This window comes from Squalius cephalus (genome assembly GCF_949319135.1).
Source record: "Squalius cephalus genome assembly, chromosome: 2".
Taxonomy (NCBI): Eukaryota; Metazoa; Chordata; class Actinopteri; order Cypriniformes; family Leuciscidae; genus Squalius; species Squalius cephalus.
This window is the reverse complement of record NC_137123.1, coordinates 5075628-5147716: the sequence shown is the minus strand read 5'-3', so window position 1 is coordinate 5147716 and position 72089 is coordinate 5075628. Positions and strand designations below refer to the sequence as shown.

The following is a 72089-nucleotide window of genomic DNA, read 5'->3' as shown; positions in this document are numbered from 1 at the left end:
CCGTGCTCTTTTAGAGAAGAGGGTGTGTTGCAGTAGGCGAACACACAGCAGTGAAAAAGGATATGACGCCGGATAGCGTAGCAGGCACGGAAGGCTGAAGGCGGCGAAGGCGGCCGGCTTCTTCAGGCGCTGTCCTAGGCTTGCTGGTCGCTGGTTTCAACGGCGGCGGCTTCTCCAGATCCAGCGATGCGAAGAGCTTCGCTGAAGACAAGAAAATCAGAATTTTAGCCTGTGAGCGCTGAATATATACACGCTGGCCACGCCCATTCTGACGGTTAGAAGGGCGCGGAGGGCGCGAAGCGCCCTCATTGGTTGCCGCGTTCATAGCGCTCACCGATAGGCTTAAGCAGTTGCAGCCGAGCAGCCAATGAGCACGCTTATACAGCCTGCCTAGGTCTGTCGGCTGCTGCACTGCGTTGACAATGAATACAAAATTAAGGATAATTTTTGGCTTCAGATCTCGAAGAAAGAAGACTTTCCCGATGCGTAAGCTACTTACGCAATACGAGAGAACCTCTCGTAAGAGAACATTAATTTTTCTTTTGCTGCTTGAGGTGTGTTTTTGCAAGTCACACTTGTGCAGACAGTTTATGAATGATTGGGATTATAATGATTATGGTGACAAAATCATCATATTGCCGGTTCATTAAGGAATTAATTCTTATTCATTCAGAGTTTTATACTCGATCAAAAATGTTACATTAGCACCACTGTGAAACTACAGCAATAAATAACTATGACTCATTTTTTTTAACACATCATGCATAAACCTAAAAAAAAGCTACACTATGTTTTAGAAACACAAAGATATCACAATTTAGCACATTAATCTCAACAATGGTGGCAATATTTTTTTTTTTTTTATTCATGCAGCAGTGCATGCTGGGAGTTTTATATTATCCTGGAACCCAGCATGCATTGCGACATGAAACTTTTCACCATTGTTGAGATTCATGTGCTGATTGTTGATATCTGTGTGTGTCTGAGCCAAGCAGGAGTAAAATAAAATTGAATGCACTATATGATTACAATAATATTCAGAAGACCTGATTACAGAAATATTGATTTCATTTTGTAGATACACAGATTTATGCTAAATATGACATACCCATAATTACAATGAATATATACTTGAAAAATCTGAAAATTAGATAATCCAAGATGACTGTGACATGATCACAAAAGCCAAAAACACCTGATCATCTTCCTCGTGACTGTTTCTTGCAATAACAAATGTGTTTTATAACCTCACTGTTACAGCAGTCAGAGAGAGATGAATGGTAAGTAGTCAAGGGACAAGAGACCAACTAAAGCAAATACTGATCTCCATCATGGTGACAACAAACTTTATCATTAACTAAATCTCTGTTAATTCTCAACAAGAACTTTTGTACATGTATGAAAGAAATAATGGTAAACTGGTTTCACACTCAGTGTTGCTGGAAGTCAATTGTAGTTTTTGTGTTTCTCTTTTTTCTGTTCTTGTTTCTCTGTCCTTCAGTGATTCTGCTTATCAGGTGTTCATCAGTGTCTCAATTCACTCACTTCTTTTCATTCTAGTGGACTATATTAGTGAACTAATGTAGGGAATAGTGAATGAGGGTATATAGGGTGTGATTGTGAAAACAGCCTCTGAGTGTCGATTTTGAGCACTGTTAATTCACAGTATATTCCTGTAGGCTATTTTTGTTTTCTACGGTATATTACTGTTTTAATGGAAAATGGTATGATACTGTCTGAATTACGCCTTTTTTTACAGCAAGGGCTAACAGTGTGTGTCATAGGAGTAATTTGATCCAAACTATTATTTTGTTAAATAAACAGATAAAGGAAACAACAACAACAACAAAAAATACAGTACTGTGAAAAGATAAAAGTTAAGCATCAATATATATCTCTTCAAGAAAACTGAATAGGGGAAAACTCTGGACACACAAATATTTGTCCATACTTTTCCAAACCCTGAATAAAATAGAAAAATGCCTTTAATCTCTGATGCAAATGTTTGAATATTGAATAATGTGGAATGTCTTCTGCTTTGTGTTCAGAACAGAGGAATTGTAAAGTGACAAAGACATGAAGGAAAGATAAAGATCAGCTGATTTTATTATGTCACAGATCCAGTGTCCTCACAGCTTCATCTCTGTATCTGATCTAAAATATGGATATCAGTGTCCTGCAGGACTGACCGTGTTTGCATGTTTCCTCAAAAATACATTAATTTCCATACAGTGACCAGCGGATTAGACAAACCATTCTCTGTCAAACTTCTGATAGCACGCAGTGCACATTTATTAATCAAATGTGGATGTTGTAGAGCACAAAACATTGAAAATCTTTATAATGAATTGCTCATGTTTGCACAGCAAATTGTTTAATCCGATTATCTGAATATTTAGTTGATTGTCACCATTGTTGATCTCTCTGTGTGTCATAGGAGATTACATTTTTATGCTCAGATTCATTAAAATCTAAAAAATGATTGCTGCAGTACTGGTGGATCTAATGCAGCAAGACATCATTTGTAATGTAGGCTAAATGTGAAAATAGCAAAATAGAATTGTTTATTTATTATTGTTTCAGAGATTTATTGTCTTATTTTATTTGCAGTTGATTTCAGGTTGTGTGCATGGCTTTAAGTCAGTTATAGTTGTTGTTTCATTTTCTGAGAGTGCAAACATGATGTTGAAGCAACATCACATTGTAACATTGACTCAATGCCATCACCATTGATTTATGGATTACATTTAAAACAAAATTCAGCATTAATTGCTGGAGCAAAAGAGATGTTGATTCAATACAGTTAACATTGACACATTAACATTATTTTGATGATTGCTGTCTATCTGGGACCCTAATCAAACACACCTGAACCAGCTAATCAATGTCTTCAGGATTACTAGAAAGCTACAGACAGGAGAGTTTATCAGGGTTGGAGCTAAACTCTGCAGGACAGTGGCCCTCCAGGACCGAGTTTACCCATCCCTGTCCTAGACTGTGTCTGTTCTTGTGTTTCTGCTCGTCTTTTTTTCTGTTCTCTTATTTCCTTCAGTGATTCTGCTTGTTAACAGGCTTATTAAGGCTGAAATGACTCTATATTTAATATACACATATTTTGTGGCTCAGATATATCCAGTTCTGGGGCCGTATTCACAAAGAATTTTAAGGCTAAAAGTAGCTCCTAACTGGCGAATTTAGGAGCAACTCCTAAAAATAATGGGCGTCACTCGTAACTTTAGGACTCCTAATTTTGACTAAGAGTAATTCACGAAGCATTTTAGCCCTAAAAGTAGCACCTAAGCCTGGGACAGCTTAAAAGAAGTCGAGAGGACTCCTAACTCACTAAGACCTATTCACAAACCGCTTTTTGTGGCATTTCACGTTGCGATGTTTTGAAATGCGTATACGGCGGCTACAGGAGCTTCCAATCGCGAGGGAACAATTCTGCATTGTAGGCATAACTAGGGATGCGATAACGCCACCAACAACAACCAAAACTAGGCTACTCATTGCATGTAAACTAATTGTAACGTTTCATTGTGAATCAAATTAAAATGTTCTTCTCTTTGCAAACGTAGGCAGAGGCATATAGTGACAGATTAATTCAATAATGTTGCAAAGATATTGCATCAATCCATATGTTTCATTAGGCTACTAGGCTATTTGTTTTGCCTTACTCTTTATTCATTTAGGCTATTTATTCAGTTATTCATCATCTTCCGTCCTTCGCACTACTTGTGTAGCGCACGCATTCTCAGACCTGTCACCTGTCACTCATCATCGTAGGGGAGGAGTTTGGAATCATTCCCGCGTTACAATTATCAGCCAATCAAGGTGGTCACTTCAGTCAAGCTCGTGCATGAGTAATGACGTCATCCATAGCAACGAAGACTCACTCTTAGTTTAGGAGTTGTCATTTTTCTTTACTAAGAGTAGGTCTGAAAGGCGTTGTGAATAACTTTTAAGAGAAAACTCCTAGCTAAAATCTTTTAGTGTGATTTAGGAGTACTCCTAGTGGTAAGATAAAATGTTTTGTGAATACGGCCCCTGGTTTATTTCTTTGCTCTTGGCTGACATGTGGCATTGCTGTGCAGAAGTGTAAAGTCTCTGCTGTGACCAACTCTCGTCCGTACAGGTAATGGTGAAATCTTTGGCAAGCGAAAACGATACTGACACACTCTTTCTTGATTTGAGTGTATTTTTTTTTTTCTGTGGGAGTGAGGGCTCTTGAAGTGAAGGCGACAGGCTGTCCTTCTTGCATAAGACAGCACCTAAGACCACTCTGGCTGGAGTCACTTTGTACTGTGATAGGCTTAGTAACGTCATAATAACACAGCACAGGCATCGATGTGCTTGTCTGTTTTTTTTTTTAATGATCACCATGTTGCTGATCCAATCTGTTGGCTCTGTAACATCTGCAATATGACCCTCTTCCTGATACGCATCCAGTTGAGCTTTGACGGCTGCTTTCATAGCGATTGGAATATTCTGGGGGGCACACTGTACCGGTGTAACACTGGTATCCAGCTCAAAGTGGACCTCACCAGGCAGAGATTCCACAGGCAAGTTGAACACATCACTGCAGTGGTGTAGTCTAGTTTTTTGTAGTGAGTATACTGTGATTTTTCCCTCCCAGCCTCGAACTCACTCGTCCCAGAGCGACACCCCATAAGCACCACCACACTCACTAATGCACACAGTGTGCAACTACATGTGATTGAGAGCATTCTGAAAGACTGCTTATCGACATGTCAGCCAATGAAATTTACAGCTGGGGAGACTGGACTGATTTTCTACTTTACTGTTTGCATAAATTAACCAGTTAAAATCTGTAACATATTCTTCCTTTAATATTAGCCATTGACTTCCATAGTAGGAAAAAAGTATATTATGGGAGTCAATGGGTGCCATCAACTGTCTGGTTACCAACATTCTTTAAAATTTATTTTGTATTCAACAGAAGAAAAAAATGTATACAGGTTTGAAACAACAAGGGTCAGTAAATGATGGCAAAATTTTTGTTTTTGGGTGTACTATGCCTTTAAATGCATGAGAAAGCATCCAGGAACTGGTAGTCTACAGAGCTTTCCAACAGGCATCTGAGGTGTGCATTGCCTCCTTGTTTGCATGGCAGAGCGATGGCTTTTCAGCCATGTTGTAACATATTTCCTTGGCTCAAAAAGTCCATTGATGCTGACCATCATCAAATTATTAACATTAGATAACAGCAGAGTAGATTTTCTTTCCGTGCATACATTGTTCATGAGACTGAAGCCCCTTTCACACTCAGCAGTGCTGCAAGGGATGGTCTGCATGCATCGTATGAGTGGTTTTAGGCTTTCAGGCTCACTGTCTGGGTGCTCAAGAAAATCTCTCATACCATTTACTGCTTGCTCTTCACAAAGATTGAACCGCCTGCACAGTCGTTTCACTTGTGCCTCACCATGCCGTATGCCAGGTGTTGATGGCCAGTTGCCTGTATCCAAAACGCTGAGATCGCGTAGCATTTCACCTTCAAATGAGAGGCGCTTCTCCATGTTGTTGATCAGACTTTGTAGGAACTGCTTTGCATTGATTGGTGTGAGCTTCACATTTGACTCCAGGGGAACCGATCCAAAATGTCCCAAACCCTGTGCTGTCAGTGCCTCCTCTGATTTCTCTCCTGGAGTGTCTTTGAATGATGCCAGCACTCTGATGGTGCGCTTCAGAAGCTGGTCTGCTCTCAAGAGTGTGATTGAATGCGCCTGGAGCTGCTGAGACAGGTTTGCAAGTTCAGACAGTGCATCGTACATGAGTCCAAGGTCACACAGGAATTCCTTGCTTTGCATACACTGTTAGACCTTACCGTTTTTTTTACAGTAAAATACTGGCAACACTGTTGCCAGTAATTTACTGTTAATTGTGCAGTTATTTACTGTAAAAATGCACTAAAACTCGAGTTAACTAATTTCACTTGCAGAAACCGACTGCCTTAAATTGACCAACTGTCATTTAAATGTATTAACTAAAAATTATAATGCATTAATAACGTGAGCAAAATATTACTGTGAACTTATTTCATTTGAAACCACAACAAAACTTTTGTAAATAAAGAGATTTCCACTGGACCAGCAACTACACAGTCACCGTCTGTTAAATAAAGCAACATGCAGCAAATCATCAATGTTTGTAGATCTTCTCCTGGACTGAAGCACAGGCTCTACTCTTCTGCACAACGGTGACCCAAAAAATACATTTTACAGTAAACTACTGGCAACAGTGTTGCCAGTATAAACCTGTTTTATAACTTACAGTTTATTACTGTTAAAATACATTTTGTGGGTGTGTCTTTTTATCTTACACTGTTAACCCTTTCAACCCCACAGGGAAATCCACACTACAAAGAGTAAAAGTAACATTGAGACAGTGTTGCAGTGAGATAATTAAGGGAATATGTAAGTGATTGTTGAGCATTAGTGATGAACACCTGCTGTTAGAACAGAAAATAGAGAAACACAAGACCTACAACTGACTTCCAGCCATTACACATTATTACACTTATTATTAACCAGTATGACTTTATTTCATACATCTACAGAAGTTGTTATTAAGATGTTTAATTGAAAATGTTTGGTTTGAAGTTACCATTATAGAGATCAGTGTTTGCTTTAGTTGGGATGCTGATGCTAACGCATTAGTTTTTCTTTTGCTGCTTGAGCTGTGTTGTTGCAAGTCACACTTGCGCACACACACATTTTATGAATGATTGCGGTTGTAATGATTATGATGACAAAATCATCATATTGCCTGTTCATTTACTAAGGAATTCATCCTCAATTAAATGTGTTACATTACCACCACTGTGAAACTGCAACAATAAATTACAATGATTCTTTTTTTTAACACATCATGCATAACCAGAGAAACAGAGCTACACCGTCTTTTAGAAACACAGAGATATCACAATTTAGCACATGAATCTCAACAATGGTGGCAATATATATTTTTTTATTCATGCAGCAGTGCATGCTGGGAGTTTTATATTATCCTGGAACCCAGCATGCATTGCGACATGAAACTTTTGATTGTCACCATTGTTGAGATTCATGTGCTGATTGTTGATGTCTGTGTGTGTCTGAATCAACCAGGAGTTATTTAATGCACGATATGATTACAATATTCTTCAGAAGACCTGATTACAGAAGTATTGATTTTATGTTGTAGATTTACAGATATATGCTAATTATGAAATACCCATAAATTCAATGAATAAATACAGAAAAGATCAGAGAATCAGACATGTCCAGGATGATTGTGACATTATCACAAAAGTCTAAAACACCTGATCATCTTCCTCTTGACACTTTCTTGCCATAACAAATGTGTTTTATAAACTCACTGTTGCAGCAGCCAGAGAGAGATGAATGGTAAGTAGTCAAGGGACAAGTGACCAACTAAAGCAAATACTGATCTCCATCATGGTGACAACAAACTGTATTATTAACTATGTAACCCAGGTCCCATGTAGTTAGAAAATAAAGCTGGAGTGGTTAATACAGATCTGGCCTTTAAAAACGCGCGTTTTCTCCCGCGGCATTCGGCAATTCGTCTCGTAGAGTCTCGCAGAATTCTGCAAGTGCTTTCGGGGGGCGCTACTTACAAATTCCCTCAATGTGTTTCACTTCACAGAATATCCACCAGGTGGCGCATAAAAAACAACTTTACGTTAGATTTTTTCTTTTACTTCATTACGTCACGATTGTGAGAAAACATCCACAATAAAATATAAATTATAAATAGTAATAGACACAAATATTTACAGTAGGCTACTGTATTATACAGACATTTGAAAATATTTGTAAATGCAAAAGGTTCATTAAGACAAGAAGGGGTATTGGACAACGTTTACGAATTTTTATATGCTTTGTCATTGCTGTGGTTTCCAGGAGATGAGTGCATGCAGAATATTTAACATTGCTTTTATTAAAACAGCAAAGTGACGTTCTTGCCAGTAGCGCATAACTTTTTTGTACAACTATTAAGATGATTGTGCATGCAATGCGCATTTATATAAGTGCAACAGAGAATTTAGTGTGAGCATAATACACGTGACTCTGCCTGTAAAAACCCAGCAGTATTTTTTATATATATACACAAAATCATCCTAACATAATGCAATTAAATAATGCGACTTACCCAGATTCTTAATTCGTGAAAATATTTCTTGTGTGATTGTTCTTGTGCAGATATTTCTTGTGAGGTAATGTTGCAGCTCAACGTGTAGCATTTATATTTTGGGCGCATCTGATTTGCCATTACATTATTAATAAATATTTTAATTGAACTGTCTTAATGCATTAAGCATAAAGATTTTTCCACGTTAGTCTCAGAATGCCCGGGGTTGGTTTGAGGTCTTGCCGACAGTTTGTAAATCTTCTAAATATTCATATTCACAAATTCCATACAAAGGGTGATCAACAGTTATGACTTCTAAAATAAAATAAAAATGACCAGATAAGAGGTATCTGATTGACAGTTTGACAGATGTTGTTTTAAAAAAATAATTACAACATTATGGGGAAGTGGTATTAAATATTCGGTAACACATAGCCTAATACAATTATTTTAAGTATGCATTTTGTTCAGTTTTGCTTTTACAAAATGTTCCCTGTTTTTTATATAATTAATTTAATCTGAGATGTGCGTTATATCGCTTTTTGATCATTCTTTGTGTTGTCGAATTTTGACACAGTTTCATTACTTGTTCATAATAATTTGATTCATAATTATGTCGTTTTTTTCTAAAAGTAAAAGTAAAAAAACTAAAAGTTTTTCTAAAAGCAATATTCTAAAGAGATACAAAGACAGTGTACGTGTACCCACCAGATTTCGCCATGAGTCATTTTGTACCCACCACTTTTAACTTCCGTTGACCGTTTTCAGTGGTTATGAGGAGCAATATGAGAGAAAATTTTTGTAATCATTGTCTGACACAACAAAAAAAAATTATAATATTCATTTTATTTTAATTTTCGTGTTCGCATTTATGAGGGAAAAAACAACGTGTCAGTTTACAGTTATGAGCGCTCTAAAAGCGGCACTAAAAGACTGCTTTAAAACTTTCACAGAGACCTTAAACAGAACAGCTGCCTTTCTTTAAATCGAATTTCGTTTTGTATTAATTATGTCTTAATTTTAATCAATGTTTCGTGAACCAATTGCCTGGATTTAAGAAGTAAATATAGCAGACAATCACGACACCGGCGCCGGCGATATCTCATAAATGAACCGAAACTCAGCGTGTAATGCACATTCACATTTACAGTGTATTTAGACACATTTAGACGCATTCATAATCATTACTTTTACCGGTTCTTTGTGGCAAGCTTTATGCGTGCGGTCGTGCGCTTGAGTGCGGCTATATTATAGTAAATGCTCATTACTTAAAACAAAGCATAAGCCTCTTCCTGGCATGCAATGGAATCTACAATGTCAGTTGGTTATATCAACATATGTCAAATTAAGTTACGCGATATCAACAAATTAAGCTATAAACATTAATTTGAAATAACTTAAAGCGTATGTATAGTATATTTGCTTAAATAGCATTTAAACAAAGGAACTGCAAGGGATTAAAACCCCGCCCACACGCTGGTGAAAACTGGAAAAACCGGTTTTCTTTTGATTCCCTGAGAGGAGATCGATTAGCATTGGGGGTTGAATCGGCAGACCTGGGGGGTGGGTGGTTGTAATTTCTTGACTCTGTGGAATTGGTAGCAGCTAAAACAAGCAGCTAAAACAAAGACTGTGCAATTAATTACATTTTGGAAATAACTTTCTTCATGTCGTTTTATTTATACACTGTAAAACATTTTTTTTTTTTTTTTTTTTTTAATTTGTAAATATTAAATATGTTTTACAAACAATTGGTTTACAAAATCTTGGAGGTTTGTGGTTACCATCATTCAGAAGAGTGGTGCTTGTGTTTAGACTTACGTGATTAAATCAGGAAGATTACATTGGTTTCTGTCCACACGGAGACGCATTTAAGACGATTTAATCAGGAAATGGAGGCACCGGCGCGATATAACTTGCATTGCTCGTGAACTGAGCTCGTCTCATAAATGAACCGAAACTCAGAAATGTATCTAGAAAGCTTGAAATGTCCACTTTTAAACAAAACAATTCAAAACGAAAAGAAACAGACAACTCTTTTTTGTAAGTGTGCATTTCTCTCTATAGGCACGTTCACAATATCTGCGAAGATGACGAGTCAGCATTGTCAACATCTTTGACTGACACATAAAACACTAGTTGATTAGTAAACAATTAAAATGTCTCCTTGCTATATTTGACACATGATTACTTTTGCCAGTTCTTTGTGGCAAGCTTTATGCATCCGTTAACTATCGAATATCGTGACTCATATTTTGTACCAGACCATTTATGGTTGTTCATATTGTTCAACAAAGTTCTTGATAAAAAAAGAAAAGAAAAAAAAGAAGCTACTGTGCCTAATATTATTGTTGTATAGCGCGCAAGGTTTATGCGCATGCTTTAAGTCTTCTCCGTTTTTAGTGTATGTCTGTGGCAGAATTACAGTGCCTGGTCTGGTATGTATACTAGGCTACATCGTTTTGAGTCGGTTTCAGTGGTTTAGTGTGTACGCAGATATTTCTTGAGACGACGCCATGTTTTTATGTTTTTATGCACTTTTACTCTTTTAGTTTTGTTGCAATTTCACCAAAAGCTTATAATTAGGAAATACACACAACACGCTAAACTTGTATTCTCTATATGTTAAAAATGTTGTAAAAAATACGTATTATTCTTATATAATAAGAATAACAATATGATACATTTATATTGCACTCGAAATGATTTAGATATGGAAAGAGGAATTCTTCTCAACTACCACCAATAAAGTTTTAAAATTCTTCTTTAGAAAATATTATATTTTGATGATTCTGCAAGTTCAGCAGACAGTGAGGTTCGGGTTTGTTCCGATCAGAGCTCGTGAGTGGAGAGCGCATTTCTGAATATTCCGCTCCGCTCGTTCATTCCGCTCAGGGTCCACGGCCTCGCTCAACACAGATGTCCTGTTGCCTGGTTCGAAAATATGTGGAATACGGGCTGCTTTCGACTAAAAGTTTTTTTTTTTGTAGTCGACTAGTATACTAGGCTAGTTGTTCATTTAAGTAATTCGTGGACAAATCGCCCCTTTATATTAATTTAATTAGCCTACTTATGGATCATGAGCGTTTACGTAATATAGCCGCACTCAAGCACGCATAAAGCTTGCCACAAAGAACCGGTAAAAGTAATGATTATGAATGCGTCTAAATGTGTCTAAATACACTGTAAATGTGAATGTGCATTACACGCTGAGTTTCGGTTCATTTATGAGATATCGCCCGGCGCCTCCAATGTCGTGATTGTCTGCTATATTTACTTCTTAAATCCAGGCAATTGGTTCACGAAACATTGATTAAAATTAAGATATAATTAATACAAAACGAAATTCAATTTAAAGAAAGGCAGCTGTTCTGTTTGAGGTCTCTGTGAAAGTTTTAAAGCAGACTTTTATTGCCGCTTTTAGAGCGCTCACGTCCATAACCGTAAACTGACACGTTGTTTTTTCCCTCATAAATGCGAACACGAAAATTAAAATAAAATGAATATTATATATTTTTTTGTTGTGTCAGACAATGATTACAAAAATTTTCTCTCATATTGCTCCTCATAACCACTGAAAACGGTCAACGGAAGTTAAAAGTGGTGGGTACAAAATGACTCATGACGAAATCTGGTGGGTACACGTACAATGTCTTTGTATCTCTTTAGAATATTGCTTTTAGAAAAAACTTTGTTTTTTTTACTTTTAGAAAAAAATGACATAATTATGAATCAAATTATTATGAACAAATAATGAAACTGTGTCAAAATTCGACAACACAAAGAATGATCAAAAAGCGATATAACGCACATCTCAGGTTAAATTAATTAAGCTCCTCATAACCACTGAAAACGGTAAAAAAAAAATCGAACCAAAAGTCAAATTAATATGGACTGAAGTTAAAAGTGGTGGGTACAAAATGACTCACGACGAAATCTGGTGGGTGCGTACCCACCGTCCCCACCGAAATCGACGCCTATAAGGGAAACATGATAGTATAAAAAGTACTGTGTGTAATGCAGAAAAGCGCATTACAACCATGTTAAAACTATTTAAAACGTTAAGATGCAAAAATGAACTAAATGTAAAATTAGATAATGATATTGCGCAAATGATCTCGGTCTCTTTAAAGGTCTTCGCAAATTACTCAGTTATCATAGCCTACATCGTCTCTTCTACTGTAAGTACACAGGAAAAAAAAAAAATAAGACAAATGATGCGCGTTTGAGTCGGATTTTTATGAAGAATATGTGACTGTTTATGTAACTGGCAAAAGAAAACATTGTATTCGTCATACTTCGTCAACTCAGTATGGCCACATGAAACACGACTGCCATCTACAGGTTTTAGTATTTCCTGCGTCCAACACCTAATCCCCCTTCTGCACGATCCCGCAGAATTTCGGAAGTGCTTGTGGCATTCTTTTCTCTGAGACGCGCATTTTTAAAGGCCACATCTGTACAATGAGACTGGGCCTGGGCTCGTTGTAGAGAAATACAACTTGTTTTGAATGTTACTTAATATATGTATTTTTGTAATACTCTTGGCTATTCTTATAAAGACCACCACAACTGTATTTTAGATGCAAAAATATTCAAAAGTATTTATTTACAACATGAAATAAAATAAAATAAAAAATGTATCTTAGAATAAAATAAAACAAATCACAGGGGTATGGAAAAAGAAGTGAAAATAAAACTTACAAGCAAATAAAGCTCCACTTTCCCAAAAGGAAAACCTTTCTGTGGTTATATTGAAATTAAATAATTATTTATTCCCTCTGAAAATGTCCACACCCGTTGCAGGCCTGTTCGATGACACTTTGTGTGCGGTGGGGCCTAAAAACTGGAATGGCCGCTTCACTCAGAACTGAGCGTAAACAAAAAGCACGTGCAATGTGAATGTTAGTACTCACGAATCCAGGTTAAGACAGTACAGCAAAGGCAATGGTAATGGCGATGGTGGCACAGGTAATGGCGATGGTAATGGCAAAGGAAGAAGCACAGCACAGAAAGTCACGGCACAGCAGCAGGGCACGCAGAACAGCAGGGCAGAAACAGCAGGGCCTTCGGTTGGAAACCCATCTCTGTCTTTCTCTCTCTCACCAACGTCCGTCTCCTTAGAACATATTATCTGAATTGAGTAGGGCTGAAACGATTAGTCGACATTGTCGACAACGTCGACAATAAAAAATTGTCGACAAATATCTTTGTTGTCGAGTAGTCGTTTGATCTCACGTGACTTAATGTAAGGGCCTGCAATATCGCGATTTGACCGCTACGACGCTGTAGCGCTAGGGCTGTGCGATATATATCGTGAGATTGTTATGCGCATCTCGTCAGTAAAGCCGGTTCCTTGATTAGTAGTAAATCGCCATCACCTGCTTTCAGATGAAGCGGCATTTAGGGCTGAGGAGATAATTAAGTGATTAATTTAGTGATGATTGAGCATTATTGAAGACACCTGATGTTAACAAGCAGAATCACTGAAGGAGCAAATCACAAATTGTAAGTTACCATTAAGGTGATGGGTGTTTGCTTTAGTTGGGCTCTAGACCAGGGTTCACCAATCTCGGTCCTGGAGGGCCGCTGTCCTGCAGAGTTTAGCTCCAACCCCAATTAAACACACCTGAACCAGCTAATCATGGTCTCATTAGGCATACTAGAAACTTTCAAACAGGTGTGTTGGAGCTGGTTGGAGCTAAACTCTGCAGGACAGCGGCCCTCCAGGACCGAGATTGGTGAACCCTGCTCTAGACCATTATATGTTTACTTTAATATTTACTGTTGTTTGTCTGCTGTTATTGATTTATAACAGTTAAATGAACAAAGTAAAATGTTATCTATCTTATAGTGTTGGTTATGTTTTGACATAATCATGCTGTGATCTGAAAAAGGAAACTTATTGAGATAGTTTGGTTTATCTTGTTAGCAGCAGTTTAGTGATTCTTCAGCTTATGATTATCAGTACTTTACTTATAATTCTAAATATTTAATAAACCTTGTTCTGATCAAAAGACATTCAGATAAATTCATTTAAAACACAGACATCAATAATCAGCCTGTGAATCTCAACAATGGTGACAATAATAAAGCATGTTGCAGTGGCTGCCACCAATCACAACTCATTAATGGCTCCCATCATGCATTGCGGTATGAATAAATTATGATCTGAATTGTCTATGTAATTTACTTTTCCTAATTGAATATTCTGCTCCTCACCATTGTTGAGATGCATAGACTGAATCTTGACATCTGTGTGTGCCTAAAAGAATGATTTTTTTTTTAAGCAACTTTTAAGAAATCCTTTATATTACATCAAAAATGCTGGGCATTTATGCAGATTCACTAACCAACAACATAAATCGAAGTCTGAAAGAAGGATTTTAATGAGTTCAGTGATCAAGTTCAAATGATGATTGTCATAATATAACCTACACCATCAGATCACTTTTTCTTTCTTTGTTTATCTGTCAGTTTTAACTCAGATACAGCAGCCAAATAAAATCTAAAGTACACATATAATGGTCTAGAGCCCAACTAAAGCAAACACCCATCACCTTAATGGTAACTTACAATTTGTGATTTTCTCCTTCAGTGATTCTGCTTGTTAACATCAGGAGTCTTCAATACTGTTCAATCATTACTAAATTAATCACTTAATTATCTCATTAACTTAAACACTCTTGAGTGTGGACTCATACACTCCCAGGAGTGTTAATTTAACACTGTAGTTTTTGCTGTGTACAAAGAGCCGTAGTTAACTGACAAGCTGAGCCATATCGCATTAAGTATCGCTGGCGATACGTCCGCGATATTAATGCGATATGGCTCAGCTTGTCAGTTAATTACGGCTCTTTGTAGTAAATGCCGCTCCATCTGAAAGCAGGTGATGGCGATTTACTACTAATCAAGGAACCGGCTTTACTGACGAGATGCGCATAACAATCTCACGATATATATCGCACAGCCCTACTTTATAGATTTATTTTCCCTACATTATATTTAAAATTAAAATTCAGAATGTTTGATCTGTAGTAGGAAAGCATCATCAGGTGTCTTCAATGTTCAATCATCACTCAATTAATCACTTAATCATCTGATTAACTCTAACTTACTTTAAAACACTGCTGTTAGTTCCCATATAAACACAGTTCAAGTTCAAGTTCATTTTATTTCTATAGCACATTCACAACAGCCACTAGGCAGACCAAAGTGCTTTCCAGAACAACCAGAGAGATAATATGACATAATACCTGCATAACAACACATAAAACACAAATAAAAGCTGCAAAGCAGAGAGATGTTATATTTAACTCTGGGGATTTCTACAACATCCAGATTTGATTAATACATATGCATTGCGTGCCATCAGTAGTTTGATAGAGAAAGGTTTGTCTGATCCGCTGCTCACTGTATGGAAATTAATGTATTTTTGAGGAAACATGCAAACACTGTCAGTCATGCAGGACACTGATATCCATATTTTAGATCAGATACAGAGATGAAGCTGTGAGGACACTGGATCTGTGACATAATAAAATCAGCTGATCTTTATCTTTCCTTCATGTCTTTGTCACTTTACAATTCCTCTGTTCTGAACACAAAGCAGAAGACATTCCACATTATTCAATATTCAAACATTTGCATCAGAGATTAAAGGCATTTTTCTATTTAATATATATATATATATATATATATATATATATATATATATATATATATATATATATATATATATATATGGGTGGTTGACATATTTGGCTAAAAAAAAGTTTTTTAAAAAAATCTCAAATGTAAGTCATGGAACTCATTGGGTTATATTCTACCAACTCTTATATTTCCAAATATATATGTGGTATTGTAGATTTTGTCCTAAAATTTACATTTATTCACTAGTTTACTGTCTTAGTGACTAAAAATGTCATATGGTGTGACATGAATGTTATTGTGTATTAAATTAAAAAGGGGTATAATGTGATAATTTAAGTAAATTTATCCTGATTCTTTATCATTACTATATAAAAGTATAGCATTTCTTATGTGCAAATATGTTACATTTTGCATTATTTTACTTTATCATCACTCACCCAGTCAACACTATGATCTCACAGTGATGTCACCATGTGGTCACAACGTCAGCAATCTGAGTTCACAGTGATCTAAAAGTGTAACCTCACAGCGCTCTCACTGTGTGCTCAAACTATGACCACAATATGAGCTCATCCCAGCTAGAAATGTTATTGTTCTATGAATGTTTTGAGAGCATTATGTTATGTTCTTGTAATATTTTCTGTAGCTAATTTTATTTTTGTAACCAGAATGTTCTCCTAAAAGGTAGGATAACACTCTCTATAAACATTTCAAACATGTTTAGTGATGACATTGATAGAACATTATCCCCCCTAACATTCTTAGACAGTTATAGCGGGAAGTTTCGATGTTTAGAAATTATGTTTAAGAGGTTTACATGTTGAAGTTTGTTTGAAGAGTTTGGTTTGGTCACCATTGTAGAGGTCAGTGTTTGCTGTAGTTGGGCTCTTTGGTCATGACTAGAACTGGCCGATTTAAATCGTGAGATTGTTATGCGCATCTCGTCAGTAAAGCCGGTTCCTTGATTAGTAGTAAATCGCCATCACCTGCTTTCAGATGAAGCGGCATGATCTGATGGTGTTGGTTATGTTATGACAATCATCATTTGAACTTGATCACTGAACTCATTAAAATCCTTCTTTCTGACTTCGATTTATGTTGTTGGTTAGTGAATCTGCATAAATGCCCAGAATTTTTTATATAATATAAAGGATTTCTTAAAAGTTGTTAAAAATAAAAAATCATTCTTTTAGGCACACACAGATGTCAAGATTCAGTCTATGCATCTCAACAATGGTCAGGAACAGAATATTCAATTAGGAAAAGTAAATTACATAGACAATTCAGATCATAATTTATTCATACCGCAATGCATGATGGGAGCCATTAATGAGTTGTGATTGGTGGCAGCCACTGTAACATGCTTTATTACTGTCACCATTGTTGAGATTCACAGGCAGATTATTGATGTCTGTGTTTTAAAATAATTTATCTAAATGTATTTTGATCAGAACAATGTTTATAAAATATTTTGAATAATAAGTAAAGTACTGATAATCATAGGCTGAAGAATCACTAAACTGCAGCTAACAAGTTAAACCAAACTACCTCAATAAGTTTCCTTTATCAGATCACAGCATGATTATGTCAAAACATAACCAACACTATAAGATAACATTTTACTTTGTTAATTTAACTGTTATAAATCAATAACAGCAGTCAAACAACAGTAAATATTAAAGTAATCATATTATGGTCTAGAGCCCAACTAAAGCAAACACCCATCACCTTAATGGTAACTTACAATTTGTGTCCATCCATGTCCAATAACATTTCTAGCTGGGGTGACTCACATCGTGTCCATAATATGAGCACACAGTGAGTGCACTGTGCGGTTACACTTTTAGCTCACTGTGAACTCACATTGTGGTCATATGGAGAGATCACTGTGAGATCAACGTGTTGACTTGGCATAGAAAGACGTTTACTTGTAATCTTTCAATATACTTCAAATTAATTTGGGAATACCTTGTTATAAAAGTACCAAAATGCTTGTAACCTTTGCTGGCACTATTCCCCATCTGTCACATTGATGATTTTATGATTAATAACCAAAAAGCCTTAATATCTTTCAAAATTCTGAATGTCACACCAAATTACATGGTGTCACGCCATATGATGTCACACCACACAACAATCTGTATGCAAAAATTTGTATTAGCTGCATTTAACAAACAACTCAACTTAGTTTGACAAGTGAATCATTGTTTCAGTTACAGCAAAAATCACAAAATTGTTTAAAACAGTGAGTTTTACTCAAAGTAGCAAAGAATCATATGTTTATAACACATTCATTAATCCACTTACTGTATTAATTTGATGTTGCACTTAAAAATCTGCTGAATATTAATGAATTCTAATAATCTTTATAGTAAATCATTGAACATTTTATTTATTTTAATGCATAAATTCATTTCAAAATGAGGATGAGTAAAACAATGGCGGAACAGCAAGCTGATGTATCATTTCCTTGTTCTTTCTTTATTCACATTATCTCGCTATCTACACTGTTAACCCTTGCTGTAAGAAAAGGCCAAATTCTGACAATATCATACCATTTTCCATTAAAACAGTAATATACCGTAGAAAACAACACTAGCCTACAGGAATATACTGTGAATTAACAGTGCTCAAAATCGGCACTCAGAGGCTGTTTTCACAATCACACCCTATACCCTCATTCACTATTCCCTACATTAGTTCACTAATAAAGTCCTCTTGACAAAGTGAATGAAAAGAAGTGAGTGAATTGAGACAATGATGAACACCTGATAAGCAGAATCACTGAAGGACAGAGAAACAAGAACAGAAAAAAAGAGAAACACAAAAACTACAATTGACTTCCAGGAACACTGAGTGTGAAACCAGTTTACCATTATTTATTTCATACATGTACAAAAGTTCTTGTTGAGAATTAACAGAGATTTAGTTAATAATAAAGTTTGTTGTCACCATGATGGAGATCAGTATTTGCTTTAGTTGGTCACTTGTCCCTTGACTACTTACCATTCATCTCTCTCTGACTGCTGTAACAGTGAGTTTATAAAACACATTTGTTATGACAAGAAAGAGTCAAGAGGAAGATGATCAGGTGTTTTTGGCTTTTGTAATAATGTCACAATCATCCTGGACATGTCTGATTCTCTGATCTTTTCTGTATTTATTCTTTGAATTTATGGGTATTTCATATTTAGCATATATCTGTAAATCTACAACATAAATACAATACTTCTGTAATAAGGTCTTCTGAAAAATATCGTAATCATATAGTGCATTAAAAAACTCCTGCTTGACTCAGACACACACAGACATCAACAATCAGCACATGAATCTCAACAATGGTGACAATCAAAAGTTTCATGTCGCAGTGCATGCTGGGTTCCAGGATAATATAAAACTCCCAGCATGCACTGCTGCATGAATAAAAAAATATATATTGCCACCATTGTTGAGATTCATGTGCTAAATTGTGATATCTCTTTGTTTCTAAAAGACATTGTAGCTCTGTTTCTCTGGTTATGCATGATGTGTTAAAAAAATGAATCATTGTAATTTATTGTTGTGGTTTCACAGTGGTGGTAATGTAACACTTTTAATTGAGAATGAATTCCTTAGTGAAAGAACAGGCAATATGATGATTTCATCATCATAATCATTATAACCGCAATCATTCATAAACTGTGTGTGTGCACAAGTGTGACTTGCAACAACACAGCTCAAGCAGCAAAAGAAAAACTAATGTTTTAGCATCAGCATCCCAACTAACGCAAACACTGATCTCTATAATGGTAACTTCAACATTTTCAATTAAACATCTTAATAACAACTTGTGTAGATGTATGAAATAAAGTCATACTGGTTAATAATAAGTGTAATAATGTGTAATGGCTGGAAGTCAGTTGTAGGTCTTGTGTTTCTCTATTTTCTGTTCTAACAGCAGGTGTTCATCACTAATGCTCAACAATCACTTACATATTCACTTAATTATCTCACTGCAACACTGTCTCAATTAGGGCTGTGCGATATATATCGTGAGATTGTTATGCGCATCTCGTCAGTAAAGCCGGTTCCTTGATTAGTAGTAAATCACCATCACCTGCTTTCAGATGAAGCGGCATTTACTACAAAGAGCCGTAATTAACTGACAAGCTGAGCCATATCGCATTAATATCGCGGACGTATCGCCAGCGATACTTAATGCGATATGGCTCAGCTTGTCAGTTAACTACGGCTCTTTCACAGCAAAAACTCCAGTGTTAAATTAACACTCCTGGGAGTGTATGAGTCCACACTCAAGAGTGTTTAAGTTAATGAGATAATTAAGTGATTAATTTAGTGATGATTGAACATTATTGAAGACACCTGATGTTAACAAGCAGAATCACTGAAGGAGAAAATCACAAATTGTAAGTTACCATTAAGGTGATGGGTGTTTGCTTTAGTTGGGCTCTAGACCATTATATGTTTACTTTAGATTTTATTTGGCTGCTGTATCTGAGTTATAACTGACAGATAAACAAAGAAAAAAAAAGTGATCTGATGGTGTAGGTTATATTATGACAATCATCATTTGAACTTGATCACTGAACTCATTAAAATCCTTCTTTCTGACTTCGATTTATGTTGTTGGTTAGTGAATCTGCATAAATGCCCAGAATTTTTGATATAATATAAAGGATTTCTTAAAAGTTGTTAAAAAAAATCATTCTTTTAGGCACACACAGATGTCAAGATTCAGTCTATGCATCTCAACAATGGTGAGTAGCAGAATATTCAATTAGGAAAAGTAAATTACATAGACAATTCAGATCATAATTTATTCATACCGCAATGCATGATGGGAGCCATTAATGAGTTGTGATTGGTGGCAGCCACTGCAACATGCTTTATTATTGTCACCATTGTTGAGATTCACAGGCTGATTATTGATGTCTGTGTTTTAAATGAATTTATCTGAATGTCTTTTGATCAGAACAATGTTTATTAAATATTTAGAATTGTAAGTAAAATACTGATAATCATAGGCTGAAGAATCACTAAACTGCTGCTAACAAGTTAAACCAATCTATCTCAATAAGTTTCCTTTTTCAAATCACAGCATGATTATGTCAAAACATAACCAACACTATAAGATAGATAACATTTTACTTTGTTCATTTAACTGTTATAAATCAATAACAGCAGACAAACAACAGTAAATATTAAAGTAAACATGTAATGGTCTAGAGCCCAACTAAAGCAAACACCCATCACCTTAATGGTAACTTACAATTTGTGATTTTCTTCTTCAGTGAGTCTGCTTGTTAACATCAGGTGTCTTCAATAATGCTCAATCATCACTAAATTAATCACTTAATTATCTCCTCAGCCCTAAATGCCGCTCCATCTGAAAGCAGGTGATGGTGATTTACTACTAATCAAGGAACCGGCTTTACTGACGAGATGCGCATAACAATCTCACGATATATATCGCACAGCCCTAGTCTCAATGTTACTTTTACTCTTTGTAGTGTGGATTTCCCTGTGGGGTTGAAAGGGTTAACAGTGTAAGATAAAAAGACACACCCACAAAATGTATTTTAACAGTAATAAACTGTAAGTTAAAAAACAGATATATACTGGCAACACTGTTGCCAGTAGTTTACTGTAAAATGTATTTTTTGGGTCACCATTGTGCAGAAGAGTAGAGCCTGTGCTTCAGTCCAGGAGAAGATCTACAAACATTGATGATTTGCTGCATGTTGCTTTATTTAACAGGCGGGTTGCTGGTCCAGTGGAAATCTCTTTATTTACAAAAGTTTTGTTGTGGTTTCAAATGAAATAAGTTCACAGTAATACTTTGCTCACGTTATTAATGCATTATAAATTTTAGTTAATACATTTAAATGATAGTTGGTCAATTTAAGGCAGCCGGTTTCTGCAAGTGAAATTAGTTAACTCGAGTTTTAGTGCATTTTTACAGTAACATACTGTAGATTACAGTAAAGAACTGTACAATTAACGGTAAATTACTGGCAACAATGTTGCCAGTATTTTACTGTAAAAAAACCCGGTAAGGTCTAACAGTGTACTGAAATCTACCTCAAACTGAAAAATTAAATAAATAAATGGTAACACTTTACAATACGGGTGCACTAATCTGCATTAATTCATGCTTAACTAATGCACTGATAATCATGTGTTAATGTATGACTTATGAAGAACTAAACCATTAATTAATGATTACTGCATCAGCAACTAATAAAGATTCTAAATGATTAATAGATTAAGTAATATATGAATTGTTATTAATTAAATGTGTCATAATGTATTAATTCCTTAATAACTTATTTTATTAACTAAAAGTGCAAATTAATGTGTTAATTACCACTGTTGGTCAAAGCAATGTACTTCAACTTCCAGTTGCCTGCACTCTCAGAAAATAAAGTACATAATTGTACCTTTAGGGGTACAATGGCTTGTCACTGGGGCTGTACCCTCAAGGGTACAATATTGTACCCTTGGCATAGGGTACATATTTGTACCCTTGTGATTTGTACCTTAAGAGACCAGTCTTGTACCTGTGGTGACAATTTTGTACCTTTATTTAACAGTACAAAAATGGACCCTTCAAAAATGGTACAAAATTGGCTTTGACGGTACAATCGTTGACTATAATGATATGTATATATTACACACACACTGAATTAAAATCAGAATTTATTAAATCCTTTTCATTTTCACATTTTCCAACATTTCATTTTAAACTCAATGTCAAACTGTGACATATAAATTATTATCATCTGAGTAAATATCATTTGCCTGAAAGTCCATTTTATCTCCTTTCATCTCGACGCCGGTTACTTCTATGCCTGCTTCTGATATTTTCTGAAGGACCTCCTCGGTTGAAAGCCCTGTAAGAACCATGAGTAACCGTGCTATGACTTCTTCTCCACCGATGGCCAAAAGAAAGAAAGACCGCGAACTGGACGTTCTTTTAAATTGAGATTCAAGCAGCCAATCAGGGCTGGCTCTACATACACTCTCAGAAAATAAAGTACATAATTGTACCTTTAGGGGTACAATGGCTTGTCACTGGGGCTGTACCGTCAAGGGTACAATATTGTACCTTAACCTTTAAAAGAAACGGTACATATATGTAACTTTTAATGCTTTTTGATCCTCAAAAAGTTACATACATGTACCTTGAGGTCCAACAGCAAAAACTCCAGTGTTAATTGAACTCTCCTGGGAGTTTATATGACTCCAGACTCAAGAGTGTTAAAGTGTTAAAATATGAGTGTTAAATTAACACTCAAGAGTGTTGAAGTTAATGAGCTAATTAAGTGATTCATTGAGTGATGATTGAGCATTATTGAAGACACCTGATGTTAACAAGCAGAATCACGGAAGGAGAAAATCACAAATTGTAAGCCACCGTTATAGCGATCAGTGTTTGCTTTAGTTGGGCTCTTGACCCTTAAATCATTAACTTTAGATTTTGTTTGGCTGTAGTATCTGAGCTATAACTGCCAGATGAACAAAGAGAAAAGTTGATCAGGTGGTGTTGGTTATGTTTTGACATAATCATAATTTAACCCTCAAACCCTATTCACATTACAGCCCTTAATTCCGTAAATGTGGACAAATGTGGGCACGGGGGTCTAAGGTGTGATCCAACAATTTTTTTTAAATAAATGTTATATCACTATCTTCGATAAAATAAAAACTATCAATTTATGGTGTTTTTTTTTTTATTTTGGGGGTATTTTTGAATTTATTTAAATTAATAATACCATATTTTATATTTAAAATATGCTTATTTTTATGTTATATTTAATATTTCTTTAACTTCAGTAAAAAACATCATTTCATTAAATTCAGACAGCTAAAACTCAAAAAATGTGGTGACTTTGGTGACATCTGGTGTCTGATGTTGGTAAAAATTTTTACAAAAAAGCAATAATATCAATTATTTCAATAGTAAATATGGCTTTAGTACTCAATGGTTGCATATAGGCTGAACTCTCTAAAAATGTTATAATAAATGTAATTTTTTGACTTTATCACAAGTTAAAACTGTAATTTAAAATATATATATATATCTGTGTTAGGTGAGACAATACAAAAATGCTAAATATGCTTAGACAAATATGACCAAATATGACAAATAAGTAGTAGATCATTTATTGTTTATTTTAAACAAAAAACATCAAATTTAAAAATATAAAAAAAATGTATTGGTACAAAACTGGTAAGAATAAATGACTTTGGTGACATCTGGTGTCTTATGTTGGTAAAAAATTAACAAAAATAAAATAAAATAAAATAATATCATTAGCCACTAGATGGCTCTACTAAAGGGCTGCATGTAGGCTCTATAACTCTATAAAACACTGTTCTTATGAATTTAACCACCAAGTTTTTTTACTTTATCACAAGTTAAAATTATATATATATTATATATTATATATATATATATATCTTTGTTAGGTGAGACTGTACAAAGATACCAAAATATGCTTAGACAAATATGACCCATCAAATATGATGCTATAAGGAAAATACAAAGTATTTCAAAACATCAAATTTCAATAACTCAAAAAGCTAATTGGTACCCAACAGGTAAGAATAAATAACAATAACTCAAAAAAGTAAGTGTTAAGTAAGAATAAACAGGTAAGAACAAACAATAATCATAGTTATAATGTGTTCATGCACTTGTGCGCATGTGTGTGTTTGTGTGTGCGTGTGCACAGGTGATTTTAGAAAATAAAATAAAAATTCAGTCATTGGCTCATTCAATTCTTTGTTTTTATATGTGTGAGTGACTTTTTATAAAAAAAAAAAAAAAAAGAACGGCTCTGTTATTGGCTCATTGAATGCTTTCTTAGTGTGTGTCTGTGTGTTTGTGTGTGTTTGTGTGTGTGTGTGTGTGTGAGTGTGAGTGTTTGCCACAATGAGATTGTTGTACAGGATCACCCCTTCATTTGTGTGTATGTATGATATGCATTGTGTTGGATCTATTGATTTTTTTTTTGACTCCCCCCAAAAAAATGCTCTGAATTACAGTTTTTCCCATTCATTCCTATGGGTGCCCATTTTTGTCCACAAACACGAGATTAAGGAGGTTTTTTTTTCACCCACTTAACATTCTTGAATCGAGTCAATTTTTTTTGTGTGTGTTCAGGTGGCAAACTTAGGAAAAGTTGCCAAGTATTGTACCGCTCAGATTAAGGAAAGTATTTTTAAAAAATGAATACAAATTATTTTGCCCACATTTGTCCAAAAAAAGGTTGTGAGGGTTAACCTGAATCACTGAACTCATTAGAATCTAATCTCAGGCTTAAATGTATATTGTTGATTACAGCATCACTGTGATTCTACAGCAAAAGATTTTCAGCATTTTCATTGTAATCCAAAAATTCTTAAAAGTTGTTCTGATCAAAAGACATTGAAATTTACTTTATGAAGAAACACAGACATCAATAATCAGCCTGTGAATCTCAACAATGGTGACAATAATAAAGCATGTTGCAGTGCATTCTGGGTGCCACCAATCAAAACTCATTCATGGCTCCCATCATGCATTGCGGTATGAATAAATTATGATCTGAATTGTTTTACCAATTTCCTTTCCCTAATTGAATATTCTGTTTGTCACCATAGTTGAGATTCATACACTGAATCTTGATGTCTGTGTGTGCCTAAAAGGAAGATTTGTTTTATCAGAACAACTTTTAAGAAATCCTTTAGATTATTTCAAAAATTCTGGATCTTATGCTGTAGAATCACAGTGATGCTGTAATCAACAATACACATTTAATTCAGAGATTAGACTTTAAATGAGTTCAGTGATTCAGGTCAAATTATGATTATGTCAAAACATAACCAACACCATCTGATCAACTTATCTCTTTGTTCATCTAACCATTATAACTCAGACATAACAGCCAAACAAAACCTAATGTTAACAGTTTAAGGGTCAAAAGACCAACTAAAGCAAACACTGATCACCACAATGGTGTCTTAAAAAAAATAGATTTTCTCCTTCAGCGATTCTGCTTGTTAACATCAGGTGTCTTCAATATTGCTCAATCATCACTCAATGAATCACTTAATTAGCTCATTAACTTTAACACTCTTGATTGTTAATTTAACACTCATATTTTAACACTTTAACACTCTTGAGTCTGGAGCCAAATAAACTCCCAGGAAAGTTCATTTAACACTGGAGTTTTTGCTGTGTTATAGTGATTTAATATCAGTAAATTGACTTACAAAACTTTTATTTCCTTTATTTCAAGGCTACTCAAATATAGTGATAAGTTAAAATCTACCTTAAATGATTAAGGTATCATTAAAACCTTTAAAAAAAAAAAAAAAAAAAACACTTTTTTTTTTACAAAAATAAAATAAAATTACTTAGCAGAGGCTGTCTTTTTAGGGCTGTGCGATATATATCGTGAGATTGTTATGCGCATCTCGTCAGTAAAGCCGGTTCCTTGATTAGTAGTAAATCACCATCACCTGCTTTCAGATGGAGCGGCATTTACTACAAAGAGCCGTAATTAACTGACAAGCTGAGCCATATCGCATTAATATCGCGGACGTATCGCCAGCGATACTTAATGCGATATTGCTCAGCTTGTCAGTTAACTACGGCTCTTTGTGCACAGCAAAAACTCCAGTGTTAAATTAACACTCCTGGGAGTGTATGAGTCCACACTCAAGAGTGTTTAAGTTAATGAGATAATTAAGTGATTAATTTAGTAATGATTGAACAGTATTGAAGACTCCTGATGTTAACAAGCAGAATCACTGAAGGAGAAAATCACAAATTGTAAGTTACCATTAAGGTGATGGGTGTTTGCTTTAGTTGGGCTCTAGACCATTATATGTGTACTTTAGATTTTATTTGGCTGCTGTATCTGAGTTAAAACTGACAGATAAACAAAGAAAGAAAAAGTGATCTGATGGTGTAGGTTATATTATGACAATCATCATTTGAACTTGATCACTGAACTCATTAAAATCCTTCTTTCAGACTTCGATTTATGTTGTTGGTTAGTGAATCTGCATAAATGCCCAGCATTTTTGATGTAATATAAAGGATTTCTTAAAAGTTGCTTAAAAAAAAAATCATTCTTTTAGGCACACACAGATGTCAAGATTCAGTCTATGCATCTCAACAATGGTGAGGAGCAGAATATTCAATTAGGAAAAGTAAATTACATAGACATCTTTTGATCAGAACAAGGTTTATTAAATATTTAGAATTATAAGTAAAGTACTGATAATCATAAGCTGAAGAATCACTAAACTGCTGCTAACAAGATAAACCAAACTATCTCAATAAATTTCCTTTTTCAGATCACAGCATGATTATGTTTAAACATAACCAACACTATAAGATAGATAACATTTTACTTTGTTCATTTAACTGTTATAAATCAATAACAGCAGACAAACAACAGTAAATATTAAAGTAAACATATAATGGTCTAGAGCCCAACTAAAGCAAACACCCATCACCTTAATGGTAACTTACAATTTGTGATTTGCTCCTTCAGTGATTCTGCTTGTTAACATCAGGTGTCTTCAATAATGCTCAATCATCACTAAATTAATCACTTAATTATCTCCTCAGCCCTAAATGCCGCTTCATCTGAAAGCAGGTGATGGCGATTTACTACTAATCAAGGAACCGGCTTTACTGACGAGATGCGCATAACAATCTCACGATATATATCGCACAGCCCTACTATAAAGATAAATTCAGACATCAAGAATCAGCATACACAGTAAATTCCCCAGTGTTAAATTAACACTGCTCAGAGCACATATGGTCCCACTCTACATGGTGTTAAAGTAACACTGAAGCAGTGTTAAAGTTAATGAGACAATTAAGTGATTAATTGAGTGATGATTGAGCATTATTGAAGACACCTGATGATAACAAGCAGAATCACTGAAGGAGAAAATCACAAATTGTAAGCCACCATTATGGTGATCAGTGTTTGCTTTAGTTGGGCTCTTGACCATTACTGTATATTATTAACTTTAGACTTTGTTTGTCTGCTGTTATTGATTTATAACAGTCAAATGAACAAAGAAAAAGTGTTATCTGATAGTGTTGGTTATGTTTTGACATAATCATGCTGTGATCTGAAAAACAAAATTTATTGAGATAGTTTGGTGTAACTTGTTAGCAGCGGCTCTGTGATTCTACAGTATATGATTATCAGCATTTTTCTTATAATCCAATATATTTAATAAACATCATTCTGATCATAACACTTTCAAATGTATTAATTTAGAAACACAGACATCAATAATCAGCCTGTGAATCTCAACAATGGTGACAATAATAAAGCATGTTGCAGTGGCTGCCACCAATCACAACTCATTAATGGCTCCCATCATGCATTGCGGTATGAATAAATTATGATCTGAATTGTCACCATTGTTGAGATGCATAGACTGAATCTTTATGTCTGTGTGTGCATTAATAAAAGTGTTTTTTTTTAAAACCTTTTAAGTCTCTGGGGTCTGAGGGGTTTTTGGGGTCCTTGAGATGTTCTGACATGCCCTGACATTTGTGCTTTTTTCAGTTGCTTATAAACATATTAATGGCAAAGGTGTAAATTCACTCTATTTAGCACAAACAGGGCTACCATAATATGTGAACAACTTGCATGTACATGTTTGTATTTTTGATAGAATAATGTTTATGCATGTTTTTTTCAAAAACAAAAAACTAAAGTTTCTGAAATAAGGCCATAAAACACATTCTAAATATATGTAAATAAGACTTTTGACTAATGGATGACGTTGCCTAGAATGTTTTCTTCAAAATTATGTGAAAATCATCCTGCCTAATCATTCACATAACACAATACATTGATTTAAATCTTGTAAAACACTTTTTGTTTGGAAAGGCCATATGCGGATGGGCGTGATTCGCACCTGCGGAGTCAATGGGGCCCGCATAATGAGGCTGCATACGTAATGAGCCTTTCATTCAGGTGTGTGACTCAGCCACAAGAATGCAAGGACAATATATAACTGGTTTGTTGTTTTTTCCACAAATTTTGCTTGCAAATTGTACAATATCCAAGGTAAACATTTCTAGTAATTGTGCAGTTAATTGTTCTCATACTGTATTTTCAGATTTGGAATATATTCTCTTCCCAAATGTGTCACTAATAAAGCATAATAAAATTATTTAAAGAGAAGGTTCATAATGACCTTTTAAGATTTTGTTTACATCTATCCTTATATATATATATATATATATATATATATATATATATATATATATATATATATATATATATATATATATTTTTTTTTTTTTTTTTTTTTTTAAGGTTATACAATTACAACAACATTTAAAATTGTAACAATATTTCCAGTGTAATCTTTCTTTGTATTCGCGATTCATATTAAAACAGTATTTTTGCCAGCTGTAGTAGCTCCACAACAGCACGCATCTTTGCGTTCATTCATTCCGATTAGAACAAAGCAAACAGAACTGACCTAATTCCTCAGCGGGATCCGTTTGCTCCTCGAAATGATACTTCCAGAACTTCTGAGGTAAATTTTTGCAGGATTATTATCATGGGCGGATCTACAGGGGGGCAAGGGGGGGCAGGTGCCCCCCCACTCTGGAGCCTTGCCCTCCCAGCTGCCCCCCTAACTTTGATGATCCAAAAACTGTACTTACAAAAACAACCCGCCACTATGTCTAATACATTTACCAAAAGTGAACAATTTAATTTTTTATTTTAAATGTATTATTCGCCCCTCCCCCCTGCCCCTCAAATACTTAGTTACATCCCTGATTCAAACGTGCAGAGCGGCGTTCGCTCAGTCTAGCTCACACACAGCGAGTCTGCTGCGGTGCGGTGGCCCTGCAACTCGACTAGACTGAGCTGCCCCGGACAGAGCCTCTGAAGGTGAAGTGAGTTTCCCCAGGTGTAGTTTAAACACACGTTTAACTTACAGTTACATTTGTAATGAATGTGTTGTATGCTAAAGACGATTCAGCATCAGCAAAAACAGCGGGTCTGTACGTTAGCCAAAATCAGCGGTCAAAAATCGCTCCCTCGTGATTTGTAAGAGCATTCTTCCCTTTGATTAGTCTTATTTTGTAAAGACAAGAACAGCTTAATAAAAAATATAAAATATTGAGGGGCGGCGCTAGGGCTGGGCTAAGGGGGCTTAAGACCATGCTTAAGACCCGAATGTTTTTAAAAGCCCCGAATATTTTGTTAAATTGTCTTTCTCATAGAGCAAAACAATTAATCAGAAAAACAAATGTGAATAAGATTACAGCGGCCGCGATTACCTAATCATGAACAGTGCATATTACATTTTTATTTATATTTTTCCCTTTGCATAAAGGTACGGAAGCCCTAAGAGGCCATGGATTATATATTTTTTTCTCTGTTGTTTTCTCGTGATAATGACTTAATTTTCTCGTGATCTCGAGATAAAAAAAGTTGTTTTCTCGTGATCACGACTTAATTTTCTCGTTATCTCGAGATAACAAAAGTTGTTTTCTCGTGATCACGACTTGTTTTTTTTCTGCGTAGTCGGCAAGAACAGTTTAACCAAAAGCAGAATAAAGCAGCATCATGGATGATCGCATTCGCTTTTACTTTGATAACGGGCTCACTCAAAATGAAATAGTTGTCTGTCAGTGATTGACGACTTCCACATTAGTGTCCGACACTTAGAAGGAGGCTGTCATGGTCTGCAACTTTATCGTAGAAGACAATATAGCTACCCTGAACGTGTAGTCAGTTTCATTGCCAGCCAACTTCAGGGACCTGGACGTCTGCATGTCTACCAGAATTATGTTTGAAAGATGCAGATTAATGTTTTTTTGCGGCTGACCCGAGAAATGGTCAGAGAGGTTCAGTTCAGTCTGGCCAGGTTCTCCTCTGGGACACCTCTCTCTCTCTCAAAGCAGTTATAAAATTAATCTCTTCTGCGGGCTTTTTATGAAGTAGATTTCAAAATCAAAGAAGCCAGCTCGCACGTAGGCTAGGCTACATCATGATATACACAACATTCAGAAGGAGCGAGATTTTCTCGCGAATCGCGATACACATGATGGCGTGAGAAAACGGTTTTAAGTCGAGATCATATATTAGAAATTAAGTTGTGATCACGAGAAAACAACTTTTGTTATCTCGAGATAACGAGAAAATTAAGTCGTGATCACGAGAAAACAACTTTTGTTATCTCGAGATCACGAGAAAACAAGATAGAAAAAAATGAAAACAACTTTTGTTATCTCGAGATCACGAGAAAACAAGATAGAAAAAAATAACAATCCATGGCCTCTTAGGGCTTCCGTATAAAGGTACTTTTGACGTGCTTTTGCAGCGTTGAGCATTGTAGCCAATCAGAGACATGTCTGTTGATCACATCGGCCAATCAGAGGGGTTTCAATGAGTCTCTGTGCTGAAGATGTGTTTTGCGCGAGCTCACCGAGTTCACGTTCGCTTTTGACTCCAAACCTGTCATTATTATTGGCAATAAACTTAAGATGCAAATAAGAGATCCACTTGATATTATTATTGATGCTGCTCTGATGCACTACATTACGCAACGCTCTGTTTGTTGTTAGGAAGACTAAAAGTTCAGCAGTCTAGCTCATCAATATCAAAATGATTAACGTTAAAGAAGTTAACGAATGCCTGGTAAAATGTAAGTAGATAAATTTGTTATATTTGACTGTTTTACAATAGAAAAGTTCAACTACCGACACTAGGGGTGACGCAAATTACTCAACTTTTTTTTCTTTCTTTTTTTATTCAATTTTGCCTTTTTGAATTGAAACTATGCTATAATTTCCTTGATTCATTTAGAGAGAATGCATGTATAATTAAAAATAAAAAATAAGTTGCAAATAGTTATTATTTCACTAATACAACAAGACTTTCTTTTTCTTTATTCCCTTAAATCGCTTTTATAATTAATTAATTCCTTTAAATAAAAATACCCAATTTGGGCTGAAGCACCGAATATCCAATGCCCTTAGAACCGCCCCATAATCCATAATTTTACTGATGGGTGCCGTTACACCGACATTACGTTACAACTCACAATACAGTGCCAGTTAGGAGATCGATCATTTGATTAGCTAAGCAGTCTTATTAAATCCAATTCCTCTCAGATATCACAATGAAACCAGCCATTCCTGTTGTGAATTAAAAACCGTTGTAGTGTGTAAGGGCATGATTAAACAATAACTAGTTAAAAAGTGTTTTTGTGTTTGTTTTGTTAAAGCAATTCATATATAGGGATTCCCATGTACCGTCAACCCCTGCCACCCTGCCAAGACCTCTTGCCACCCCTTTGCCCCCCCATGTAAAATTTTCTAGATCCGCCACTGATTATTATCAAGATAGTATTATTCCTCACAGCATCGTAAAGTACATAAGTCTGAAAGTGAACTCGCGCGTGTTATCCAGCTGATGTGGGCGTTTCACAGGTTTGTTTGGATCGCCTCACATTTGCGTTTGAATAGCGCGCGCTCTCCGTGGGCGGAGCACATTAAAACTTAATTAGCTGAGATGAGAACGACTGACATCTCTCTCTTTGCATACATATTACATAAACTGTGAATATTTGTTTTTTATAAAAAATTACTTAATTTAAAAGAAGATAATTCAAGCTTCATGCCTGTGTGACTGTATGCCTGTTTGACTGAGTATTCGCTGAGTTACAGTTCATTTTCGGATGCGTTTCAGAATTGACTTCACTGACGGAGAGTAGGCAGAACTCGCATCATGTTTATTTTTCTTTATTTGGCGAAAAGCACAACACTTTGTTTTTATTATGAGCATACACAAAAAAAATACACACTAAACAGGATCGATTGATGTACAACACAAGCATATAAGATAAAAATAAATATTTTTATTTTATTATTTTTTTGCACTCATACGGAAAAAAACGAGCCTATCGCGCCGGCGCGATAGCCGACCTCAGGGGGTTAAGAAATCCTTTATATTATATCTAAAATTCCGGATATTTATGCAGAATCACAGTTATGCTGTAACCAACAACATAAATCAAAAACATAAAGTTCAAATGATGCTTGTCATAACATAACCAACACCATCAGATCACTTTTTTTCTTTGTTCATCTGGCAGTTTTAAGTCAGATACAGCAAGACAAACAAAAATTAAAGTTAATAATTTAAGAGTCAAGAGCCCAACTAAAGCAAACACCCATCACCATTCCGGTGGCTTACAATTTGAGATTTTCTCCTTTAGTGATTCTGCTTGTTATCATCAGGTGTCTTCAATAATGCTCAATCATCACTCAATTAATCACTTAATTGTCTCATTAACTTTAACACTGCTTCAGTGTTACTTTAACACCATGTAGAGTGGGACCATATGTGCTCTGAGCAGTGTTAATTTAACACTGCGGAATTTACTGTATGAATCTCAACAATGGAGAAATGCTTCATGCTGAGCTGCTAAAAGGTTTTAAAGCACTGTTTTAAATTCAATGTCCAATTTCAGAATGATTTTGAGTGTTTGAAATTTTGAATTATGCCTGTTTTTGTGTTTTGTACACGAATGAAAGAAATAACCCCAAACTTCCATATTTATGCTGAGCACAATTCAGAAACATCAATATATTCACATAGACACAAACTCAAAAGCACTGGCTGTGTGTAAAGGCTCTATGAAGGGATTTTTACAGGCCTCTATTGTAGCTTTATCCTTCATTCATCAAGACTCAGAAGACTGTTGCCTTTAACCAACAAATGCAAACTGAACTGAAACTGATGTGAAAGAATGAATCAGGGGAATGAAAGCACAGAGTAGTCGAGTCCTCTGCTGGTCTCAGGAGGAAATCACACAATAATTAATCTGATCATCTGTGGAAATACTGCCAAAACAGCACACATATACCACAACTGCAAACAAGTGCTTATTAATGAAGAGAAAACACTCAAATAGAGCATGTTCATTAACTTGATATTTCAACACTAAGTTTTTAGATTAAAATGAACATGAATGTATAAATAAAATAGTGCATTTGAGGTGTTACTACTGGCCAAAGGTTATTATAGTTCCCTAAAACTAAAGCCATGAACAAACATTTTCTGCACATGAATTAAAATAAACATTATCTTATTTTATTTTAGCTAGTTGCCAAAGGCTGAATTTCTCATTTTCATTTAGTTTATCTTGATGTACTAAAATAACTCAAACTAAAAACCTTAACCCTCGTGGTATGTTGGAATTCTGTGCACTCCCCTTAAGGTCCGGGTCAAATTGACCCACATTGAATTCAGTACAATTCCTCAAAAATCACACTATGAAAAACAACAAAGATTCAGGTTCAAACTGTAAACTTTTAATGTCAACATTTGTCAAATATTCCAAAAAATATATATCTGAAGATATGATTTAATGAAAATGTTTTTTAACCATTTTTTAAAACTGTTTTGTTTTGACAAAATTTGAATATACATTATATTTATATATATTTGCATATAGCTTTTTTTTTTTACTTTTTTTTTTTTTTTTTTTTGCTTAGAACATCATAACTGAACAATTAATCAATTAATCTGAGCTAATTTTTCCTGCTGTCTATGTCGAAGTCTCAAGATATTTCAGATATCTTGAATATATAAATGAGAGCTTATTTTACTATCTGTGTCTGTCAAAGATTTTCATTTGTAATTTGCAATTAATTCTGAACACCATGATTTAGCTTTTTCAAGTGTGTTTGGTTTGGGTTAGAGCACTTTTAGATACACTTACACTTTAGAACTGGAGTTGATGCCCTGACATACATAAAATAAATGTTTTTATTTTGTGTCTGTACAGTTGCTTTTGAATAGCTGCCTATGGTCAAATTGACCTGCGAACATCACAAACGTAATAGTAATTTTGTTTGTTTATGCCAAAAAAACAAAACAAAAAAAAAACAGCATGTTGAAACTTTGCATGCATATTCATGATGATAAATGCGAAAAAGTCACAAAATATCAAGAAAAAAAAAGATTTAATATTATTTCAGGTAGCTTGAAAAAATAAATGATAGGTAATTTTTACCATCTGTGACTGACAAAATATTTTTCTGTATTGAAATAAGTATGGAAAACCTCATTTTTTAGCTTCATAAGGTAGTAAAAAAATAACAAAGTATAACCAAGAAATGTTATTATTTTGGGTCCGTACAGTTGCCTTAGAGCGTTAAAATATGCGGGTCAAATTGACCTGCGAACATCACGAAGGTGATAGTAATTTTGTTTGTATATGTCAAAAAACACCAGCATGTTGAAACTTTGCATGCATGTTCATGCTGATAAATGAGAAAAAGTCACAAAATATCAAGAAAAAAAACATAGGTTAACCAGTATTTCCAACAACTATAAAATCTAAACGGGTCAAATTGACACACGCAACATAACACAACAAAAAGACAATAATAATAATACTAAAATGTAAAAAATGTAAAATTACTAAAACTTTGAACTAAAATTATAGGAAAACTGGAATTATAAAAATAAAATATTAATTAAAACTATAATAGCTCTATAATAAAATCATCATTTTACAGTTTTAAATAATTTAAATTACTTTTCATCTTTTATAAGTTAAAGTTGTCATAAAATCTGCATTCATACTATTTTCATTATAAAAATAGAGAAATTGTGTTTAAAATGTAAACGTAAATGTTTGAAATTTTAAGAGAACTAACCAAAAAACTATGAATTAATGTTTATTAAGTGCAGACATGTAATCAATAAATAAAATATTATGAATAAATGTATACTATTTTAAGAAGGTATGGGTGTAGAAACAACTCTTCGAAAATATATAAATAGAAGTAAAGAACAAATTTAGTTTTTGTTAATATGCAGATTAATTGCTCATATTGTCCTTTTTTTTCTTTGTTTCCAAGATTATTCTTGAGAAAAAAAAAAAAAAGACAAACATAAAATGTTGTTTCTGTGTCCAAAAGTGTGTTAAACACATATTTATTTTCCATTCACGGTAAAAAGTGAATATTTGCAGAAGAAAAATCAACAAAATTGAACAAAATGAAATTTAATAAATAATAAAGAGTGAATCACTGTTCAACTATAGACGTATTTTTGATGTGTGGTGAAACACTGAAAGCTTAAATATGAAGTTTAAAAGCACATTTGTTTTCATAATTCACACTCATTTCCCCAGAAATCGCATGAGATGAAATTTACCCACATTTACCAGATAACCGGCTCTTATTAAACTGGCTCTGTTGTTTTAAATGCCGTGATTGGCTTTGCTTCATAAATCAATGACAATTTCTTCCTCTGACTTAATAAAAATGCAATTCCCGTTATATAATGAACACACCTTGATTTAAAAAAAATTCCATTATACTTTCATAATCTGTATATCTCTTCAATAGCATAGACATAAATAATCTTCCACCTCCTTGATAATAAAGTGTCTCAGTAGTTCATTCATTAAAGGTGCACTGTTATTTCTCCCATCTAGCGGTGAAATTGTATTTTGCATTCAAATGAATAGTGCTCTCCAGCGCCTCGCTTTTTCAATGCGTGTTGCAACTACGGTCGCCGTTATGTACCAAGAAGCTATGACAACGTCTTCCAATAGCACTTTGTCGAGTTTTCTTTCGGGTGATGAGGTTCGTTTCAAATAAACTGCAACTTGACACACAACGAACAAACGAATGTTACAGTATGAATCACAGACTGTAAAAAGCATGAACTACGCTAATTAGTAGTGATTCATTCTTTCTTCATTTATTTTTCGATGTACGTGCATTGTTAGATATCATCATCAGGGGATTCAGCGGTAGGGAGAGGAATAGGAAGAGGCTTTTTTGGCGACGAGGATTCCTTCTCCTGTGGCTCGGCATAAGTATGATCCTGCATTATGAAGTACCGTGCAGTGCAGCCTTTCAAATGTGCCGGGGCAGTGACAAACGCCTCTCACTGATCTCCGTGTCCGTTTCAGCTGGTTTCAGTCACGTGACGCTGGCTCTGAACGAAAACACGTTGTGGAAAGGCGTTGAGGTAGGCTAGTGCTTTTTGTCCCTCTCTGCTATTATAGTTTTTCAAGATGGCGGAATGACAAGGAAGCCTCCATGGACTTACCCGTCCAGTGTAAATAAAGATAAGAAATTCATCGCTCACGAGGATAAGTCAGATCATTGGCAGAGGTAATTTTACACCAATGAGGACATATTTATGATTAAGGACATTGATTTTAGCTAATAAAATACTTAAAATTATACAGTGTACCTTTAAACAAACTGACTCTGCAGCCATAAACTTTGGATATCATAAATCATACACACATTAATGGAGTCCAAAGTTGTCTTTACACCACTTCTTAAAGCACTTCTCAGCCTCTTCCACCTTCTTCGTCTCTTCCAACTTCTTCTTCTCTTCCTCCTCCTTCTTCTTCATCTCCTCCTTCTCCTCCATCTTATCTTCAACTGTCTGATCATCAGTTCTTCTGTAATAAACTCTGACAAGCTCTTCATTAAACTTCTTTGGCAGGAAACTGGACAACTGTCAATACAAGACAAATATCACACACAATGAGTTTTATAAAGAGACTCAATCATAGAGTAAATTATTATTCCATATTAGGCTGCATAGATTAGGCCAGCCGGAACCGGGAACACTTCCTATAAATCCTGATGTACTCGTTACATCATAAGAAGAATGGCGTCTACGTTAATATTTGTCTCTCTGCTTATACCGAGGTTTACCGCAGTCTGCCGGATCCAGGCCGTATCCAGATCCGATGAAGGACATGCACCTGGCCGCGACGACAACGCAGTCCTGAAGTGTCAACTAGTCTCTCCGTTTACTGAAGTTAGGTGGACCCCGGCCGTATCCAGATCAGATGGTGGATCTGCACCTGGACCCAACCATGACGCATCCCTGAAGTGCCAGCCTCATCAGCCCTGTGAAGGCCTCATCGACACGACCAATCTGACTTCTGACCTGTAACGCTGCCTGGATCATAATCATACACTGTTCGCTCGTTGGCCAGAGGAGAACTGGCCCCCGATTGAGCCTGGGTTCTCCCAAGGTTTTTTCTCCATTCTGTCTTTCTTTTGGCTTGCTTAGTTGGGGACATTTGACATTTAATATTCAACAATATTATTGATCTGCCTTATTTAGGGTGGACGATGATGCAATTTTCTTCTAGAAACAAACTTTGTTGTATTATTTTCATGTTATGAATGTGAAGCTGCTTTGATACAATCTGTATTGTAAAAAGTGCTATATAAATAAAGGTGACTTGACTTGATCTGAAATAAAACAGTTTGAATGTCACGAATACCTGATAATATTTAAAAACTGAAATAAAACAGTTTGAGTGTCATGAGTACCTGATAATCTTTAATGGTTGAAGCTTGGTTGGGATTCCTCTTGCTGTAGAAATAAACGGATTCAATGGGGTTTTTGTCCTTCATGCCGTGATCCAGATCAACCACCTGAGCTTGTGAGAACATGAGATTCACTAAACAATTCTGTTTTATTTCAGTGTAAAAACATGCATCTTAGTCACTAAACACATGTTATCTGGTTTAAGTATGTAAATCTGCTCTGAAATAAGATATAACTTACATAAACTGGTAATTCTTCAGCGTTCAGAGACACAGTCGGGTCAGTGGGTTTGTACTTCTGCACTGCAGCTTTCCATGTTTCTGTCAGATGTTCCTGAATTTTCAGATTTGAGAGGGTTTGTCAGTTTTAAAGGGTTAATCAAACAGTACATCACTGTTTTTCAGTTTCTCTCCAACCTTTGACTTGTTTTTCTCAGTCAGATGAGCTTCTCCCACAAACTTTGGCAGTTTTCTCCTGACGATCTTGTTCAGGATGTTTCTGGATTTCTTTAGATTATCAGCATTGGAGGATGAGATCTGCTCAAAGATCTCATCTGAACAACAGAAGATTCATTATTATACATGTTATTTCACATGTCCTGAGACACATAACCACATTTTTCAAAGAGAGAATATGTTTATCCTGGTTTATGGTAATCCGGTATATCTTTAGCTCTTTTAGCTTTGAGTTTACATGTTTTTCACCTGTTCTTTGAGCTGACCTGTGAGTTTGCTGTATTCCTCTGCTGTCTTTATGGCTTCAGAAATCTTCAGCATATCTTCAGGTTTCCCTTCATGAAGATCACGATCAGCTAATATGAGCGCTTCTGCAAACCTAACACATTAGAGTTAGTGTCACAGTTCTGTCACCCTTGTCTGGGTTTTCTCTTGGTTTAGTGACAGAGCTGTGACACTCCCGGTTTGTCATGTGTTGTGTTAGTCTGGTCTGTTGTGAGCACATAGCTGTCGTGTTATTTCCTTGTGCCATGTGCTCTCCTGTCAATTGTCAAACCCCGCCCATCTTGTTATCTCGTTATTGTTTAATGTCCCTCACCTGCCTGCCTCGTTACCTTCCTTGTTTGTTCCCTATTTAGTCCCCCTGTGTTTGCAGTCCTGTGCTGGTTCGTTGTCTATGTTCCCTCGTGTTCTTCTTGATGCCTGCCTGAGTTCTCCCCTGTTTTTCCCCCACGGAGTTGTTTTGTTTGTAAGTTTGTTTTGTTTACTTAATAAATTCCTTTTACGCACATGAATCCTCGCTTCCAGTTTTACCCATTACGTGACAGAACGAACCAGCCATAATGAGGATTCAGCGGAAGGATTCACGCCAGCCACCAGCCTCTCCTATTTCCTGCCCGCGTTATGAACGCATTGTTAAGTTCACCGCCTTGAGTTCCCTTCGACAGAAGGGGACGAATGTGAGAGACTTTGCCCTGGAGTTCAGCTCCGCTGCAGAGGGGCTGGGGCTGGGTGAGATGGCCCTTAAGGACCTATTTAACTACGCCCTTGATGAACCCATCGACTTCCTAATAATGAGAGCTTTACAACGTACGACGTTTGAGGAATTTGTGAATTCCTTGGAGCGTCACGGTAATCCTCCTGCTAAAGAGGTCTCAGTTCCAGGGGTCCCAGTTCCAGGGGTCCCAGTTCCGGTGGTCCCAGTTCCGATGGTCTCAGTTCCGATGGTCCCGGATTCGGTGGTCTCGAGTCCGGTGGTCCGGAGGCGGAGGAGGAAGAGGAAGCACGTCACGTCTGTCCAGCCAGAGACTGTTCACGTCACGTCTGCCCAGCCAGAGACTGTTCACGTCACGTCTGCTCAGCCAGAGACTGTTCACGTCACGTCTGCCCAGCCAGAGACTGTTCATGTCACGTCTGCCCAGTCAGAGACTGTTCACGTCACGTCTGCCCAGCCAGAGACTGTTCACGTCACGTCTGCCCAGCCAGAGACTGTTCCTGAGCCTATGTCCTCGGACAAGATGGTCGTCACGGCCACCGAGCCTGTGTCTTCGGACAAGATGGCCGCCGCCGAGCCTGTTCACGTCACACCTGCCGAGCCTGTGTCTTCGGACAAGATGGCCGCCGCCGAGCCTGTTCACGTCACGCCTGCCGAGCCTGTGTCTTCGGACAAGATGGCCGCCGCCGAGCCTGTTCACGTCACGCCTGCTGAGCCTGTGTCCCCTGACAAGATGGCCGCCGTCGAGCCTGTGCCTGAGCCGGTGGTGTCTGTTCCTGAGCCGGTGGTGTCTGTTCCTGAGCCGGTGGTGTCTGTTCCTGAGCCGGTGGTGTCTGTTCCTGAGCCGGTGGTGTCTGTTCCTGAGCCGGTGGTGTCTGTTCCTGAGCCGGAGCCAGAGCCAGTGTCTGTTCCTGAGCCAGAGCCAGTGTCTGTTCCTGAGCCGGAGCCAGAGCCAGTGTCTGTTCCTGAGCCGGAGCCAGTGTCTGTTCCTGAGCCGGAGCCAGTGTCTGTTCCTGAGCCGGAGCCAGTGTCTGTTCCTGAGCCGGAGCCAGTGTCTGTTCCTGAGCCGGAGCCAGTGTCTGTTCCTGAGCCGGAGCCAGAGCCAGTGTCTGTTCCTGAGCCGGAGCCAGTGTCTGTTCCTGAGCCGGAGCCAGTGTCTGTTCCTGAGCCGGAGCCAGTGTCTGTTCCTGAGCCGGAGCCAGTGTCTGTTCCTGAGCCGGAGCCAGTGTCTGTTCCTGAGCCGGAGCCAGTGTCTGTTCCTGAGCCGGAGCCAGTGTCTGTTCCTGAGCCGGAGCCAGTGTCTGTTCCTGAGCCGCAGCCAGTGTCTGTTCCTGAGCCGCAGCCAGTGTCTGTTCCTGAGCCGCAGCCAGTGTCTGTTCCTGAGCCGCAGCCAGTGTCTGTTCCTGAGCCGCAGCCAGTGTCTGTTCCTGAGCCGGTGGTGTCTGTTCCAGTACCTGAGCCGGTGGTGTCTGTTCCAGTACCTGAGCCGGTGGTGTCTGTTCCTGTTCCTGGGCCGGTGGTGTCTGTTCCTGGGCCGGTGGTGTCAGTTCCTGAGCCGGAGCCGTTGGTGCCAGTTCCAGAGCCGGAGCCGTTGGTGCCAGTTCCAGTGCCTGAACCGTTGGTGCCTGTTCCTGAGCCGGAGCCGTTGGTGCCAGTTCCAGTGCCTGAGCCGTTGGTGCCAGTTCCAGAGCCGGAGCCGTTGGTGCCAGTTCCAGTGCCGGAGCCGTTGGTGCCTGTTCCTGAGCCGGAGCCGTTGGTGCCAGTTCCAGTGCCTGAGCCGTTGGTGCCAGTTACACCGCCCGAGGGGTCGTCGCCGCCCTGGCTGCCCGGGGGGTCGTCGCCGCCCAGGCCGCCCGAGGGGTCGTCTCCGCCCGGGCCGCCCGAGGGGTCGTCTCCGCCGTGGCCGCCCGAGGGGTCGTCTCCGCCGTGGCCTCCTGAGGGGTCGTCTCCGCCGTGGCCACCTGAAGGGTCGTCTCTGCCGTGGCCGCCTGATGGGTCGTCTTCGCCGTGGCCGCCCGAGGGGTCGTCTCCGCCGTGGCCCCCTGATGGGTCGTCTCCGCCGTGGCCGCCTGATGGGTCGTCTCCGCCCTGGCCGCCCGATGGACTACCTGCTCCACTCTGGCCACCTGAAGGGTCGTCTCCGCCCAGACCGCCCGATGGACTATCTGTTCCGCCCTGGTCGCCTGAAGGGTCGTCTCCGCCCAGGCCGCCTGATGAACTGTCATCCCCTGTGTCCATTTCCTCCCATGGTCTTGGCCCTCCGTCCCTCCCCCTAATTCCCCACAGTTCTACCTCCCTCCTTTCCCTCTCGGTGTATGTGTTTTGATCTGCTTGTCTTGTCTGCTTTTTGGTCTTGCACGTTTGATGTTCTTGTCTTGTTTTTTGTGTCCCTCCTTGGGAACGCCAGGTGGCGTTCCTTTGAGGGGGGGTAGTGTCACAGTTCTGTCACCCTTGTCTGGGTTTTCTCTTGGTTTAGTGACAGAGCTGTGACACTCCCGGTTTGTCATGTGTTGTGTTAGTCTGGTCTGTTGTGAGCACATAGCTGTCGTGTTATTTCCTTGTGCCATGTGCTCTCCTGTCAATTGTCAAACCCCGCCCATCTTGTTATCTCGTTATTGTTTAATGTCCCTCACCTGCCTGCCTCGTTACCTTCCTTGTTTGTTCCCTATTTAGTCCCCCTGTGTTTGCAGTCCTGTGCTGGTTCGTTGTCTATGTTCCCTCGTGTTCTTCTTGATGCCTGCCTGAGTTCTCCCCTGTTTTTCCCCCACGGAGTTGTTTTGTTTGTAAGTTTGTTTTGTTTACTTAATAAATTCCTTTTACGCACATGAATCCTCGCTTCCAGTTTTACCCATTACGTGACAGTTAGTGTCTAATGCTGAATTTGTGTTAGAAGAATAAGTCATGCAACAGATTAAATATTGTGAAATCTCATATTCACTGCAAACAGAGAGACTCACATCTCTTCAATGATGTTGCAGATCTTGTGCTGGTAGGCCTGGCGATGGAGTGTGTATCGAGTGCGAAACATGTCATAAACATTATCTGCCTCCTGTTAGACATACAAACACCAGAGTCACAGATCCAGTTCCCATAATGCAGTGTTCACATTCAACAGCTAATGTCACTTTTTACCTGAAGTTTTAAGCAGAGAATATAAATATAAAACAGTAGATGAATCAGAGTAGATGAATCTTGAATATATTCAGTACATCATACAGTCAGTATGTGTGTGTCTTTGATTAGTAATCATAGTGTGTGATAATTGAATCATGCACCTTGTCTCTAAAGCAGATATGATTTCTCCCGTTCACGTCACAGACTCGAGCGAACTTCAGCAGACGCTGATGGTCAAAGCTGTTTCGAATGCCGAGGTGATGACAGTCTCTGAGAAATAAACATTAAATAGAAATATAAAAAGGATATATAAATGAGAGGATAATTTGGCTCAAAGTTATAATAGATTCTACATCATAGTACCATCTGTGCAAAATGCCTAATAATATGTACCGTGCAAAATAGTCCCATTTGTCCACATCAATGCCGTTCTGTTTGTTTGCCACAATCTCATACAGGAAGGATTTGTCTTCAGCTCTGCCCTCGTATGTCCACTGAAAAAAGAAGCAAAGGCTGTGTGTAAATGAGGCTTTATTCATGCTAACACATCAATAACAGATGAAGTATCAGTATGAACCTCAGCAACTGAATCTTTTGCCCCTTTGATTAACTCTTTAATGAAGGTGACGTCTTTATCATCCAGTCCGTGCTCTTTCAACACATTCTCATTCTCAGTCTTCAAACTCTTCACAATGTCATCAAACATCAGCACTGACATCTGCTCATGCTGCAGTAAAGACACAAAGACTGATACATTCATAAATACATATATTACAGAAACCAACCATTCTGAGTGTGTGTGTGAGCAATGTGTTCATTCTCACCTTCCACTTCTCAGGGATGTCATCAGGCAAGCCTAAGAAAAAAAGAATAAAGGTCTCATGTGGATTGTAAGTCATGTTATGCACATTAATAAACTGTTTCAGGTAAATTTCCCAGACTTACATGGCTTGAGTTCTCCATGTCCAAATGTAACAGTAACATGAGTAAGAAATGTGCATGTCCACAGACACTTACCTCTTATTTTTTTCATTGTTTTTGCTTTAGGAATAACCAGACCATCAAATACATGGGAAAATGGACCATGACCTAAAAAATAAAGAGCAACTGGATAATTCTAGGTATGGTTATCCTAAATCAATGCTCGATTTGACAAGGGTTTGGATGCGTTTAGACTCCATGACAAATACAAAAAACACAACACAAAACACAGAATAGTGGATTACTTTTACTTTCCATGTGCATTAGTGCTTCTTACCCAAGTCGTGACACAGTCCAGCAATCTGAACACACATGAAATCCTGTTTGGTGATTCTGAGCTCTGGCTGATTGTCATGAAGAGTCTTGACCAGACACCCAGCTAAATACGCCACTCTAACACACACACACACACACACACACACACACACACACACACACACACACACACACACACACACACACAAACAAACAAACAACACCAAAGTTTATACCAAGAACACTGAATAGCAAAAATATTTTTATTTGTTTCCTTGCATGCCATGTAAAAACATCAACAACATCAGAGAATTGTGAACGTTTAAATGTAGTCAAATTATTTAAATATTAACTTTAAATCTCTCAAATTATTAATTTAAACATAATTACTTAATCTAAAAAAAATTCACCCAAGTGAGTGTTCAAAGCGATTGTGGGAAGCTCCCGGATACACCAGATATTTTCCTCCGAGTTGTTTGATGTGTCGAAGTCTCTGAAACTGAGGTGTATCTGTGATCTTCACCAGCAGGGGGTGCAGCGCAATGTGACCATGAATGGGGTCATTGAAGATCTACAGGATACAAAACGCACCAGTTCATCGCACTAACATTCGATGCATTTCGTGACTCAACATAAGCAGAAATGTTAAATGAGTAGGTAGTTTACCTTCATTTGTTCTTTTGAAAAGTCTAAGGAGTATTTCTTCAAGATGTCTTGCAATTCATTTGTAATAATCTCCCATGACTGTTGTTTCTCAGGCTCTGGAAAAGCATGACATTTTATATCCTCAGTGTAAAATCACTTCGGGTTACTAAAGGACTGTAACCTTGGTTCCCTGAGATGACGGGAATGAGCATTGCATCAGTGTTTTCTGACACTTATGTGGAAAAATCACGTTTTCTCAGAATACTGAAGCCTGATTGGTTCATTTCTTTGCACCTGCACAGACAAATGGCTTTTCTTCCCGTCAAAATGGACGGGGCCAACTGCCTATTTGAGCTCTAAAAGCCATTTTACTCAGAATTTTTCGACCGAGGAGCGGCAGCGTCGACTCTCGTAGGCTCAGTAGCACAGCAAGCTACACATTGCTCGTTCCCGTTATCGTTCCCTAGCTACGTTAGTAACTGGAAATTTTCCTTACAATCAATTCACTCGCATTGCATCAATGTTTTCTGATGCTTATGAGGAATGTACTGCAAAACGCTGTGTTACTAATGCAGAACGGAAGGCCGTCCTGCAAGTCCGTATCCCGGGGTGCTTGATGCCAAAGGCCCTATAGCAGGCTCCTAGAGCGATAGGGACTTAAAATACATACTATAAGAGGAGCTTTGGGTCTTTTATGAGACTGTGTTGGGGCCAGGAAGTTAAACCTCCTCTGAGAAATCTGAACACCAGGTCGTATTTCCCAACTGACTTGCCAGCAATAGGAACATAGTACGCCATGATAGTTGGTTCGTATACCTTGAGCATGGACGGAGTGCGTCCGCTGTCCAACAGCTCCTGTAGGAATGCAAGTACATGAGGGATCTCACAAGAAAAGGGGTCTATGTCCCGAGCTGAACACCAAGAGTGCCTTCGCCTCATATTCATCTCAGAGACCTCTTGGGAAAGACGTGAAGTTTCCCGTTAAGAGGCCATAGATGGAGGTTCCACAACTCGGATCACGGATGCCAAAATGACCCTCACGCCTGGGAAAGGAGGTCCCTTCTTAACGGAATTGGCCATGGGGCTATTGATAGCAGCTGACCCATTTTTGTGAGTGGGTATGCTTTTATTTGGTTCACTACAACAGTGGAAGGAGGTCTGGACCCAATACCGGCCAAACACAGTGCCTCCAATGCCCAGAACTGAACAGGGGGTTGGGAGGTGAACACATGCTCACATTGGGCGGGACTCTTCATGCCCAAAATATCAAGGCTGCTTGAGCTGCTCAGGATCCAGCTCTAGCCTAGGGCGGGTCCCTAATTCCTGGGAAATAGGAAGCACTTAGCTGAGCGGAAGCGCTGCTTTACCTTGTTTAGCCTTTTCCTGGGGCTGAGCCAGTGTGCGGGCTGCGTGGGTGAATCGACACACGCGGGCGCTGGGCCGAACATGAGCTCGCTACAGTTCTATTGCTCAGCCCCGGTGGCTCCGCTGTTTCTTCCGTATCGACTTGAGAGGGGAAGATCATTTGGAGAGTGTGCGAGGCATGATTGATTGCTCTCATGAAAGAAAGTGATCTTTGGGCACAACAGGGCGAGACTCATGCTCTGGCAGTGAGAGCAGCTGGTCTCTGTGGGAGCAGCCATGGTGTGGACACATCCTTGTCAAGCGATGCCCTCTGTGTGCTCATCCGAGAGGTGCTGGGAAGCCACTCTCGTGGTATGGCATTTTGCTACAAACATCGCATGAATTTGCTCTTTGAAAATCCATTTGTCTGTGAAGTTACACAGACGTGAACCAATTAGGCTTCATTATTCTGAGAAAACCTATGTTCTCCCCATAAGCATCAGAAAACACTGATGCAGAGCAATAATCTTGTGCTGAACTTCTTTTCCCCTGGTTTGTAAATCATATGTAACAGATTCATTTTACTCTAAACACAAATATAGGAGCAGGAGATAGATGTATCACATGAACTTCAGTAAATTATATATACACATTATCATATGACAGTGAGTTGTGTACATGTCTTCCCTTACCTTCAATTTCTTCATATGTCTTTTTTAGATCTTGAAGATTTTTCCTGAGATCAGAGAGAGTTGTTTTGTGTATTTGCATCTTCTCCTTTGTCTTCTTTTTGTGGGTTGTTAAAAGCTCAGATGAGGAGGCAATAAAGATCTCTAGAACTTCGTACAGATTTTATAGATCCAGCAGCTCTACCCACTGGAATACATGAGGAAAGTTGTCATTAAACTATGAGGGTGTGTCTCAGACAAACATTGAACTGTAGTGAAGGGGAATGAGTCGGATCAGAGCGACTGCTGCTGGAAACACATTCAGGAAGTGCCGATCACACAATGTTTACTGTACAGTTCTTGTAAATGTATTTGTCTTAAAACTTTGGAAGGGGAGCCTATTTAAGCCCTGTTAAGTTTTAACAACTTTTCTGGGCCGGCAGAATTAAATTACATAGAAGCCTTTGAAGGAGTGATCCAGCTCTCAGATTTAATCAAAAATATCTTAAATTTTGTTCCGAAGAAGAATGAAAGTCTTACGGGGTTGGAACATCATATGGGTGAGTAATTACTGACAGAATTCTGGGTGAACTAACCCTTTAACAAGTTAACAAGACACACCTGTGGAACAGGGAAACAAACACAGCCATTGCCATAGGACACAATGAACACAGAAGCAAGGAGAACAGAGAACACTTAAAAGTCTTTAAGAAAGGCTAACAGAAGACTGGAATCATGACATTAACAAATATATGCAAATGGTTAGGTCATGCAAAAATATAGCATTTAAGTCACCCTTTACTCCCCTTATGCCATTTCATTTCTGTATAACAAAAATCTGTATACAGTCAAATATTAGTGAAGCTTCAGAATTGATCAGTTTGAATAGATCCCAATATCGCTAAATCAGAAATTGATTTATTAAACTCTAAAATACAAATATATAGTAAACAATTAAATGTACTTAAATCTAGTTTAAGCCCTAATTGGAACTTTGTCAAATATAGATTTTTTTTTTTTTTGTACTTTGTTTTTTAATGATTTTATTAGTATTGTACTAAAATGCAATTTCCGGTTCATACAGATCAGGTTTTTAAAACATAAATAAATATCATGAATTATCTAATAATTGCATACTAATTAACCCATGACTGCATCTAATATTTATATAAATTTCACTAATAAAGTCTTACCTTCACTTTTCTCATACAACTTTTTAACAAAGAATTTTCTCTCTGTATTTCGAGTTGTCAGGTACAGATATCTTCCAAATTTTTTTTCAATAATTTGCTTTTGTCTTGCTCATGTGTCTAGGAGGACGGTAATGAAGACCTGTAGAAATGTGGAGAATGTCCACTAGACTAGGTTATCATGTATCAGCCCAATCCTCATGCTGATTCTGCCTGCACTCATAGTTACAGATACAAGACTAGACTAGGTTCTAGTTACAGATACAACACTAGACTGGGTTTTAGTTACAGATACAACACTAGACTAGATTCTAGTTACAGATACAACACTAGACTACGTTGTCATGTATAAGCCCAATCCTCATGCTGATTCTGCCAGCAGTCATAGTTACAGATACAACAGGGACACACATCACTGTACGTTTTGTCCACAGAGGTCTGAAACATAATTATGTGTTGTCTCTTGCCATATGTAAAAGGTGTTTGTATTTTTAGATCAGTTTTAAAAGGCAATGTTTTGCTTTCTAGTTAATTTTTATTTTGAATGTTGTTTAACTTTATCAATGAAACATGTTCTAATTTGTTTAATTTCTTCACTATAATAAGCAGAGGATATAACCAGTTCATTAGTTCTTTCTTTCTTTCTTTCTTTCTTTCTTTCTTTCTTTCTCTTTTAAAAACACATTTAAAAGATATCCTGCCATCAGGAGTCACCTATTCCCTATAACAGGCCTTTACTGCCTATATCGTGCATCATAGAGCTCAGAACATGTCTTTCAATTATATTTAGACTAATCAAAAATTTTGCATTTTATTTCTAGTCATAATTTACATTTGCACTAAAAACACAGATACAAGCCACCATCGAAACAATGTTAAATCGATGTTAACGTGTCAACGTTAATTGCATTGAATCAACATCACATTTGCACCTGCAATTAATGTTGAAAATTTTTAAAATTTAGACCAAAAATCAATGGTAGTGGCATTGAATCAATGTTACAATGTGATGTTGGTTCAACATCATGCTTGCACTCTCAGAAAATGAAACACAACTACAACTGACTTACAACCACAAAGCCTGAAATCAACTGCAAGTAAAAGACAATACATCTCTAAAGATCTCAGCAGAAGTTCTAAAATGTAAAAAATGCTTGTAGTCACCATTATGGTGATCGGTGTTTTCTTTAGTTGGGCTCCTGACCCTTGACCAATTAACATTAGTTGTTGTTTTTTTAAACACATTTGCTATAGGAAGAAAAGGCCAAGAGGAAGTTTATTAGGTGTTTTTGGCTGTTGTGGCGATGTCAAAATCATCATAGATTTGTCTGATTCACTAATTCCCCCTCCTTGTGTCTAATCTTGGATTGTATATTATATATTGATCATAGTATCTCTGTGAAACTACAGTATGATTCTACATCCAGAATAAAAAAATATATATTCATAGTAACTGATTGCTGTTGGAGTTCTTGCTATAGTTTCACAGTGGTGGTAATGTAACACATTTGATACAGGATTAAACTCTGAATGAGATCAGTGAATGAAGAGACTTTATGATGATTATGTCATCATCTGTCTGTGTGTGATAACAAAAGAACTTACTGTAGCGGGTGATATCAAGGCAGTAAAGCTGTGAATCAAGGGGGTGTGGTTAGCCAAGTATAAATATCAGGGGAAGGAACAAAAATAGTAGGTGCGTTTGTTTCTGGCCGGCGGAAATAGATCAACACTTCTGGTGTTCATATGCAAGAGGTTCGCATGTGGATTTGTTTGGATCTTGGAGACAGGTATGAGTTGATTTGTATGAATTGTAACATTACAAAAACAGTTAAAGCCATCAGAGAAATAAACTGATGTTAAAAACAAAAGCAACAAAATATTGAAGGGTCAAAAGTTCAACAAAAGCAAACACTTAAATAATCAACAATCAAACCAAACATTTTCAATTAAATGTCAACATCTAAAATTATGTTATTTTTCAATAATAACTTCTGTATAAGTATAACAAAAATTAAGTCAAACTGGTTAGTAATAAGTGTAATAATGTGTAATGGCTGGAAGCAGGGACGGATTTTCCCCCAAATAGGCCCCACCACAACTACAAACAGCCACTACTATCTCACAATGTTACAGCAGTCAACGTATCGCATTTATAGCAAATAACATCATACAACATATGGAGACTGAGGTTTATTATCATATGAACTAAAAAAAATCTACATACAAAAGAGCAGATAAGTCTCAGTATAACATCTGTCAGTTAATATTAAACCAAATTACTTTTAGATAACACATATTCTTATACAAATTCTTATACAACTTTCAATGTTATGGAAAGCAAACACAGTGTATCAACATGAATATTAAAGTCACCAAGCAGGAGAACCGGAGATGACAAGGAACAAGCAAGGGTCAACAGTTCACTGAGTGAGCAAAATAATTATAAGAGAGCCATGCGAGTCAACCCTAAAACCATATAATCAAATGTAGTAGTGTCATGAAAATCAAGTTGTGTGAGTCAGAAATGATCACGATAGATAACAGCGAGACCACCCCCTTTACCGTGCAGTCGTGGTCTAGATAAGTACTTATATCCATCCGGCTTGTGTAGATTTAACCACAGAAAATCATCAGGAACTTGCCAAGTTTCAGTGAGAAGAAAATGTTAAGTTTGTTGTCCTTGATAAATCCATTGAGATAAGGGGCTTTATCGGAGATAGATCGACAGTTCAGAACAGCAAAGTGACGATGTGAGGGATTCAAAGGTGAGTAGGCCTGGACGATATAGTGAGACCAGATGCATGGAAGAACATCAGGCTTGGAGCAGTGGATACTCATGGAGACTCGTTGAGCGATGTGTTTACCATGGACGATGGAGAACTCCTAGTCTATGGCAGTTTTCAAACATCAAAGAATCAAGACGCTGACGGCAGTTCAAGGCCCTTGGTTGAGCCAGTGAATATCCAATTACCATTATGGATTACAGACAAAAAATGAGGCAAAAAAAGGAAGGAAATAAACTGAAAAAATGTTGCGAGAGGCATGTTTGTTCCGTCGGAGCAATGCCAATAACTGGCGAAAACCACATTAGCCAGACCCTCTACGTCACATCACCAACAAAAAAAAGCAAACTAAGAGGGAGACAACACAAGATAGCAAGTAGTAAACAAACAGCGCAACTGATAGAGAGAACGGTTACTCACCCACTGATGAGGCGAAAGTGGTGGAAGATGCAGAAGGGTAGAGAGCTCGCAGAAGCCCGATGGCAAAACTATCATGTAGAAAAGATTGCTGTGTCACGTTACACATTTGCATGTTACGTCCAGAGATGTATTATTTATTGTGATGGTCTATCAGAAGAGCTGTGTGGTCTTTAAGTGTTTCTCCCTGTGTTTGCTCTATGGCTCCTCCTACTCAACCCATCTGTGGATGATTTCCCTCAGCTGCACCTGCTTATCAGTCCAGAGCCAGACACAGAAGAGCTTGAGAAACAGAGTTTAGAAACATTTCTCCAGAGCGCTGTCTGTGTCCTGTCTCTGCAGTCTAATATCGTGTTGTTGAACATGAGAACTGCTTAACTTTCTACTCTGTGGTATTGTATTATTACTTTTATTTAATTATTCCAAGTGTCTCCAACATTTACCCTTGCAGTTTAAGGCCTTTTTGCATCTTTTTCTCTCCGTTTTGGCTTTCCGTCCACACTGAGACAGCGTTTTTATTAATGAAAACGAAGCTTTTTGAAAACGGCTTCAAAAATTGCGGAATGGCTTCAGGAGAGGGCAAGGCCAAAATAACAAACAAAAAGCAATCTGAATGGGGAATTTTAACATCTGACTAAACTACCAAGAAAAACAGATTTGTACACTAGCTCCCTTCCTGTCCCCAAAATGGAGAAAACAATAACTAAATAAAAGTAATAATACAATACCACAGAGTGGAAAGTTAAGCAGTTCTCATGTTCATCAACACAATATTAAACTGCAGAGACAGGACACAGACAGCGTTCTGGAGAAATGTTTCTCAAACTCTGTTTCTCAAGCTCTTCTGCTGTCTGGCTCTGGACTGATAAGCAGGTGCAGCTGAGGGACATCATCCACAGATGGGTTGAGTAGGAGGAGCCAAAGAGCAAACACGGGGAGAAACACTTAAAGACCACACAGCTCTTCTGATGGACCATCACAATAAATAATACATCTCTGGACGTAACAACAGTCAAGTCCAAAGCACCAACAGTTAGAATTGGAGTAATCCAAACAGCACAATAATCCCAATGGTGATGTAGAAATCCGAATGGAGCTGTAATCTGAACAGTGCAGCAAAACACATCCAGGTATGAAGCGTCAGCCAGTCACGCACAGCATTCTCGACCCGGACACACTGTGAACTCAGATTGTGTCGATCTTATAAATTCACAGACTCAACCCACTACAGCTTGTTATCAGGAAGTTTGTTGGCTTTAAATTAAGACGGTGTGTCACACTGACTGGTGAATTTGATCATTTAAAAAAATCAAACATTGGCAGAAATGTATTGTTTCAGTTGGCTAAATGGTTTTCTGCTTTTGCAGTTAATGTTCATGTTGACATCATAATGAGTTTGTTAGTCTGTTAAAGGCTGGTGGTTCTGAAAACATAATATCCATTTGATCATTTTTAATACAGTGTTTTCAAAATGCAACTTTGTTCCACATGAACTCCACCATATTTTTGACTTTGTGGTTACAGAACAACAAGGACACGCACAGATGAGTAATTTTATTATTTTATTTTATTGAATAAATATTCCTCATATAGAGTATTACAAAGCTGAAGAGCACTTTAAATAGACAACAATTCACCAAAAATATAAATCCAAAGATACACAAAATCATATAAAAATATAAAAACCATCAGCAACAATATGTAGAAAGACAATGTTGTGAATCTGTTGTGAATTGGGTCAAAACAACAACAACAACAACAACAACAGTGTGAATGTAAATGCACTGAGATTTCATCAAGAGACAATCAATACAAGTCAACATTTATCTAGTGATTCATTACTTTGTTTATCCTAAATTTTAGTACGATACATAAAACCTTTCAGAATAAATAAACAGAATGAACATCACTTTAATTAGATAATATCAATTAAAGCCAGACAAATAGACTTTGGACGTATAAAAGTCTCAGGCCAATCATATACGTTTTTTTGTATGAGTTAACTGAGCAACAAGTTGATCATAGGTTGTACGACATGATCATTTGATCAATCTTCCTCCTCGATTAGTTTGTCATCATCAACTCATTTACCGACACAGCAACACTAATGGTCCTGTCGGCATGTCATTGTTTAAAAGAATTCATAATTTGCTTTATTTAAAATAATTGATTGCCTATATACAAATGAATTCAATTCATATTTATGCAATACAGTTAAACTAGAAAATCAAGGCCTGAGTTTTTGTGAGTATTTGTGTTTAGTTTGTTTCTTTGTAAAAAACTAGTGTCAATAAGTGGCCCTTATTAAAGGACGAAGGCAGTACTGTACTGTACATGGTGGTTATAGTGCATTTTTCTCTGAAGATCTGAATAAAATGAGCCGTTCCAGACATTGTTCAGAAGAACAGCGTACTTTGATTAAAAAATGTTTATTGGAGAGGGGAAAACGTATAAAGAAGTGCAGAAAATGATAGGCTGCTCAGCTAAAATTATATCAAATGCTTTAAAATGGCAACCAAAACCAGAAAGACGTGGAATAAAACGGAAAACTACCATTCGAATGGATTGAAGAATAGCCAAAATGGCAAAGACTCAGCCAATGATCAGCTCCAGGGTGATCAAAGAAGATCTCAAGTTACCTGTGAGTACTGCAACAATTAGAAGACGCCTATGTGAACCCAAGCTATCGGCAAGAAGCCCCCGCAAAGTCCCATTGTTGAAAAAACGACATGTGCTAAAGAGGATACAATTTGCCAAAGAACATATTGACTGGCCTAAAGAGAAATGGCGCAATATTTTGTGGACTGATGAAAGCAACATTGTTCTTTTTGGGTCTGAACACTGAATTCAAGCCACAGTACACTGTGAAGACTGTGAAGCATGGTGGCACAAGCATCATGTGATATGGGGATGTTTCTCATACCATGGTGTTGGGCCTATTTATCGTATACCACGGATCATGGATCAGTTCGAGTACATCAAAATACTTAAAGAGGTCATGTTGCCTTATGCTGAAGTGGAAATGCCCTTGAAATGGGTGTTTCAACAAGACAACGACCCGAAACACACCAGTAAGTGAGCAGCATCTTGGTTCCAGACCAACGAGATTAACGTTATGGAGTGGCCAGCCCAATGACGTAAACTCATGGATACCAAGAGAACAGAGACTATGCACTTGGTACACAGCAAAAAGTCCAGTGTTAAATGAACTCTCCTGGGAGTTTATATGGCTCCAGAGTCAGTGTTAAAATATGAGTGTTAAATTAACACTCAAGAGTGTTAAAGTTAATGAGCTCATTAAGTGATTAATTGAGTGATGATTGAGCATTATTGAAGACACCTGATGTTAACAAGCAGAATCACTGAAGGAGAAAATCTAATTTTTTAAAACACCGTTATGGAGATCAGTGTTTGTTTTAGTTGGGCTCTTGACCCATAAAGCATTAACTTTAGATTTTATTTGGCTGTTGTATCTGAGTTATAACTCTCAGATGAACAAAGAGGAAAGGTGATCAGGTGGTGTTGGTTATGATTTGATAATCATAATTTGACCTGAATATCAACTCTCATTTAGAGAGTCAGGTTTACCTTGTTGATTACAGCAGCCTGTGATTCTACAGCAAATGATTTTCATCATTATCAATATAATCCACAATATTTCTTAAAAATTGTTCTGATAAAAATACTTAAAAATTACTTTATTTAGACACACTGACATCAATAATCAGCCTGTGAATCTCAACAATGGTGACAATAATAAAGCATGTTGCAGTGCATTCTGGGTGCCACCAATCAAAACTCATTCATGGCTCCCATCATGCATTGCTGCATGAATAAATTATGATCTGAACTGTCTTACTAATTTCCTTTTCCTAATTGAATATTCTGTTTGTCACCATAGTTGAGATTCATACACTGATTCTTGATGTCTGTATGTGCCTGAAAGAAAGATTTTGTTTTATCAGAACAACTTTTAAGAAATCCTTTAGACTAGTTAGAAAAAAAATCTTATGCTGTAGAATCACAGTGATGCTGTAATCAACAATATACATTTAAGTCAGAGATTAGGCTCTAAATGAGATCAGTGATTCAGGTGAAATTATGATTATGTCAAAACATAACCAACAAAACCTAATCAACTTTCTCTTTGTTCATCTGGCAGTTATAACTCAGATACAACAGACAAATATAATCTAATGTTTACAGTTTATGGGTCAAGAGCCCAACTAAAGCAAACACTGATCTCCATAACGGTGTCTTTAAAAATGAGATTTTCTCCTTCAGTGATTCTGCTTGCTAACATCAGGTGTCTTCAATAATGATCAATCATCACTCAATTAATCACTTAATTAGCTCATTAACTTTAACACTCTTGAGTGTTAATTTAACACTCATATTTTAACACTGACTCTGGAGCCATATAAACTCCCAGGAGAGTTAATTTAACACTGGACTTTTTGCTGTGTATCAAGTTCAAGTTCCTTCATTAGCTGACATTTGGAGTAGACTATATTATTGCCAAATACTATAGCATTGCTAGTATTGCCATTTTAACTATATTTAAATAGAATTACACCATCAAAGTAGGGTGAAGTCAGCTGAAATGGGCCATGGTTTGGTAAATTACTTATAATACCATCAAATAAGCCATGCATGATATCGAATGATATTTTTATAAATTAGCATTAACATTTCCTGTAGCTATACCATTACATCGCCTAGTCAGGCCAGTTAGATATTTTGCTGCATTCTCTTCAAAGGCAGTCTTTACAGATATAACCATCTAGATGCCATTCCTCTCCACAGCTCTCGTGGTACCATGACTTGCACTGATCTCAAGGTCATTGTTACAGTCACTACTTGATTTAAAATACATTTAGATCCACATCATTGGTTATTCTTTTTTTTTTTTTTTTTTTTCTTAAAAACTGTAGTGGTGGAAAGTGGTGGAAATGACGGTTTATGGTGGAAAGATTGTTTCTGTTTATTGTTTACTTAAATTGACAGTCCAAAAATATTTTTAACCATGTATTTTATTATTTAACATATATAAGTTGAACAGTATACCTAATAGTTTTAAAAATAATTATGTCAAATGATATGCAAATTATATAAACCTGCTCAAAACATTCATAAATATAGATAAATAAAAATAAACATAGAGTGTACTAGAATGGTGATATATAAAGTTCTCAGTCCAAAAGCACAAATATGTCATGAGAACATGCAAATAGCGCACAAAAACGGCATATATCATGTCCAAAGCTACGCCTATAACTTCTCAGAGGTGAAAATGACATTTTAGCAGTTTTTCTGCAATATTAGCACTCCCTCATGTCAGGCTTAGCTACTTTTGGACTTATTATGTTGATTACTTCTAATAAACATAAATACGTTATTTTCATATTTGTTAGTACGTAATTCAACCGAACTACAGCCAAGGTGGAAATGCTGCTGAATAAATATACTCTGTATAAAAGCTTGAGTTAACTTCATTTATTTTCTAGCACTGAAGAGCACATGTGCCTGAAGTTTCATCTTCAACTAATACGTCCTTTTCACTATTATTTCCATGATTACCATGTAAATAAAATATTTAAGGTGGATCTATTAAAGTGGATTTTGTTGAGGGTAGTGATGTTACATTTGACACTGAAGCTTGCCGGAGCACGTATAATTGTTTTCGGAGAAACACGTGATCAACGAAAAACGAAGCCTCACTTTCTTTCCAGTCACGTGAATGCTTCACTTTGTGTTTCGGAATGTTTGAACCCAGACCACCACTCTACAGGTTTTGGGAAGTTTAAGTCCATTTACTAACTTTTTTAAAAATGTATAAATAAGCCTATGTTACATGATCATATTCTGACATAAACAGCATAGAAACCATTAATAATAACCATAATTTACTTAAAGCAACTCTGTTGGTATTTTTATAATTTGTATTAATATAATTGTTACAATTAATTTACTGACACACTTTCATATGTGAATTATATTATCAGAAAACTGAAAATTTAGCGCAGTCAGGCTTTTATTTGTGTTTAATGGATAAAACAACGGAGGTAAAATACGCACTCGGGTTTATGGCTGCTATAAATTTGACCTGTCACAAGATGGCGCTGTTTTCGACACTCTTGATGCCTCGAATCTTTTCCCGGAACATTCAGGGGAAAGCCTCATTACTTCATGAGGTTTCTTTTGCCCATCCCTAGTTGAGGGAGGTGGACATGACAGAAAACCTGGGGACAGATAGGCCTATTTTATTCCAAAAATAGTTACAATTGTGATATACATATGGAATTTCGGTGGTATGATATTATTTTATTTGTCCTTAAGACAAACATGTTCTAAAATATTTTTAAATCGGATCCTTTAATATAATTTTAAAGAGGGTCAGTCTGGGTTGGGGACAAGCATAAAACTGCAAAATCTGCTAATAAACAGCCTTGCAAAAACATTTTTAAAAGAAAACAGGGGCAAGATTTGGTGTTTACTAGGATGTTGGAGCATGAACTTCATAAGGCCAATTTATCTGTGCATTTGTTTGTTTATTTATTTACAAAAAAAAAAAAAAAAAAAAAAAAAAAAGGCCAAAGACACAAAAGTGCCTGTATTTGGAGAATCATAACGTTACTGTATTACAGCATTTACAATGTTTATACACATTTTTTGATAGAGTTATTATTAGTTTGAAATGTGAAAGCACAGCAACCGATCTGATTAACTATTATTTGAAAATAAATGTCAAACATGTTGTGGATGGTAAGGATGAACTTTCCAACTATGCATAAGTTGAATAAAATGGTAATTACAGTACATCTACATTTTGATATTATGAAATGGATATTATTACAGTGCAGAAACTGTGCATAAACAGTGATTTCTTTGTTTCAGGTTCTGCTGAAGATTGAAGATTGGCACTGTGGGCACAGTTGGCACAGCTGGCATCAGATCTCCAGGAGGCTGGCCGGTGACGTTGAGGTGATGCACAACACAGGTGACACAAATGATGCACATATAATGAATGATATAAATCTGGAGGATGAGGATCCTCTTCTGGATTGTAATAGACCACACAGATTTTAGGCATATAATTAGTAAAAATAATAAGTCTTGTATCATCTGAAAGAATAAAACAAAATGTTTTGTTTGTTTATTATTGTAGCTGAGGGGCTAAGGACTGTACGGTGCTAGCTGTTGCTAATGAGGTGGAGCTGAACACCATACCCATCAGAATGGGATACCTTCGGTTAATGCGCAATTTAAACCATCATTTCAGCATACCTAAGATTACAAGCGGTAAGTGTTGGTGTATTATATCGCATATTATATACACATTACCTAATTGCATGCCCTGTACAATCACAAGAAATGTTGACAGACGTTTTCAACATATTTTTAGCAAGTGGAGTCGTAATGTCGTGTTAAAACGTTAAATCTGGTGTTAACTCAAGGTTCTAGCGTTTGGCGCCATCTGACCGAGATTAAATAAGTGGGAGGAAATTTTCAATTACCTTTTAAAGGGTTCATACCCTGCAGAGCTAAATAAAGGGCAGAAGCAAAGCCTAAGGAAATACTCCTCGAAATTCAGGATTCACGGTCAGTATTTACCATCAAAATACGTCTATAATACTGACAGGAATATGCACGTGTTCATATTTTGTATTATTTATTATTGGTTATGTCAATATTCCTTAAAGATGGATTTGGCAGTCACAGAAGAGTCATAAAGACAAAGGAGGAGGCTATGAATTTATTTAAAGAATTTCATGCCTCACCTATTGGAGGACATACAGAAACCTTAAAAACACGAGCTGCCATGTGTTCACGGTTTTTATTAAACCAGGGGCTATCAAAACAGCATACCTCTTTATAAACTGTATTTTTTTTATTATTAAACCATCGACAGAACACCGGTAAGAAGACCAAAGTCGGAGAAGGAATCCAGTTTAACAGATTTATACAAGCATATGAAGAGGGGTGCCAGATCATAAAGGGTTGTATTAAACGTGCTCTCTGTGCACAGATTGAGGATGAGCATGAATACTGGCGCTGAGTGGTATCGTCTTTGCTTTATGTCCTGAGAAGTGTCAGCATATGAGTGTGTGGTCTGTAACAAACAAATAAAAGATATGCTCTAACAAACAATGCTTCTTTCTTATCACAATCACACTCATAACAGCATAAATGGCATTAAAACTACTGGCTTCCCCAAAATATCAACACAATGTTGCCGTTGAATACAGCGGAACATGAAACATAATACACAGCTTACATGATTACACTGTACTGGATGAGAACTCAAATACTTCTATACTTCACATTAGCATCCATTTTGTGTCATCACTCTTTCCACATCTCTGTCTCAGCAAACAACAATCAACTCAGTGAAATTTACAATACTCACTTTCTCTCTGGACGCACACAACTTTAAACACTCAAAGGAACATAACGAAGATCAAATAATTGCATTTATTCAGGAAACTTAGCGGATGCAAGACTGGATCGTGCGCACAGCACTCTGAAGCACTGCCAAAGTCCTGGGCCCTCATTTATCAACAGTGCGTAGAAAAGGTTCTATATTTTGTCCAACGAATGAAATTTAGAATGTGCCTAAGTACAAGAAAATCCGCATTTATCAAACGTGCGCACGCAGTTCTTACGCACATGAGTAAGCAATCATTGTTGATAAATACCACATGTGCGTAAGTACCATGCTCGTTCACATTCATTGTCATTAGCATTCGGAAACGCCTCCAATTAACCATATATGGTGACAACACTCCCTTTAAAAATTACGTGATTGTGTTTTTTCCTCACTGCAATAATGGCAAAGAGAGCAAAGAAGAGGAACTTCACAAACACAGAATTAGAGACAGCGGCGGTTTCTTCATTAGGGCGATCGGGCGACGCACCACCAAAGTGTGAAAGGGACTTTCAATCACTATCTCATTCAACCACAGAGTTACGCTAGCAGTCACTCACTGTTGTTCTGCCTCTGGATATAGTCCAATCAGCGCCAAGTCACGTTCTGTGGAGTACCGCCTCTTTTTGGGCGATTTCACTCTGGCTGAGAATCGCCCAGAGTCTTCCCATAGACTTACATTCAAAGATTTTTTTTTTTCGAACTGCAGGCACTGCAATGCATTCTCTATGGGTTCGAGGCTGGCTTCCGGAATGGCGAGCAGGTCACATCGGGTTTTCTAAGCTCGCTATCAATGCCCCCGAAATAATCTTTTAAATCAACGTCAGCCACCTAAAATAGTTGCTATCATATAATAACCTTTAACACCAGCATCTTTTTGAGAAAAGCCAAGCAGCTGCTTTATTTTTTTTTGTCAAACGACCGAGATATGTCAAGCAAGAAAAGCGAAGCTAAGCTAACGGCAACCTCTGCTCAAGCTAACGTTTCGGAACACGATTACATACCAATGGAAACTTCAGGAAGCAGCTACGGTAAGAGGAAAGGCCAGCCTCCGACTCCAACAAAATCTTCTATTCCTCCCAACAAGATTAAAGCCTCGCAAGAACCAAAGGAACACCCAAGTGCCCTTGTTGAGGCAATTGAAAAGCTAACAATGAAAATGGACACATTTGGAGAACAGTTACGAGAGACCACTGTTATGGTAGCCAGTGTAGCCAAGCTAGCAGAAATTAATGCCGCTGAAATTAAGGAGTGCAAAGCGCAATTAAAAGCAGTTGAGAAAGAAATGCCACAGCTTATTAGAGAAAATAAAGAACTAACGGAAAGAGTTACAGAGATGGAAAGATACAAGCGGCGTTGGAACCTTAAGATACAAGGTCTTAAAGAAAAGGAAAATGAACAGATCCGTCAAGAAATCATCAGCATCCTGTCAGAGATCGCACCACAGTGGGCCACCTCCATGGAAACGGTTATTGACAGTGTTCATCGGCTCGGGAAACGAGAAGAAAGGAGTCATCGCCAAGTGATCATCCAGTTCGTGATGAGACATCAGAGGGATGAAATTTGGAGACTGACTAAAAACTCTAAGTTCTGCAAGGAAGCTGGGATTCGTTTCAAGCAGGACTTTTGCAAAGCAGACAGAGAGGCTCGAGCAGCGGTGTGGCCAAGGATGGAGCAAGCCCGTGCAGCTGGGAAGAGCATCTACTACAGAGGCCACATGGGTTTTATTGATGGTAAAAGGGTTCTTGTTGATACCTGAGATTGTTTCTGATAGCTCATATATCTGACCACTCAGGTAGATATGTTTACATTCAATACTTGAAATACAATTTGACATATTTAAAAAAAAAAACTTAACTTAAGTTAAATGTTCAAGGTTCTACCACACATTAATGGTTGTGCAGTTCTATGCAGATTGAGATTATTTACTTTAATTTTGCATGCCTGTTTTAGGCTCCCTTCTTTCAGAAGAAGTAAACTTTACCGGCAGTATATTATATTCCGTTAAGTTCATTAATAAAACTGTTTAAGTTTCCGGTTTCTAAGATACTTATTACCGATTCAAAGATTGATATCTGATGTTGATTAATACCAAAAATTAGTTAGGGGCTCATCACAACTCGGTAGTTACAACTAACAGATCTACGTTCTACAACCTTTCATTTTTTTCAAGATATTCTTTCTTTCTTCCTTTTAGTTTTTGTCATGTCTGTATTTAATTCTAACCTCTCTTTTGTAACACTTAACGCAAGGGGTTTAAGAGACTCTATTAAAAGGAAAGCAACATTTTTGTATTTAAAAAGTGAAAAAGCACAAGCTTATCTTGTTCAAGAAACTCACAGCAATGAGACAGATGAAAAATTTTGGTCAAATCAATGGGGAGATAAGATACTGTTTAGTCATGGTTCAAACAGGTCAGCAGGTGTTGCCATACTCCTGAACAACTTTCCAGGGAAAGTGACTGCTACTAAGAAGGACCCGCTAGGTCATTGGATAATTTGTATTTTTGAGATGGGTGACAGAATTTTTATTCTAGGGAATATTTACGGTTACAACAACCACAACCAGAACAAAAATCTTCTAATAGATCTAACTAATATTGTAAAAGACTTATCCAAAAATTATGTAAATTATGATATCTTTATTGGAGGAGATTTTAACGCAGTAATGGATGAATGGCTTGACAGGTACCCCACAAAATTTCAAAATTATCACTACAATACAGTTTTGTTGGAACTTTGTAACTCACTCAAACTGACAGATATTTGGCGCTATCTAAACCCAGACACTCAAATGTTTACTTGGTTTAAACCAGATGGAACAATTAAATCTAGATTAGACTACTGGCTTGTGTCAGATATTAATCCTGACTCTGAAATAAACTGTACAATCTCGGCTGCACCACTTACAGACCACTGTTTAGTTAAAATTAATGTAACTCCATCAAATATGCGCTTAAGAAGAAATGGATATTGGAAATTCAACTCAAACCTCCTTAATCATGACCCCTTTTGTCAAGAAATTAATAGAACTATTAATGATATAAATATGGATCCATCATTCACGAGCTATAGAACCAAATGGGAATATCTGAAATATAAAATTCGTCAAATTTCCATCTCGTTTGGTAAAACTTTAAGTAGAGACAGTAAACAAAAAGAAATGCATATTGTAAAGGAAATCAATAGTATTTGCAATAAACATCTAATAAATGATGATGATAAGCAAAAATTAACGGCGCTGCATTCCTCACTGGACAGAATTTTTGTTAATAAAGCTAAAGGAGCTTATATCCGTTCTCGTGCAAAATGGATGGAAGAAGGAGAAAAGAGCACAGCATATTTCTGTCGTCTGAAGAGAAGGCAGGAACGAAATGCGGTAAAAACGCTGATAATTGACAACCAAGAATGTACTGACCTTGATAAGATCTCCAGAGCAGTCTTTCAGTTTTATAGTAATTTATATTCCTCTTCTTATTCGCAGGACGATGCTGATGCTTTCTTTAATAAAATCTCTGAACAGATCCCTAAAATTGATGATTGTTTTAAGAATATCTGTGATGCTGAAATTAAAATGGAAGAGGTGGAAAAAGCCCTTAACTGTCTTAAACTGGATAAATCCCCAGGCTCAGACGGTTTAACAAGCAACTTTTACAAGTATTTCTGGGATAAACTAAAAGATCTCTTACTAAATATGCTAAAAGAAATATGTAATACATTAATTTTACCTACAACAATGAAACAAGGAATGATCACCCTAATTCCAAAACCTGGCAAAAACTCAAAGATAATTGACAATCTACGTCCTATAACTCTTCTTAATAGCGATTACAAACTCTTGACTCATATTTTTGCAAACAGACTTAGAGATTTGGGGATCGAGGACATCGTGTCAGACACACAATCAGGCTTCATCAGAGGACGTTCAATACATAATAATATACGACTTATACTTGACTTACTTGACTATAATTACCTAATAGAAGACAAAAGCCTAATCCTTTTTCTGGACTTTTTTAAAGCTTTTGACTCGATCGAACACAGATTTATGTTTCGGACATTAGAGCTCTTAGGATTTGGTGAACAATTTATAAACATAGTCAAATTAATTTACAAAGATACAAATAGCACAGTCCTTCTGCCGCAAGGAACTTCCCCAAGATTCCCGATTCAAAAAGGTATTAAGCAGGGATGTCCTATATCCCCACTGTTATTTATTATTGCAGCCGAGATGTTATCCATTCTTATTAAAAATTCAGATTTTAAAAAACTAACAATATTCGATCAACAACTGACAATAAGCCAACTTGCTGATGATACAGCCATGTTTATGGAAAATATCGACCAACTCCCAAAAATCCTTGAAACAATAGGTTCCTTTTCAAAAGCGTCTGGGCTAAAATTGAATCTCAATAAATGTGAACTTTTACCTATTCATGATTGTAATCTCTCAGTTATTCACTCCATCCCTGTGAAAACAACAGTTAAATATCTAGGCATACAAATTACAAAGGACGGGAATCAATTAACCAAACTTAATATCTGGGGGAACTTGGAAAAATGTAAAGCTTATCTCAATTCTTGGTCTCAGAGAGATCTATCTATTATCGGGCGAACATTACTTACAAAAACTGAAACCATCTCTCGCTTCATCTACCCAGCCCAATCATTGTCAGTTCCCAAGGATGCAATTAAAGCAATAAACCAAGCAAACTTTAACTACATTTGGAAGGGTAAAACGCATTATATAAAAAAGAGTAAAATGATTAGAAACTATGAAGAAGGCGGGGTTGGGGCAATTGATTTTGAATGTATTGATGGTGCAATCAAAACCAACTGGCTTAAACAATTTTTAAATAAAAAAACACAAATTTGGTTTCACATTCCCAACAATATCTTTATGAAACTTGGGGGCATCAAATTTCTCCTTAGTTGTGATTATGACCTCAAGAAACTTCCCTATAAAATCTCTTCATTTCATTATCAAACTCTGTTTTATTGGAAAATGATATACAAACATAATTTTAGTCCCCACAATATCCCAATATGGAACTGCAGGTATATTTTACATAATCGTAAATCTCTGTTTATACAAAACTGGTTAGATAAAGGCATTTGGTCTGTTTCTCATTTACTGGACTGTAATGGTAACTTACTCTCATTCGAGGATTTTTGTGCTAAATTTAATATTATAGATAAACAGCAATATAAAAAAGTTTTTAATGCAATACCTAAGCAAGTTCTTTTAATGATATCTCACCGGCATCGAGAATGTTCGACTCCAAAGCTTCCTTCGCTTTTGGTACAAGGGAATAAATAATCTGTTCGAATGTAAAATAAGTAACCTCGCTATTAGACAAATATTTAACAAAGAACTGTACCCGTTCTCTAGATCTTACAATTCAATCTCCAGGTTTTTTTCCAAAAAAGATGCTGAATGTTTAAGATCCTTTTTCTTTAAATTTCCAATTATGCCAAAAGCTAAGGAAGTGCACTACAAGATCCTAAATGGAATCTATCCATCTTCTGAGTTTCTTTCTAATAGATTTGGTTTTGATTGTAAGAACTGTGTGTTTTGTACCAATAACACAGAAACCACAGATCACATGTTCTATGATTGTATTTTCATCAATGCCTTCTGGAGTGATTTATTTCATTGGTTGTCTAAATATCTGCCTGTTCCTGTTTTAAAGAAAGAAAATGTGTTATATGGTTTTATTGTCAAAGATAACTATCACAATATGTTGATTAACTCCATAGTAATACTTGGAAAATTCTTTATACATAAGAACAGATTTATGGAATCCATTCCCAAATTTTTTGCTTTTCACAAAGAATTGTACTGTTACTTTTCATCTCTGAAACACATGAAAGGAAAGAATGCTGTGAAACTCTATACAATGATAGAAAATCTCGAAATGCTAAAAAATCCCTAGCCCTCTTTTTTTTTTTTTTTTTTTTTTCTTCACTACTTTAGTCTATCTCTATCTCTTGTAATTCTCTCGCTTCTCTTAAGCGTCTTTATGTTTGACTCTGTCCACAAGCCATCTTAAACTGTCATGTTCAACTGGTCATGTTATAATTGTTATGTCTGTACTGGAAAGATTTCAATAAAAAAAAAAAAAAAAATTCTCTATGGGTTCCGGGAGGGCTCGCACTAACGTGCTTACGTCATCATACGTAACCTTAACTTGTGCAGCGATTGGTGGAAACAAATGTACCTCTATTAGTATTTAGCCATAAGCTGAAGTGACATCCAATAATTTCCTCAGTACATAACTTACATTTCACGGACATATTCTCCATCTGTAAATGTTAGAAAGTCCAGTTTGCTGTTATGAGTGGGCGAGCTTTCTGCAAGCTATACTTCCGTGAACGAGCGCCACCGCGTGCATGCGCGCCGAACAGACGGAGCGCAATAGAATAGGAGCGCAATTATTCTGACTAAAATATACATTAGCACTAAATTATAAATATATTTAGCTAAAACATTTGTTGTTGAATATTTGTTGTTGTTGGTGAACATAAATGTGCTAGAGAATTTCAAACCTACATGTGTATTTTTATGATATTAGCTTTTTTTTTTTTCTTTTTTTTTTTGGTTTAGTAAATTTAACTACTTCTTTAAAAAACATTATTTTGTTTTTAGATTGTAATGTTGCAATGTTAGAATGTAATGTGATTTGACCCCTTTTTTGGATAGACTGCAGATAGACAGCAAGGTTACACTATGTTTGTTTTTATAACCTTCAATATAAACATTGTTTGTAGGACAATATCGATCAGGATATTAAATATTTAAAAAAAAAGTTAAATACAGGTTTTTTTTATTCAAATAGAAAAATAATAATTAAATACTCAGATTATACTATACATCGCCATTTAGCCCAAAAATTCAGATTTATTTGGCAATTGGCTATTTCCCAACCCTACCGGCTGAAGTTTTAGCTAAACTTTAGGCTAATGATAGCTACATTATTATCACTGTTAAATTGTTATTTAACGATAAGCCTACATTCAGTCCTGAATTAAAAATTCAGTTTGTTGTGCCCCCCCAAAATGTTTTAGCACCAGCCGCCACTGATTAGAGATACTTGTAAATGAAGTTGAATCCAACCAACAGATATTGTTTAGTTCATTCACTGCAGGAGGAATTACAAATAAAAGAAAAAATGCTGCATGGGAGAATGTCACCAATGCAGTTAATTCCGTTGGGTCTGAGGAGAGAACTGTCCCAGAAATAAAAAAAAAATGGTTTGATATTAAAGTATTGGCTAAAAAACGTGTCACAGCACACAGACGAGAAATGTCCGCAACTGGAGGAGGACAGACAACAACGGAACTTTCCCCACTGGACAACCGCATAGCCTGCATCATCGGAGACACGGCTCTGTCCGGGATTACTAAGGACGGTGACACTGATGCTCTTGCGACAGAACAAACCGGGCCATCTAACACCCAAAGTGAAGGTAAAATAAACCAACTGGAATAGGATATTGTGTTTGCATACATTTTATTTCAATTTGTAAACTTTTAATGAAATCATTCATAGGATAAACTCAATTAAATTAATGTGAACATGTGTTTCCTTAATAGCGACACCCGTTGTGCCTGAGGAGCTTGAGGAGCCGGGCCCATCCATTGCCCCTTCCATGCGCCGTGCGCCAAGAGTGCTGAGTGAGGCGGTGCTACAAAATCAAGAGGAAACAACAAAATCCATTAATGACCTAAAGGATCAACTGAGCAACATAACAAATGTATTGATTCAAATCAACGAGTCTCTGAAACAGATTGCCTCTTGCGCAAATACAATTGCTAATAAACCATAAACCGCTGACTAATGTGATTTCAGTTATTTGTTTCCACGAAGCTGCAAAACACAAAATGAAATCGCTGTAATGTTTCTGCACTCGACCAATGGCCAGACTTACCTAAAATGTCTGTATGATCCTCTGTCTTGTCTGAATGCCAGCGGCATTAGGTGGTGGCAGGGGCACTGCATCGGGCATAGGGCCGTCTGATCTTGGGGGTTCCTGCAGAGGGATGCCCTGTCTGATGGCCAAGTTGTGTAGCACACTGCAAGCCATGATGATTTTGCATGCTTTTTCTGGCTGATACTGCAGTGTCCCTCCCGTGCTTGACAGACACAGCCATCGTCCTTTCAGCAGGCCTATTGCGCGCTCAACTGTGCTCCTTGAGCGCGCATGGGCACGGTTGTACGCCTGTTCCTGCTCGGTCCTCGGGTTGGTTAGGGGGGTCATTAGCCATGGCTTTAGCGGGTAACCTTGATCACCTAATGATGAAATAGTTTTAAGTAATTGTACATAGCCCTACAATAGCATTTTAAACATGTTGTAGCCTTAAATTCACCAATGAGCCAGCCATCCTCAACAGCGCCTTCTTGGAGACGCACACCCACAGAGCTATTCTGCAGAACGAACGAGTCGTGTGTTCCTCCAGGCCACCGCGCAACGACGTTTAATAACAACAAATTTGCATCACTAATTATTTGCATGTTAACAGAATGAAACCCTTTTCTATTTACATAATTAAATTTGTTGGTGCTTTTATGGCGATGTGGGTGCAGTCTATAGCTCCAATTATGTTTGGGAATCTAGCAATGGCATGAAAGTCCCGTTTTATTGCGGCTTGTTGAGGATTTCGATAAGGGAACTGGATGTAGGTGGGGCCAAGGAAATAATTGCATCCAACACTGCCGGCATGATCCTACTCACTGATGGCTGGGATATACCACATATGTCTCCAACCTCACGCTGAAATGTGCCAGTAGCTAAAAATCCAAGGGTGGACAGGAGTTGGATGTGCACGGGAATGGCTTTCGTGCGATTTGTTTCTCTCTCCAACACTGGTCCTAAATCACGACACAAATCCAGCAGTACATTTTTGGGAAAGCGGTACCTACTTAGAAGCCACTCTGTGCTCTCGCCAAGCAGATCAGCGCGATCTTGGAAAACGCGCTCTCTGCGGAGCGCATTGTTTGCCAAGTCTTCCAATAACGCAAGATAAGCCATTGCACTGAGACAAATATATTTCACATCTGTCTTTTATAGGGTTTGACACCAATTAAGCATCGTGTTTAAAACTAGACAAATTATAAATTGAGTGTTTTAAAGGAAACACAGGACATATGTGGATTGCTTAATGCTTACTGTGACACTCTTAAATGCTTTTTATGTGTAGTGTCGCTATTCTACCACTAGATTATCTGCGTAAGCATGCTCAGAGGTGTGCTTATATTTACACACATTTCTACGTATAAGTACAACTTGGTGAATCCCACACTTTGCGTGAAATTGTTCTTACGCACTCACTACGCACAAATCTGTCTGTACGCACCATTGATAAATGAGGGCCCTGGCACTCCACCGTATGAGCTGCATTCCGTCAAAATAAGAGTCCCCGCAACCAAGAAGCGATCGCTCTTATCCATCCACGTCGTAAATCAGTGTCATTAGTGAGACTTTCACACAATTATAGCACAGCTTGAGAGAGAGAGAGATGACATGAGGATCACACACTCTCTTCGGGAGCACAGGGCTGTAATTAAAACCCCAGAAACAGAACTGTTATTGGCCAGAAGATAAAGGTAGCATCAGCAGGAGGGGTTGTAGAGGAGACGCCGTTCTTCTCCTCCTTCTGTGGCTTCAGATCCACCACACACGCCAGCACTAGCACATGCACCGAGGCTTTAGTGGATCATACGCTAAACAGAGCACTGGGAAATATCAGGGAATTTTAAATTAAAAAAAATGAGGGTTTACACTGCAAAAATGAATAAATAAAATGCATTTTTGTCTCGTCTTCCATTACAAATATCTAAACATTATTAAAGGGGTCATGAAGTGCCGTTTCAGATTGTTGTATCCTTTGTAAATATTCCTCCCTTCAGATTAATTTGAACATCTTTTTCATTTTTTATTATACAGAAGAAAAAAAAAGAAAAAAAAATTCCAGTGTTTGCTGGCATCTAGTGGAAACAGCCATAACTGTCTGCATGGTGCTAGAGCCCACAGGGCCTGAGTTATACACTTTCAAAAATGAATTTAAAATTAAAACATAAAAAGCGCCTATTTATTTAAAATACACTGAGCTAATGAAATTTCACAAATATATTAGCTCAGTGTATTTTAAATAAATAATTGGTTAGTCAAATACTAAATTATTTTAGTGAAAAACTTCAAACTTAAATATAACTGTAAATTTCAGACAAAATTAATTGTTGGAGTTTTAGTCAATTATTTCGGTATGTTCAACTCAAACTATCAAGTAAATGATATTCAGAGATTTTATTAAGTGAATAAAGTTAATTATTGCTGTGATATTTACTAAGCCGCTGAATTATTTTTTAGAATTTATTTTTTATTTTACTGATGGATAATTAAACTGATCTGTTTCAAGAACCACAAATATTACTTAAATAAAATCAATATTATTAATATTTAACACGCATAAGAAATTAAGTTTACTCAATTAAAACAATGCCCCCCTCCACCCTCCACTTTGATGTGACACAGCTCAACGGTTGAGTGAGCGCGCTGTTTGAACTCTCTTCAGTCTTCAGTTCTCCTCTTCTCTTCTCAGCGGCGCAGAATTGGTGCATTTCCTCTTATCTGTGAAATTCAGGTGTGTAGCTGCTACATGTTTTATTTTATCTATATAATCATTAATGTGCTTTAAATCATTTTATTTAATGCGAAAGAACATACAGAGACACAATGTTACTCACCTTAAAGTAAACGAGTTAAACGAGTGTCGACTCGCGCCTGTCTTTTCGCATGATTGTAACGCCTTGCATAAAAAACACACGACTATATTCCTAAAGATAATGAATATAACTAATTTGGATGATAAAATGTCCTCAGAACTGTACACTGTTTGTTTATTGGCAGGTTATGGAGTCAGTCGCGTCACAGCATCTTTAGGCTGTGAGTGACGCAGGACGGCGGTGTAAAGTTAGAAGTTCCCCCGCAGAGGCGAGTCCGTCTCCGGCTTGGGAACCAGCGCTGATCCGGTGGATACTGGATAACAGACCGGTTGATTACACTTGAATTATTTGAATGTTTAGGCCTAAATGTTTAAGTTTTACTTCGAAAATGTTTCTTACATGAGTTTAAATGTAGGCAATATTGTATATGTGTTAAAAATAGTATAAAATATGCTGTATTGCTGTAGGCTACTCATCGACAATAAAGGCCAATGTCATGTAGTTATACCGGTGGTTGTATGGAATATTTTTTACAAAGGTTTAGAGGAAATAAAAAAGTTAATATTACTGGCATATAAACACAGTTAATATTACTCATAAATATTTGTTTTTAAATGTTTCCCCCCCAATTATTTCTACTCAATTTTATGTGTTAATGTACCAAATGCAGTTACTCAGATCTATTTAATTAGTTTTACTTACATTTACTCAGTTAATACAGTGTATGTATTTTATTTCACTGCTTAAAAATCTAATTAATATTCTAAGTGTAAAAATGTTTCACCAAACACAAATCATATTAAAAGTTTTTAGAGTGCATCACCACCAGAGTTCATATAGAAAAACATATTCCAGCCAATTTTCAACATTTTAATCACTGTTCTAGAAACATATTTGACTCAACTTTGTTCATTTGCAATAATATGTTATGATTTGTTCACAAATAACAGACCCAGACAGTTCACAATTAATGTAAATACACAGTCTTACAATGTCATTGCTTTATTCTGCTCTTTCAAATCCTGTAGGAAAATTAACAGTCTTCATAAAGGTCAGTGATATTCTGACAGCTAGTAATCCTCGAACCAGCTTCTGCACTGTACAATTTAAAGGAATACTCCACTTTAAAATGAAAATTCTGTCATCATATACTCACCCTCATGTTGTTTCAAACCTGTATACATATCACTCAGAAGGAATCACTCACATTTTCTGTGCACTTGTAATGACACATCAAGGATGTTAAGAGGCTAAAAGCAGGTTTAGTACTTGCCCCATTGAAGTCAACAGGGTGCAAATTTTAAAAATAGAATAACTCGGTATAGGCAACACCGATTTTTGTCGTTGTTCTCTGTATTGACAGCACTCCAAATGTACAAAAAAATGAGCTCAATGTTAAAATTGACCGGAGTTCTCCTTTAATTCTCAAACAGAACTGTAGACGTCTGAAGGAAATAAAGTTAGTCTGGTTAGTAATAAGTGAAGCTGTAATGCTGTTTGTGGAGTTGTTTAATCCTCCTCTGCTGAGATCTTCACAGATTTAATGTTTTTTATCTTCAGTTGATTTCAACTGAGGCTGTGGCTGAAGTCAGTTGTAGTTCTTGTGTTTCTGCTCGTCTCTTTTTCTGTTCCTGTTGTTTCTCTAAATGGACATTCCCAGAATTCCCTGTGTGACACCTCACATTTGATGCTATTTCATTTAAATAATTATGTTTCTTCTTGGTTTTTGTTATCAGTTTTATACATTTTGGGTTTATATTACATCATATATTGTTTAATGAATGTTTATGGCATTATTTGGAGTCATGTGTGTGTCACCATGATGGTGTTTTGTGTTTGTGTGTATGAGACTGTGCACTTTCTCAATACTACCATGTACCTCAGTTTGTGAA

At 37.0% G+C, this 72089-nt stretch overlaps 1 protein-coding gene across 1 annotated transcript; it reads right to left on the bottom strand.

The window, feature by feature from the left end:
- Window positions 1-34364: 34364 nt before the first annotated feature.
- On the bottom strand, window positions 34365-51191 carry LOC307154497 (deoxynucleoside triphosphate triphosphohydrolase SAMHD1-like). Its single transcript, XM_079864501.1, has 17 exons — window positions 51048-51191; window positions 46676-46859; window positions 44661-44755; window positions 44405-44565; window positions 44017-44132; window positions 43776-43847; window positions 43583-43614; window positions 43336-43485; window positions 43152-43252; window positions 42920-43028; window positions 42602-42693; window positions 38917-39029; window positions 38612-38748; window positions 38436-38528; window positions 38198-38302; window positions 37209-37364; window positions 34365-36830 (listed from the first exon to the last, which is right to left on the bottom strand). The coding sequence occupies exons 2-17, from the start codon at window positions 46752-46754 to the stop codon at window positions 36801-36803; spliced, it is 1641 nt and encodes a 546-aa protein (XP_079720627.1). The 5' UTR covers window positions 46755-46859; window positions 51048-51191; the 3' UTR covers window positions 34365-36800.
- Between the last annotated feature and the right edge of the window lie 20898 nt (window positions 51192-72089).

Bases quoted from the DNA above. Each gene is read 5' to 3' on its own strand.
- LOC307154497 (XM_079864501.1), bottom strand. From the start codon at position 46,754: ATGCAAATACACAAAACAACTCTCTCTGATCTCAGGAAAAATCTTCAA. The intron at 43,848-44,016 runs GTAAGAAGCACT...TTTATTTTTTAG, and splicing joins TGGACTGTGTCACGACTTGG to GTCATGGTCCATTTTCCCAT. The intron at 43,253-43,335 runs GTTCATACTGAT...TTCTTTTTTCAG, and splicing joins CAAAAGATTCAGTTGCTGAG to TGGACATACGAGGGCAGAGC.